A 60,948-nucleotide genomic window follows, 5' to 3' on the forward strand; every position below is an offset into this window, starting at 1 on the left:
ATCTGCCAATGTGATTTCTTGACATTTCTGTATACTACTTTGTTTCTTTGTAAATAAATCTAAAACACAGTCTTTGTGGTCATAAGAATATGGCAGCAGGAATAATAAAGGAAAGTAAGCAGATGCTAGAGTCCAAGAAATGGTAAAGCAGAAGGGCGGATATAAAAATGACATTTAGAATTACATTAAATTCTCTATCTAGGGTATATGGGGTGTTCAAGGAGGACCTGGCACCTCTGGTGTGAGGACTTGCCAAACTCTTTTCTGCTCATTTACCTTTGATGTCTACCTGGCATTGAACTCTCATCTGTGGTTCCAAGAAGCTGAAGCATGTGCAGCAGCCAAGTAGATGGGCTAAACTAGGTTGAGGGTAACTGGGGCCTCAAGCCTGTCAGTGAGTTAGGGGGATGTCTACCCCAAGCATGAGAATACTTCCCCTGAAGGAATGAGTGGATGAGAACAATTTGCTCCAATGGCCATGAAGATGGCTGAAGAGCACTATAGAACATTTAGAACTTGGTCAGACATTGAAGACACTGCATCTTGTGCCATCAACAGTGATCTTGACTTTTGTCTTGCCACTGGACTTAAGTGACTCTGGAAGAGAGTCAGGCTGACAACTTTGTGCAACTCTGCCTCATTTAAATCCAATTCACTCATGAGTCAAGACATCACCCATGATGTCACTGGTCCTCTTTGAAAAAACGAAGGACAACAAAATTCTCTATACTAAAGTCCTTTCCAGTCTTTCCCTTTAGGAAAATGTTTGAAAGGTCAAGAATAATACCTAAGGGATGGAGGCGGAGGTGGAGGAGGTAAGTGAATTAAGATAGAAAAGTGGATCTGGAGAACAATTTGGACCTATGCCCAAAGAGCTATAAAATTGTGCATACCCTTGCATATCCTTTGACCCAGCAATAGTACTTCTAGGGCTGTATCCCAAAGAGATCATAAAAACGGGAAAAGGACTCACATGTACAAAAATATTTATAGCAACTCTTATTGTGGTGGCAAAGAATTGGAAATTGAAGGGATGTCCATCAATTGGGGAATGGCTGAACAAGCTGTGGTATATCAATGTAATGGAATACTACTGTGCTATAAGAAATGATGAGGAAGCAGACTTGAGAAAAACCTGGGAAGACTTATATGAACTGATGCTGAGTGAAATGAGCAGAATCAGAAGAACACTGTACACAGTAACAGTCACACTGATGACTGACTTTGATAGACTTGGCTCTTCTCAGCAATGCAAGGATCTAAGACAACTCCAAAAGACTCACGATGGAAAATGCTATCCACATCCAGAGAAAAAACTATGGAGTTTGAATGCAGATGGAAGCATACTATTTGCTCTCCTTTTCCTTTGTTGTTTTGTTTTATTGCTTTTTTCTTGTGGTTCCTCCCATTAGTTCTAATTGTTCTTTACATCATGACTAATGGGAAAATATGCTTAAAATGAATGTATAGGCTATATCAGATTGCATGCCATCTTGGGTGGGGAAGAAAATTTAAATTTAAATATCTTATGGAAGTGAATGTTAAAAACTAAAAATAAATAAATACTTTTTTTAAAAGATAGAAAAGTAGAACAGTGGTTTAGTTAAGATTTTTGTTTTTCCCATCCTCAGAAGGGATGAGCTATGACCTACCTAAGGGTGGTGCCCCTTTCCCTATTTTGGAGGGATTACAGTATTTATCACTGGGAAAAGGTCCCTTCCAATTACTTAGGAGAATACCAGAGAAGTGTGGTCAAAGAAGGAATTAGGTAGTTTTAGTGGAAGACTGACTATTCTTTTAGGTGGGATAAAATGTGAATTCAAAATAGTATTTTATCATATTGTAAACTTTCCCTTATTCAAGATTCCTATAAATGTTATTTTAAATTGTCTTGGGTTAGAGACATTTCTGAAGGCAAGAAGAGATGTGGCTAGTTTAGACCCCTCTCTCCAAAATAGAAATGCTTGGATTTAAATTAATGTTAAATGAATAACAACATTTTTTTTAGCACACTCATGTCTAAAATTCAGGGTACAATATTAATATTTTATCCTGAACAAATTTAAGTTCCTTAGTATGTAAAACAATAGATGCTCAATAAATGCTGTTGAAATGGAAAAGAATCTTGCATGTATGTGTATATGTGTGTGCAAAAAACTAGCAAAAATCTTAGTGGGAAGGAGGAAAGAAAGAAGCACAGGTAATATGTTCCTGGAAGGTACCAACCATTTTTTTGTTATTTTCTTCTACATCTATTTGCACATTGTATTTGCTCAATAAATGTCTGCTGAATCAAGGAAGAAACTGAAATCAAAGGAAAATTTGATGTACAGGATATCTGAAGCAAGATCAGTCAAAGGAGTGGATTGAGAGATGTTATTTTATGAAACCTGCTAATATTTTCATGACTTTATCAGAATGAAGTGAGGAGAACCAGGAGAACAATTGATACCATTACAACAACACTGTAAAAATGAAAACTTTTAAAGACTTATTATCTCTGATCAAAGCAATGACCAACCAAGAATCCCAAGTACAGATAATGAAGAATACTAGCCATCTCCTGACACAGAGGTGACGGACTAAATAGATAGAATGAGACATATAGCTCTGAATGTGGCTAATATAGAATTTTGTTTTGCTTGACTTTGCGTATTTGTTATGACTGTTTTGTTTCTCTTTTTTTTTTTTGAATGAGGGAAGGTGGTGGGAGGGAGAGAAAACAGATTTTTGTTAACTGAAAGGTATTCAATTTTAAAAAGAAAGATTATTTTAGCATCTAAATCTCAAATTCAAAGTCAGGGAAATTATGAAGAAGTTGTAGTGGAAGAAATAACATTGTAGCAATGTGTGGGAATAGAAAATGGCAGGATTTCATGACAATTTGAATACTGAGAAAGAATTAAGAAATCATAAAATTGAAACTTTATATTGAGAGAGTATGGTATATGGTGGTATCTCCCAAAGTGAGAAGTCAGAGGACTTTTCTGGGGAGGAAACATAAGAGATAATTTGTGTAATTCTCTACTTTCACCCTCCTTCCTGATAAAATCTTGCTTCTCACCTCTTTGTGACTGGAAGTAGGATTCTGTTGACTCACATTTGACCTGGGCCTCCAAAGCCTGGAGCTGAACACAAGAGGACTTCTGTAATGTTCCTAGAAATGTTGACTCCTCCAAAATCTCCTCTTTTCTGTAGGTAGAGTCTCTAACCTGGAGAAAATTAGGTACAGGTTGGTGTCATAAGATTTTTAAAATTTCTTTTTATTAGTCTTTATTATTTTGGAGTTCAGGGTTGCCTCTTCTGTTTTGGAGGTTATTTGCCTGGATGAAGCCTGTCTCATGGGATGTTAATATCAGGTGAAGGCCCTTGGACATTCCTGAGATAAGAAGCCAAAAGGGAGGAAAAAGGAATTTATTATACCTGTAATTTTAGTCAAGGCTTCTCAAGTAATTTAACACTTTTTATTTGTGGAAGGATCTCAACCAGCTCTAACCTTGTGATTATCTTTTGGCATGTAAATCTCCCCTCTCAATTAGTCCATTGTAAATTCTCTAAATGTAGCTTTGTATAAATCTTTAAGTAAAACTTTAGTATGGAGCTTCCCTTAGTTTACCTATAGACAGCAAAACTAAGTCTTCTTAACTTTTATGGCCTTAAAGGATATATGACCAAAAATTATCCTTCTGTCACTCTGATGTAACTGAAAACTATATAAGCCTTGTTAGAACTCTAGTCAAGGATCTGAGTTATTTTTCTGAGCTCTGGACCTATGCTTCAGCATAATAAAAACCTAAGTTTCAACCCCCTGGATCTCCATATGGTGAGTATTATTCAGCAGCAGTTACCTATCACAAGAACTCAGGAATATTTTCTCCATATCACATGTAAGGAAATCACTACAGGGAATGGAAATACAATCTCCAAGAACAGATATCCAGACTCTTATCCCCTCCACTCAATATCCAACAGAGAGCAGGGAAGAACAAGGATTTGTTTCATTAAATTTCTGATAATAATTAAAAGTAGAAGAAAAGAAGCAGATAAAGTTAACCCAACAGAAAACACATAGTTCAAGGGATACTGATGTTTGACAACATCCCATCATTCCTGCTCTATGCCTCTCATTTTTCTTACAAAGACATAACTCATATTGTCTCACAATAGTTGACCCATTCTCTTTCCTTTCCTACCTGCTGATCTGACTCATCAAACTCTTGCTCTAAATCCTCCAACATAGTCACTGCCTGTTCCCCACTCTTTGGATGGTGCTCCTGCAACCAGGCTTGTAGTTCTTCAGGCAGGATGGTCAGGAACTGCTCCAGCACTAGTAGCTCTAGGATCTGCACCTTTGTATGAATATCTGGTCTCAGCCACTTCTGACAAAGGTCTCTGAGTTGGTTCAGAGCTTCACGTGGTCCAGGAGTCTCCTCATAGCAGAAATGCCTAAAACGCTGGCGAAAAATCTCCCCATCAAAGGGTGTGTTCCACTGTAGGTCTGGTTCCTGTTCCCAGGCACAAACCCCTCCCAGTTCCATTTTCAGAGGTCTCTCTTCCTGTGGAGGTCCAGGGGTCAGGGATGCAACCTCCCTGGATTTTGCAGACATCATCTAGATTCAGGGGGTGCCACTTGAAGGAATCAAACTCCAGCTCTTGACTTTCTCTTTCAGGCACTTAAAAGAGAAGAAATTATTGCTGCTATAAAACAGAAACTTCCAATCTTTGTGGAGTTAACTTTAATTCTAACCTTATTTGTTTGCAATAATAGTAGCCCCACTTCTCTAAAGCTTTCAATATGATACAAACTTATCTTTCTTAAAGGCAATTAAATTTTTATATGATTAACTTTTGAGATTTTCACTATACCTCTGTAGATAATTGTTCAGTTAGATCTAGACAGGACCTTAAAAGACATTCTAGGAAAGGATTCTGAGAAGATGGCGGAATAGATCAGAAAATTTCAAGCTCTCAAGATTTTCCTCCACGAAAGAGATAAAATAGCACCTCAGGGAGAACACAGAGTGGTGAAAATAAATAAGATAAGGGGCAGAACAGGGGTATTCCTGGCACAGAGAAGATCTGAAGAAAAATCCCAAGATGAGGCTTCCTCCCTGTGAAGAGTAAACACCTTCAGGCTAGGTACCACTTAAATAACAAGCAGTATACCCTAGGGTTGGTTAGGCTGGGAGGCTGCCTGGGCCCCAGCCACAGGAAGCTTTCCCCTTAGGACAGTGAGAGGAGTTGGGTATCTGAGCTGGGGAAGATCTAGGAAACCTCTGGTGACAAGGAACGCCAGACTCGGCTGTGCTGAGGAGATGCAGTGGGGGCGAGAAGGAACCAGCCCAGACCTGGTAAATGCAGAAGCAGTGGAGCTGGATGCAGTTGGCTGTGAGCACTTATAGAAAGCTGGAGGTGTTGGTTTGAGTTCAAGATCAGAGAGGAAAACTGAAAAGGATCTGAGGCCAGAGGCACCATCCCCCATACCACAGGACTAGAGGTGATTATAAAAACTAAACTATTACCAAAAAAAAAAAATGCACCTGCAAAGAAGAAAGAAGCCAACCAAAGAGAACTATTATGAGAATAGAGAAGACTGGGGTTCATCTTCAGAGGAGGAGACTGAAGAAAAGAAACCCTCTTTTACCTCAAAGAGTAATGTCAAATGGTCTCCTGCCCAAAAAGAATTCACTGAAAAACTTAAAAAAGACTTTAAAAATCAAATGAGAGAGACTAAGGAAAAACTAAAAAGAAAAATAAGAATAATCCAAGAAAAACAAGGAGATTAGGAAAAGAATGCCAATGAATTAGAAAAGAAGATCCAGAATCTTAAGAAAATGACTCCTTGAAAATCAGAATTGGGCAGGGGGAAGCCAGGGAAGTTATATGAGATGAAGAAAAAAAAACCCAAAATATAAAGAATGAAGAAATAGAAGAGAATATAAAATATCTCATAAGAAAAACAATTGATATGGAGAACAGATCAAGAAGAGAAAACATAAGAATAATCAGACTACCTGAAAGCTATGATCAAAAAAATAATCTTGATACAATAATGCAAGAAATAATTAAAGAAAATTGTCCTGAAGAATTAGAACAAGAGCGGAAAGTAGAAATAGAAAAAAACCTACCAATCACCACCTGAAAGAGATCCTACGAGGAAAACTCACAGGAATATTACAGTCAAATTCTGAAACCGCCAGCTTAAGGACAAAATATTAGCAACAAGAAAAAAACAGTTTACATATGGTGGTACCACAATTAGAATCATACAAGACCTAGTAGTGGTAACACAAAAAGATCTCAGATCTCAGAACACTATATATCAAAGAGCAAAAGAATTGGGCTTCTGGCCAAAAATATCACACCAGCAAAGCTGAACAATTCTGAATGGAAAAAAAAAATAGACATTTAATGAATTGTCAGACTTTCAGGACTTTGTTAAAAAAACAAAAACCAAAGCTGAACTCAATAGAAGATTTGACATACAAGAGCCAAGCGAAATATAACGTTCATACCAATGACCAATTACAAGGGGCTCAATAAGGATAGACTGTTTACCTTTAATGTATGTAAAATATAAAACCTATGTTTAAGATTGTTATTAGTAATTAGGTAGCCAAAAGAAAGATTGGAGAAGACTTGAGTATGATATGACTTCAAAAAGTAAAACTGTTCAATAACAGCTAAAAGCGTAATTATCTTATACAAAAGAGGTTCAAGAGGAAGAACCAATGCAGAGGAATTAGACGGGGGAGAGGGGCTGTTAGTTCTGTAAACCTACTTTCATCCAGAACGGATTCAAGAGGGAAAAATACATACACATCTAGAAGGATATAAAAGTCTTCTAAATTTAGAAAGAAATAAAGCTCTAAGCGGGAGAGGATAAAGGAAGGATGTTTAGAGGGGAGGGTGAGGAAATAAGTTAAAAGGGGGACACAGAAAGGTGTTTAGCTCAACTGGAATGAGAAGATAAGGGAAGGATCTGTAGAGGGAAAGGTGAGGGAATAGGTCAAAGGGGTATACAAAAAGGTGTGCAGATTTAGGGGAATGAAATGATATGGGAGGAATTGCTGGAGGCGGGGTAGGTTAAGTAATAGGAGGGTAAGGTAGTGAGTAGAAGTAGAGGAGTTAGGAGAAATAGGAAAAAAGATACAAATATAAAAACAAGATTAGGAGTAGAATCTCTTAGGGAAAGTATATGTTTATTTTTGTATGTGTATATATGTATACATGTATGTATATATCAATATCTCTATATAAATATATCCATGCTTAATTGTAGCCTCGGGATGAGGGAAGAGGAGAGGAAGGGGGAAAAAAACCAAAGTAAAAAGCGTAAAGCAGAGAACAAAAGAAAACCTACAAGGAAGCAAAGGAAAGATGGATAGCTTTCAACATAACTCAGAATTTAATATATAGGCTTTCTTGAAATGGAAAGTTATTGCTATATATTCTGAATCCTCTCCTACATTCTGCTGTGCACATGACATTTTTTTCTTATTTTATATTTAAGTTTATAATGTTTCTTTTTTTCTTATTATGTATTTTAAGTATTTTTATGTATTTAAATATTGTATATTAAGTATTTGTCAATAAGTACAATTAAAAAAAACAAAAAAAGACACTGTAATCTCCTAATTTTATAAATAAGGAGGTTAAATGTCACAAAACCATGAGCTAAAATCATAAAATAAGTGTTAAAACACATACATGTACACAAAACAATGGAGTTGGGGGAAAAAAAAAAAAGCAAGAGTTAGGAAACATTAATGAAATATTCTTCTAGAAGCTCAAAGGAAAGGGAGAGGCTTACCAGAGCAATTCTCTGAACCCAACATATGACCAGTACAGAAAACAGCATTGTACACTTAATGGCAACAAGAAGTCAGGCTATCCAAATAAAGACAGAGGAACTTGTAAAATTACTGTTAGAGAAATGACAAATGCTAGTAGTAGTTCTTCTAAATGCTTACAGACTCAGTCATTCACTGACTTTAAAGTACTCAAATACAAGAATAATGTGAACACTGTGACGTGGTGGAAAGAACACTGGACTACATCCAAATTCTAGTCCTGGTTCTACCACTAACTTGCCTAGCGACCATGGGAAAGTTATTGGTGTCTTTCAGGTATAACATCTGATGGTTTTATGTTAACTGAAAAAGAAGACCTATGGGGCAGGTAGGTGGCACAGTAGATAGAGCACCAGCCCTGGAGTCAGAAGGACCTGAGTTCAAATCTGGCCTCAGACACTTGACACTTACTAGCTGTGTGACCCTGGGCAAGTCACTTAACTCCACTGCCTAGCCAAAAACAACAACAACAACAAAACAACAAAAAACCCTACGAGCTAGCTTTGAGATAGAAAAGTGGTATTTAATCCCAACAAAAAGTACAAATTAGGAAGAGGAAAAAAAGAATGTTTAAATCATTAAAAAAAAAAAAAGGCCAGGACTAATTAATCAACCAGTTTGTGCAGATCTCCATTTGACCCTTAACTATTTGCTTTCATTAAAGGCTCCATTTTCTTTTCTCTATTCCTTCTTTGATAATCTCATCTGCTCCCAGGATTTTAATTATCATCTCTATGCAAGTGACTCATAGATCAACATAGCCAACCTGTGGTCTCCCCAGAACTTCTGATGGCTTATTGGATATTCCAAATCAAATGTCTCAGAGACATCTCAAAATGCAATGTGTCTAAAACTGAACTCATCATTTCTTCCTCCCACTCCAATCTTTACCTCTTCCAAACTTCCCTGATTCTGGAAAGGCACTGCCATTCTTTCAGTGTCCAGGTTCATAACCTCAACATTATCCTTGACTTCTTCCTCACTCTCACTGCACATTCTTGCTGCTTCTACATCCACAGCATCTCTTACATTCAACCCCTTCTCACTAATCACAGTGCTACTCTTAGCTCAGGGCCTTGTTACTTCTCACCTAGATTATTGCAACAGCCTTCTAAATTGGTCTGCCTGGCTCAAATCTCTCTCTGCTCTACATGTTGCTGCCAATGATTTTCCTTAAGCACACATCTGACCACGTTACTGTCCTCATTCAGTAAACTACAGTGGTTCCTTAACTTCTTCTAGAATTAAATACAAACTCCTGTTTAGTTTTCAAAACCCTTTACAACCCAACTCTTATCTTTTTAAGCTCATCGTACAGTAATTACTCCAACTTCCAAACTTACAATTCAGTCAAACCGGTCTTATCCATTTTCCTTATACAGAACATTCCTTCGTTTCCTGTCTCACTGTGTTTGCACTTCTGGTGCCCCATGTCCAAAATGCATTCACTCTCTTCTCACTCCTGCTTCACAGAATTCCCTCCTTCTTGAAGATGCAGTGAAAGCATCACCTTCTACACAAAGCATTTCCTGATTCCCTACAAATGCTTAGTGCCTTCACTCCTAAACTAACTTGCACTGAACTACTTTGATTTGTCTTTATTTCCCTTATATTCTGCATATACTTGTTTTTTTCACCTACTAGAAGTAAGTTCTTTGAGAACAGGGATTGTTTCATTCTTTGTATTTGTATACCCAATATCTAGCACAGGTGCTTGATAAATATTTGTTGATTGACTGATTCATTTATTCAGAAAGTCACGGCCATAGTGAAGACTGGTGAAACAAACAGGAAGGACTGAGTAGTACTGGGGTGTAAACAAACTGCCTTCTGTCATCTTTGTTACCTGGCGACTTCCAAGCCCCTAGTCAAGTCCTGATGTCTGACACCCCAAGGAAAAGTGTGAAGTTCCAGCAAACATATTGGAAGGCAGTAAGTACTGGAGCTGAAAGGGAGCTTGAAAGTAATTTATTTCAGGGGGTCTTAATCTGAGATTCTAGAAGAGATTTCAGGGGGTTTATAGACTTGAGAGAGAAAAAAAAATTACATCTTTATTTTCACTAACTTCCAAGCGAAATTTAGCATTTCCTTCAATTATGAACGTAGGTAACAAGACCGTGAAGTACTAGATTTCACCAGACTGCCAAAGGAGTCCAAGACACAAAAAAGTTTAAGAACCCCGGATCCAGTCCAACTCAATCACTTCAGGGATAAGGCTTGGGGCTCCAAGACACACTGTGTCTTTTCCACTGCTAAATAGTGGAAGAACTGGGATTCAAGCCTAGGGCCTCTAACACCCATAACCAAAACAGGAGAGATGTGTGCATGACTGAAAACAAAAGGGAAAGGTGTGGTGGAGAAGGCTTTTTCTTTTTCTTTTTTGCTCCCAGCCTCGGAAGACAGTTTCTTTCAGTTGCGAGGGTCAGCTAGCAGGGAGCAACGGTGAAGGACGATGCAAATGAAGAGGAGGGAGGGCACGAAGGGAAGAAAATGGGGAGAGGAAGGGAGCAGGGAGAGAGAGAAGGAAACAGCGAGTAAGAGTCATAGAAGGCAACGTATTGAGGAGGAGAAAGGAAGAGGAAGAAAGGTGCAAAGGCGTGAAAGGAGGGAGAAGGGAGGAGAAAGGGTTCGGTGAGAGCCAAGAGGCAGGGCCAAGGAGAGCGAGCCGGTCTGGGTGGCCCCGGGGCCACGGCTGCACCGACCCTCCTTCCCCTGAGACTGCCGGCGGCAACCACCCTGCACAGCTCGGCCCGACCCCACTCACCGCGAACCCTGGACGGGGGCAAGGGGGCAGCTAGGCTCGCTCACTCCTCTTTCAACCCCCAGACACCCACACAAAAGACGTGAGGGGGTGGGTTACAAAGGCCGGAAGTATATATGAAATTTTCGGCCGGCCTAACTCCACAACATAATCCCATTCCTAACAGCCACCCCACCCCACTTCCGGTTGGGGGGGATGTAGGGTAGTGACACCGGAAGTCTGAGTTCAGAGATTCACGTGCGTCACCACTCCAGCGCATCCCTCCCCCTCCCCCCGTCTCCCTCCTCCCCCCTCCGCCCCGTCGAATTCCCCCCACCTCCGCCTAGGGTTCCTTGACACTCTTAGCTCCCTCTACAACATGAATCTGGCTTACCTCCCCCATTGGTTGTACTGTACTTTCTGAGTGCAGGGATAATGCCTTGGGTTTTTTTTTTTTTCTAACATGCAAGTGAATTGGATTTAAGTGAATGAGGGCTGTGCAAAGTCACCAGCCTCACTCAGGAGCCATCTGGGTCCAGTGGCAAGATAGAGATCAGGACTACTGGAGGTGGCCCTGGAGACCTTGGACGTTTTCTGCTAGGGGCTCAGTTTGACTGAGGCAGCGGTTAAGACTAGGTAAGAAATGAGGCAGAGAATGGCTTTAAAAGAAGCCTAGTGAAAAAACAACAGCAACAGCAACTTAATCTGGGAGGAGAGTGCCCTCAGGTTTTCTGGCCAAAACATACTATTATATAATACTATATAATATATGTAATACTATATAGACTTCAGGCCTGGCTGGCACTCTATCTCCTGTGCCACCTAGCTGCCCATGGGGAAAACAAAAACTTAACAAAATTCATTTGGAGGAACAAAGGGTCAAGAATAATGAAAAATGGCTAGAATTTCTTTCTAATATGGTGGCACGGTAGGCCATAGATGAGCCCAGAACCACAACCACCCCAGTAAAGCTCTAAAAATTCACTTGAATACAAAAAAAAAAAAACCAAAGAGAAATTACTTATAATCACCACCAAAGAGTATAAGACTGTACAAAAAGACAAGAAAAAATGTGCCAAAGTACTAAGTCAAGGGCGGCTAGGTGGTATAGTGGATAGAGTGCCTTCCTAGTGTCAGGAGGACCTGAGTTCAAATCCAGCTTCAGATACTTACTAGCTGTATAACCCTGAGCAGTCACTTAACCCTGTTTGCCTCAGTTTCCTCTCTGTAAAATGAGCTGAAGAAGGAAATGGTACTTTTTTTTTTTAGGGCAGCTAGGTGGCACAATGGATAGAGTGCTGGACTTGAAGTCAAGAAGCCTCATCATCCTGAGTTCAAATCTGGCCTCAGACACTTACCAGCTATGTAAACCTAGACAAGTCACTTAACTCTGTTTGTCTCAATTCCTAATCTGTAAAATGAGCTGGAGAAAGAAATGGCAAACCACTCCAATATCTTTACCAAGAAGAAGAGTCAGACAAAACTGGAATGACTAAACAATAACAACAACATTAAGTCAAGGCTTCTTAAGTTGGGGTATATGAACTTAGAATTTATTTTTTTAATGTTTTTATAGTTGTATTTCAATATAATTGGTTTCTATTGTTATATTCTTTATTTCATTTTTATGCACTTAAAAGCATTATTCTAAGAAAGTGTTCATAGACTTCACCAGATTGTCAGTGTGGTCCATGACACAAAAAAGGTTAAAAACTCCTTTTTGAAGCAGAGATGTTGGAAAGCACAGCAGACAGAAACCACAGAAGGGGACTGCCAAACTGATACACAGGGCAGGATCCAAGCAGCCTGCACTTAGACCAAAACAGGATAAATGGACAAGGCAAGGCTTGGGAAATAAAACACTTTTTTTTATTATGTATTTTTTTTGTTTGTTTGTTTTATCACCTAGGACCTTGCAACAGGCTTTCTGCAAGCAAAATCAATAACATCCAGTTGGAGCTTGTCATCTTCACAGCAATGGATGAACATTGGGTATGGGACTGTGGCAGAAAGAGATAGAGAAAGGAACAAGTAAACTTAACAGACAACTGAATCAAAATCAAAGATTTCCTATAGAAAACAGGGCCTCGCCTTGGCCTATACATCCAGAAAGAAGCAGGGCTAGCCCAAGCTATTCAAGAGTACAGGAGGGAATAGAATCTGACTAAAGCACGAAGTCCCAATCCAGAAATCAAAGCTAGAGATAGTAAAGAGGAAAGAAGAGTTATTCTATAACAAGTCCAAGTAGAGTCTATAGAAAAGAATGGCTTGGCCACAGAAACTACAGAGTACCTAGAAGAAATGAAGCAAAAGCAACAAAATGTAATGTTAAATGAAATAAGGACTATGGAGAAAAGAATGGAAAAGAGAAATAGCTTAGAAAAGAACATAGTAAAATTTTATCTAATAAAATTACTCCTTGAAAACTAGAATGGGCTAAACAGAAAGTAGTGACTCTACAATAAATATTTTGAAAAGCCAGAAGATTAAAAAAAGAAGAAAATATATATCATCAAAAACAACCAACCTGGAAAACAGGCCAAGGACAGATAATCTGAGGATAAGATTACCTGAAAATCCTGATACCCTCCTCCCCAACTCCTCCACAAAGCCTGGATATCATGTATACATCAAAACTTCCCAGATCTATTAGAACCAGAGAGCAAGATGAAAACATAACTAATACCCAGGTCTGTGAGGGACCGTCTGATGTTGACTACTGCCAAGTGCAGATTGTGGCAAGATGGGGTAGGAACAAGATATTAGGAAGTAACTGGAGCTCACTCGCCCGAGGCAGGGGCTGTGCTAGGCAGAGTTGTGGTGAACTTGGATGGGAACTGGATACGGAGAAGTAACTGGAGCTCACGCTCCTGAGGCATTGGGCAGTGCTATGTGGAGCTGTGATAAGCTGGAGAAGGAACAGGATACAAGAAAGTAGCCGGAGCACGTGCTCCTGAAGCAGGGGGCTGTGCCACGTGGGAGTGGGACGGGCAGAGAACGAGTTCCCTTTGTCTAGTCCCCTCCCTAGGTACAATGTCAACCCCAGACGTCTCCTTCCTGACTTCCTAGGTCACGTACTTTCCCTTTGTGTAGCACTGACCCCAGACGCCTCCTCCTGGTATCTGGGCCTGACTTCCTGGGTCACGTACTCTCCCTTTGTCTGTGCACTAATCCCAGATGTCTCCTTCCTGTATCCGGTCCTAGCCTCCTGCGTCACTTCCTCTCCCTTGGTGCTCTAAACCCAGACATCCCCTTCCGGTATCTGATCCTACAATCAATGACTAGTAGGCGGGCTGAGGAGGAGGGGCTAAGTAGGTACTTAAGGAACAGTAGAGATCTGAGCTCGCTCTCTTTTGCTCCTGCTCTCTTGCTCTGGCCTTCCTGCTTGGCCTTGCTGTGATGGCCTCTGAATAAAGCTCGAGTGTTTGCACCTCCTGATCGGGCTCGTCTTTGTGTTTATCCGGGTGGGCATCGAAGACTGGTAAGTATGACTCTGGCAGCCTGCTCCTTATAGGAGGAGAGTGCACAGCGCGACCGGTACACATAAGTATCACAACAAAGTTTTTTAAAAAGAAAGATTCATAATCCAATGTTTCCTTTAATGTCATAAAAGTTGAACAAACTTAGTTAACCAGAATCATGATCTCAAATATCCACTAAGGAAACAAACCTACTTAAACAGACTTTATAAGTAAACTAAGTCATGTTATAGATTAAACTACATTTAGAGGGTTCACAATGGGTTGATTAAGGGAAAAAGGACTTAATATTAACAGAAAACCGGCTTTTAGTTAACCAAAAGTTCTAGGAAAAATGGCCCTGAGCCTTGAATAAAAATTAATAAAAGAAATGCAATTTTATATGTAAACTCCTTAATCCAAATTTGAGAATTTATTACTAAAACATAGTCAAAGACTGAATAGCCCATTAGAAACCAATCATATGTATGTGTATCCATGTTCTTAGAGAAAATAGTTTAATTTTGTTTACTACTCCATTAAAATTTAAATTTTTTACATAAATGAAACCTACAACTTTATCACATCACTTCTTTGTCCTACCCCACTTTGAGAATACATGTATATATGTATACATATCGATCATATCATCCAGAAAGAATGAGATAATTTATAACTCTAATCTTGTAGATGAATATGTAACTAATAACAAGGAGATGGCAAGCTTAAGAACTGGTTGTCTTAGTTGCTCAGGTTAGGAAACTGACTATAAATTCAGATTAGAAAAATTAAAAATGGTAAGATTTTTCATACTTGTATTCCATTATAGTAACCCAGAGACGTTTGAGTATTGAAACAAGATTCATCATATTAAAAAAAAAAACTTTTATAGATTTGTTATGAAAGGAAGAAAAAGGGACATGGTTATAAATCAAGACTATCCCTTCAAGAGGACAGACTGACCTGACATCAGCATAACAGGACAAAGTTTCCTTGGCTCTGTTTGAGTCATAGGTAAGAATCATAGTTAACCTTTATTTTGGAATAGCCAATTCTACGGCAAAGATCCACGTTATTCACAGGATATTAGCCAGGTTTAAAATTACCCAGGTGGGGAAATTTCCTGTTCAGAAGGGAAAATAGTATATTGGGGAAACTCAGTCTAGAGGATCCTACCATAATCTCTGCAAGGTTATCCCCTCAACTTTCTTTTTTTTTTTTCATCCAAAGACAAGGTTTATTAAAGATCCGCCATATTAGCCAGATTCTTGAGGAATCTGAGAGTCTGTGAGGCATTGACTAGATTTTAAGAATCTGAGCAGTGGCTAGATTTTAAGAATCTAAACAATGGCTAGATTATAAGATATCTAAGCACTTTAATGGAGACAAGATGGACCTTTTATACAGAAAGACTGTGGGAGGGATCTAGGAGTGGCCAAGTAGTTTGGGGTGACTACAATGCCTGGGGCCTGGACCACATGGCCAAGGGAGAATGGAACCTAGCTAGGATTAAGGGTGGGAAATGGCAAGGGGCCATAGGGAGGTAAAACAATGAAGGGGAGATTGAGTGTAGCCACAATGAAAGGCCAGTTGATGGGATTATAGCCTCAGGCAAATGCCAGAGATTTGGCCATGTGGGAAAGTCCAGGAGTTTTCCTTTTGGGGGGTCTAGCTCCCATCCTCATCATTCCCCCCTCAAACAAATGGGACCCAAACTCTTTTGGGGTAAGGGGCAAAGGTATCGACTTCTGAAACTGCTTCCTGCTGGCAAGGGGCATATAGTGGTCCCTGCCTCAAAGGGGTCCCAAAGAGGAGGTTGGCTGGAACCAAGCATAGGCTGCATCCAGGGAAATATGGGGGGACATTGACTGGTACTCACTGTTATGCTACCAACTCTAGGTGAATGGCCTGTAGTCTGGAAAATACAAATGTGGCAGAAAAGACTGCAGGGCCCAGATATAAAGCAGGGACTAGATTTAAGGCCCAACTTTGAGAGGATAAAACATCCTTAGCTCTGTTTGGATTCAGATAATTCAGTTTTCCAGCCATGCAGTATCAAGTCTACCTCATAGCCAGACTCGGGAATAGCTAAGTGGGTAACATTCCTTTTCAAAGGAACATAATGGGGAAACTGAGCCAGGAAGATCCCATCTTAGACTGAGGCTAAAATTGTCCTCTCAGCTTTTCCTGATGCTGACTTCCCACCAGTGTCATATTCTCTGAGTAACTTGTGGCATTTCTCTCAGATGATGGATTATTATTGATTATTGATTATATGGATTATTATTGATTATTAAAATCCTATGGGCTTTTACCTCACACAGCAAGTTTCACTAATCACAGCTTAGGAAAAACTTTTCCAGGATTTACATCTCAAATTTAAATTTGTCCTGTTATAAAAAGCTAATCGTTAGAGATTTCTATACACTTGCATATTCTCAGCAAGCCATATATAACCCAAACAAGCTTTTTGGCTAGTTTACACATTAAAACAATAACCAACCAATCGCCAAATTATTTTAGTGGTAACCAAATTATGAAAATTTGCTTGACATAACTGATACAAAAAGTTCACCAATTTGAGACTTCATTACCAATCAGGTGGCTTCAATTTTGTCAAATGCATTTCCAGATTACTTTATACAGAGAATCAACATCTCATTAACAATTAAAGCTACAACTTTAAAAAGCATGCTTACCCAAGTTCAGAGGCTAGCTTCTTTACCTTGAGCAGGATGTGGTGAACCTGGGTGATGCTTCTAGGCAAAGGCTGCCCTAGGGCCCAAGGCCATTGCCAGGGAGGCCCATGCTGTAGCTGCTGCCCCTCTCTCCTCTTTCTTTTCCTAAGTGGGAGAGAGTGAAATCAAAGGTGAGGGGTAAAGGGAAGAAACTCTCTTCTATGAGAGGGGTTAACAGATACCCTCTTGACTCAAGGGAAGGGAGTGGGAGAAAAGAGTGACCAGGGTTGTAAGAGGAGTTTCAAAACTCCTTAATGATCAATCACAAAACCTCTAGAATCTGCCAAGATATTTTTAGCTCTTCTAACTTTTCCCTGTACCCTCCATGAAGGAGGAGGATTCAGAGGTGTAGAGGGAAGGGAGTAAGTAAGCCTCAGGGAACCAAAAAGTAACTGCAGTTTTCCCCAATTCCCTAGCGCTGAGAAAATTGACAAAATTGGGCATGGACAAAATTCCGGATAGGGTGTCTGTCCTTGTCCTCTATGCTGCGAAAGGTGTACCCAGGTCCATGACCTCAAACTGAGAGCATCAAGCTGAGTGCGAGAAGCCTCATAACTATCTGCCCGAAAAGTACGTCCAAGCCTTGGTGCTTGGAGAGCGACCCCAACTGCAGAGCAAGAAAGGGGGTGGGGGGAGGCTTACATACCTTCTGGTCTTGGCTGGAGAAGAACTTGGGGTTAGGCAGTTTCCCCATATAGGCCACCAAAATGTTGAGGTTTAGGGGTGCTGGGACCCCAAAATCACAACACGCAGGTCCTGCCCGAAAGAATTTGACCCAAACCTTCTTTCAGCCAAAGACAAGGTTTATTAGAACATCTGTCATATTGGGCAGACTCTTAAGGAGTCTGAACATTAGTGAGCTACTGGCTAGATTGTAAGAATCTAAGCCTCAACCTTCTTAGGCATACATATCCACCTATAGCATTTCTCAGATGACACTTTCTTTGAGCAGCACATATCATTTCCCTTGAATGGCGGATTATTGACTTATTGATGTCAGCCTATTATATCTTAAATAAAAACTCAATATCAAATTACAGTCCCAAGAGATAGCTGGGTTCAGCTTAGGGATGGGTACAGCTATGATTATTTTTCTCATGTTGTAATAACAGTTAACAATAAACACACACAAGTCTTACCTTATTCATCCTTTTTAATTTAAATCCAACCTACAGCAGAAATCAATCATTAGAAATTAAGTAAGTAATCTAATTCTGTGATTACACACATACAGTGAATACATGATAGTTCACTCAAAACCCAGAAAAACACTCGCCACTGTAAACCTCAATGCTAATAGATATCTATATTTGAAGATATTACATATTAGCCCTAAAGGCAAAAGATAAAATCTTTAAAAGTAGGGTCTGTCAATATTGTAATTGAGAAAATACATGTAATTGAGGAAAAAAATAAAAATTAAATGTAAAAAAAGATAATGAAATTGAGAAAATAAACATAAGCAAAACAGGGGAAAAAGAAAATAAACTGGATATCTACATCTGTGACTATTTACTGGTGGCAGCTGCCCTGAGATTCTGGTGAGGAAGGCACTGTGATCCAGGACACAAACACAAGAGTTTCCAGTTTAACCATGTACCTTGCTGTGAAGGGAATCCCTTTTTTGGGAAAAAAATTGTATTAGGTTTTTATTTGTCCTGATGATGTTTACTTGATTGTGTGACCTTGACTAAGTTGCCTAACTTTAGTCCCAATCCTAAAGACCTCAGGCTAAGAAAGGAAGAGTAATAGACTAATGTGTATTAGTCAATAAGCTGTTGACTAGGGTTGAGCATTTGCAGGTCAGACAATAGGGAATTTCTTTTTTTTTTCTTCTTCTTCTTTACAACCTTTCCTTTGAGCTTCTCAGGGAAACATTTGTCTGGTGTCTTATATCTTGTTTAGTGTCGTCCTCTTTTACAATGGGTCAATCTAGCTCTAAGATCTCTCCAGGGATGACTGCAGATAATAAGATGTTTAAGCTTTATGGCCTATGCTTTGTGATACATCTTACATAGTGGTATTTTTATACCAGGAATGATCTTACTTTTCAGCAAGACTTTGAGGAAGGCTCCTTTGACTTAGAAAAATTAGTTTATTTGAGAAGAGCATTTGAGATTAAACATTTCCACCACAGAAACACTTATTTCCTCTGGTATGAGATAGCAACTAAAAAGAAAATTCAATCTAATATCTGTAGCCATGAGGATGCTGAAAAAGGAAATGATTAGCTTAAAAACTTGTCGACCATTACTAAATTTGTTCTCAGAAAGACAAACAAAATTAGACTGAATATGAGTGTTTATTTCTCTCCAAGCTTGTGGAACATGCATATAGAGATACGCATGGGAGCTCATTGTGAAAATGAGCCCAAGGATGTGATGGGGATGGGATCTGAACCCCTAAAATGAAAAGACCATGTCTTTGAGATCTGGACCCCAATGATATGAGAAAGGAATTTCTTAAGTGGATAGATTGTAAATACAATAAGATAGGAAAATGTCAAAGTGTCAATTGAAATTATAGATCCAGGATGTCTGTGTTTCTTTTACCATTAACAGAACATAACATAGCATATGTCCATAAAATACCAAGATAAGAAAAGTCCCACTATTCAAGATAGTGTCAGGTCCCAGGTATCCTATCCTTAGTAGTCATAAACAGAAGAATGTTCCTGGTCAGCTTCATCTGGCCCGGCAGCTGCTGATACAGGAAGGGGCATTTTGAGTTCACTCAGAGCAAAGCAAAGCATGACTGTTTCATCAGAGTATGCAAAGCATTATGGTAGTTTAGCCCAGAGTGGGCCAAAATGTCTCTCCTGATTGGCCAATCCAGGTTTTAGGCCTTTCTCAGGTCTTGGGGGTTCAAAATGGTTTGGGGAGGGGTCTACAAACTCATTTGAAAGATGGAGGAATACTGTTATCACAGTTGCTACCAAGAATTGTGAGGCACCCACTCTGAGTGTCCCAGACCCTTGTCCACTCTGATGAAATTAGCTGAAGCCTTTCTGAAGATGATGATATTAAAAGAGGCCCCTCTGCCCTGGGCAAATGGGCTGGACAATGAAATAATGACGTGCCTAGATATGCACAGAACTCTGAGCTACAATCCCTCGCCTGCATATCCCTGATAACCTCATCTCCCTACCCACAGGCATGTTTCCTCTATTTTAAAAAAACCCTAGCTTCTCCTGGGCTGCTATCTCAGTCTAAGCTTGAATTCATGGTGTTGAGAGAACACCATGACATACACACCTTGCGCCTCAACAATTCTGCCCCATAGGTCCTAAAGATCCTCCCCAACTTCCTGAGGACCTCCTGGTGTTGTGATCAGAACCAGAAACAATAACTCCCACCTTGCAGTCTTCTACCCCTCCAAAAACAGGAATCTGGGAAATTGTAGAACATAAGGAAACATCAGATGACCCCCAAGATCCCTATAAGCTTTGACTTAGACATGAGGGAATTTTTAGGTAAAATTATTAAGTACTGAATGGTAGGAAATCTAGCCCTGTATGACAAGAAACTGGAAATGTACTGCTTACAAATCAGATGACTTGAATTGTTAAATTAAGACCTCAGGTTATATTGACCCCAGAAAACTTCAGGAGACCCAAAGATTGATATTTGGAAGTTCCAGGTAATTTTTAGCTTCCTGAGAAGTACATTTTAATTAATTTATGTAAAATTTAATTAATCTATGTGGTTTATTTGGAAAACATTATATATTAATTAATTAGCTACTGTTTCTTTGCTCCTTTGTTTGAATCCTATATAATTTGCAATTTTTAGAGGATGAGGGGAGTAAGTTCACCTCTTTTGGCTCTTCCCTCTGCCAGACAACTTAATAAACTTCTTCCAACATTACTTTTGTTTAGGAAAATTTTGTTCTGAGCTGATTGACTAGCATGGAGGCAGTTTCCAGATAAGACACTAAGATGTGCAGTGGGAGGAAATTCCTTACATTCCTTGCATCAACCTTCAGCTCCAGCTCCCCTGGAAGGATTTTTTTTGGGGGGGGCAGTATAACCTGCAGGACTGAGTTAAGCATTAAGCAAAACTAGCCTCTAAGAAACAAGTCTAGTGTGTTGGCTATTCAGAGCTACCTGAAAGTCATGATCAAAAAAAGAGCCTTGACATCATATTTCAAGAAATTATCAAAGAAAACTGTTTTAATATCCTAGAACCAGAGGGAAAATACAAATGGAAAGGATCATCTCCTGAAAGAGTTCCCAAAATGAAAACTCACAGGAATATTACACTCAAATGTCAGAGTTCCCAGGTCAAGGAGAAAATATTGCAAGCAGCCGGAAAGAAACAATTCAAATATTGTGGAGCCACAGTCAGGATAACAAAAGACTTAGCAGCTTCTACACCAAAGGACTGGAGGGCTAGGAATAATGATATTTCAGAGTAAAAGAGCTAGGATTACAAAGAAGAATCCCTCAGGAAAAATGAGTATAATCCTTCCAGAGGAAAATTGATATTTAATGAAATAGAGGAGTTTCAAGCATTCCTGAGGAAAAGACCAGAGTTTGATAGAACATTTAAGTTTCAAATACAAGACTTAAGAGAAGCATAAAAAGGTAAACATGAATGAGAAATCAAAAGGATCTAATAAGATTAAACTGTTTACATTTCTATATGGGAAGATGATACTTGTAACTCCTAAGAACTTTATCATTATTAGGGCAGTTAGGAAGAGTATATTTAGACAGAGGGCATGTGAGTGAGTTAACTATAATGAGATGGTTTCAAAAAAGTAAAATTAATGGGTGAGAAAGAGGGATTCCCTGGGAAAAGGGGGAAGGGAGAGATAGAATGGGAGAAATTATTTTATATAAAAGAGACAACAGGAAGAGCTTTTGTAGTGGAAGGGAAGATGGGGGATGGTGGGTAACACTTGAACCTTACTCTCATTGGAATTCACTCAAAGAGGGAGTGATATACACACTCACTTGAGTATAGAAATCTATCTTACCCTACAGGGAAGTAAGAATGGAGGGGAATAAGGGAAAGGGAGGATGACAGAAGGGAGGGTAGATTGAAGGAGGTGGTGGTCAGATTTTTTAAAAAATTAATTTATTTTGAATTACCAACAATAACTTCCATAAGCTTTTGAGTTTTAAATTTCTCTCCCCTTCCCACCTCCCTCCCCAAGATAGTGCGCAATCTGATATAGGCTATACATACACATTCCTATTAAACATATTTTCACATTAGTCATATTGTAAGTAAGAATTAGAACCAATAGGAGGAGCCACCAGAAAGAGGAAACAAAACACAACAGAAGAAAAAAATAGCAAATAGTATACTTCAATCTGCATTCAAACTCCATAGTTCTTTCTCTGGATATGGATAGCATTTTCCATCATGAGGCTGTTGGAGATGTCTTAGATCCTTGTATTGCTAAGAAGGCTTAAGTCTATCAATATTAGTCATCGCACAACATGGCTGTTACTGTGTACAATGTTCTCCTGGTTCTGCTCACTTCACTCAGCATCAGTCCAAAAAGTTTTTCCAGGTTTTTCTGAATTCTGCTTCCTCATCATTTCTTATAGCACAATAGTATTCCATTACATTCATATACCACAACTTGTTCAGCCATTCCCCAATTGATGGGCATCCCCTCAATTTCCAATTCTTTGCCACCACAAAAAGAGCTGCTATAAATATTTTTGTACATGTGGGTCATTTTCCCATTTATATGATCTCTCTGGGATATAGCCCTAGAAGTGCTATTGCTGGATCAAAGGGTATGCACATTTTTATAGCCATTTGGGCATAATTCCAAATTGCTCTCCAAAATTGTTGGATCATTTCACAACTCCACCAATAATGCATTAGTGTTCCAATTTTCCCACATCTTCTCCAATATTTTTCATTTTCCTGTTTTGTCATGTTGGCCAATCTGATAGGTATGATGTGGTACCTCAGAGTTGTTTTGATTTGCATTTCTCTGATCAATAGTGATTTAGAGCATTTTTTCATATGACTATAGATAGCTTTAATTTCTTCATCTGAGAACTGCCTGTTAACATCCTTTGACCATTTATCAATTGGGGAATGACTTGTATTCTCACAAATTTGACTTAATTCTCTATATATTTTAGAAATGAGACCCTTATCAGAGACACTGGCTGTAAAAATTCTTTCCCAATTTTTTACTTTCCTTCTAATCTTGGTTGCATTGACTTTGTGCAAAAACTTTTCAATTTAATGTAATCAAAATTTTCCATTTTGCTTTTCTTAATGTTCTCTGTCTCCTGTTTGGTCATGAATTCTTCTGTTCTCCATAATCTGATAGGTAAACTATTCCTTGCTCTCCCAGTTTGCTTATAGTATCAGTCTTTATATCTAAATCATGAACCCATTTTGACTTTATTTTGGTATATGGTGTGAGATTTTGATCTATGCCTAGTTTTTGTCATACTCTTTTCCAGTTTTCCCAGCAGTTTTTGTCAAAGAATGAGTTCTTATCCCAGAAGCTGGGGTCTTTGGGTTTATCAAATAATAGATCACTATAGTCATTGACTACTGTGTCTTGCATACTTAACTTATTACACTGATCCACCACTCTATTTCTTAGCCAGTACCAAGCAGTTTTGATGATTGCTGCTTTATAATACAATTTAAGATTTGGAATGGCTAGGCTACCTTCCCCTGCATGTCTTTTCATTAGGCCCCTTGATATTCTGGACCTTTTGTTATTATTTCTTCTAAGTCAGTAAAATAATTTTTTGGTAGTTTGATTGGTATGGCACTGAATAAATAAATTAGCTTGGGTAGAATTGTCATTTGTATTATATTAGTTTGCCCTACCCATGAGCAATTGGTGTTTTTCCAATTATTTAGATGTAACTTTATTTGTGTGAAAAGTGTTTTATAATTGTGTTCATATAGTTCCTGGGTTTGTTTCCGTAGTAGACTCCTAAATATTTTATATTGTCTATAGTAACTTTAAATAGAATTTCTCTTTCTGTCTCTTGCTGTTGGGCTTTGTTGGTAATATATAGAAATGCTAATGATTTATGTGGGTTTATTTTATAGCCTGCAACTTTGCTAAAGCTGTTTATTATTTCAAGTAGTTTTTTACTTGATTCTCTAAATTCTCTAAGTATATCATCATATCATCTGCAAAGAGTGATAGCTTCGTTTCCTTGCCTATTCTAATACCTTCAATTTCTTTTTCTTTTCTTATTGCTGTAGCTAATGTTTCCAGTATGATATTGAACAACAGTGGAGATAATGGACATCCTTGTTTCACCCCTGATCTTACTGGAAATGCTTCTAGCTTATCTCCATTACATATAAAGGTTTTAGGTAGATGCTATTTATTATTTTAAGGAAGACTCCATTTATTCCTTTGCCAATAAACAGGATCTCAGCCCCCTCAGAAAAGTTAAAACTCTAAATGAGAAGTATAGCTTTTTTTAATAGACAAAAGGAGGTGCATTGAAAATAGAAGGCAGAGTCATAGATATGGAAAACACTGTGACATGTTACAGAGTTTGTAGAATCATAGGAATAGGAAACAATATAATTGACTGGAAATTGGGAATGAGGGGCTAGCAACAACCCCTCCCTTCACCCTGCCACTAAGAAATGTTTGTTGTTTAAGTCTACTTACAAGGACAGTTTAGTGATATTAGAGCAGACTTCTTTGGATAACATGGCAGATTCCCTGTTGTTCACCTGCATCCTTCAAGGATAACATTTTCTTGAGGCAGTGATTAGCAAGAGAACTTAACTCAGTGACAACAAGTAATTTACAGGAAAGCTGAATCTCCAAACTCAACTCAGACAAATGAAACATGACTTAGGCAGTAACAAAAATGTCAGCAGCTATATAGAATGAAATCAATAACAAAACAGAATCAATTTTATTTTCCCAGTTTCCAATTATTTACCAGGTATTCACCCTGCAGACTGACCCCATATAGGTCAGTCCTGCCTGCCTTATCTTGAGACCTCAGAGATTTACTCAGCATCCATGGTCCTGGAGAACCTTCAATAATAACTGTGAAAAAAAATTGGAATCAAGTTTCTCTGATCAAGACCTCATTTCTCAAACACATAGAAAACTGAGTTAAAATTGTGGGAATAAGAACCATTCCCCAACTGATAAATGATCAAAAGATATGATCAGTTTTCAGATGTAGTAATCGAAGTTATCTATAGCCATATGAAAAAATACTCTAACTCACTACTGATTGGAGAAATGCAAATTGAAACAATTCTGAGGTACTACCTCATACCTATTAGATTGGCTAATAGGATGTAAAAGATAAATGACAAATGTTGGAGGGGATGTGGGAAAATGAGACATTAATATACTGTTAGAGGAGTTGTGGACTCATTCAACCATTCTGTAGAGCAATTTGGAACTATGCCCCAAAGGGCTATAAAACCATTCATACCCTTTGACCTAGTAATACCACTACTAGATCTGTATCCCAAAAGAGATAAAAAAGAAAAAGGAAAAGGACCTATATGTACAAAAATATTTATAGCAGCTCATTTCTGGGAGCAAAGAATTAGAAATTGAGGGGATGCCCATCAATTAGGGAATGGCTGAAAAAATTGTGGTATGTTGGATATATGTTATGATGGAATACTATCATAACATAAGAAATGATGAACATGATGCTCTCAGAAAGACTTGGAAAGATTTGAATGAGCTGATGCAAAGTGAAATGTACTGTGTACAAAGTAATAGCAATAATGTAAGATGATCAACTGTGAACAATTTAGCTATTGTCAGGAAAACAATGATACAAGACAACTCTGACTTATGAAGAAAAAACCAGAGACAGAACCGATGGTGTCTAAATATAGATTGAAGTATGTATTTTTTTACTTTCTTTGATTTTTTGTCTGTTTTCATTTACAGCATGACTATTATGAATATGCTTTGCATGACTATATATGTATAACCTATATCAAACTGTTTGCCTTCTCAGTGGGAGGAGGGGAGAGAGGAAGGCAGAAAATTTTCAACTGAAAGTTTTAAAAACAAATGTTAAAAATTGTTTTTACATGTAACTGGGGAAAAATAAAAATAAAATACTAAAAAAAGGGGAAAAAAAGAAAACACTTTACAAATATTATCTCATTTTATCTCCACAACAAACATGGGTCATAGGTGCTGTTATTATCTGGATTTTACAGATTGGGAAACCAAGGCAGTAACAGAGGTTAAGTGATTTGCCTATGATCACAGTGTCTGAGACCAGACTTAAACTCCTCTTCCTGACTTGATGTTCAGTGCTATATTGATTTTGTTACCTACCTATGTTTAAAAAAATCAAATCGGGGCAGCTAGGTGGTGCAGTAGATAGAGCACCAGCCCTGAAGTCAGGAGGACCTGAGTTCAAATGTGGTCTCAGACCAAACACTTGACATGTACTAGCTGTGTGACCCTGGGCAAGTCACTTAACCCCAATTGCAAAAAAAAAAAATCAAATGCATCCTTTTCTTAAAGTAGTGCACTAAAATTTATAAATAACAATTATAATCAATAATAATAGTGCAATAAAATTTTATTCAATAAGAGCCTTTGAATAATGCATTAAAATCAGTTGGTTACTAAATGACAATCCTAAAGGATTGCTGAGTCAAAAAACAAATCATCATAGAAACAATAGCTAATTATAGCAAAGAAAATTAAAACAGTGATAAAACATATCATAACTTTTGGGAGGCATCTAAAGCATTCATTGGGGGAAAACTTATATCTCTAAATACTTTTCATCAAAAAAACAGAAATAACAGATTAATTAATTTTTTAAAACTGGAAAAATAACTAAACTCATAAAAAAGCTATAATTTTTTATATTGTAAAAATAACTAATCTAAATAAACAACTAATTTAACCTAAACAACCAAATGCCAATTTAGTAATTCTGATAATCAACAATAGGGTTTTTGTTTTTGTTCCTTTTTTGCTAGACTGAATGTAACAGGAAGATCAAAGAAAGGATAGGACCTTTCTTTGGAGAAGAAGAAATGATAACTCACAACAAAGATGAAGCAGAGATTCTCAATTCTTGTCTTTTTTTTTTTTCTGCCAAGAAGAATAACTTTTACACTGAAAGCGACAGAACAAAAATAACTTACAGAGAATTGATACTTAAGATAAGTAAGGCAATAGTAGGAGAAAATTGAATTGCCCTTGCTAAACATTGAGTGGCCCAGCTGAACAACATCCTTTGTTCTTGAAAGAATTGGAAGATGTAATTGCTGAACTATATTGCCAATGATATTTGAAAGAGCTTAGAAAGCTAGAAAAATGCCACAAAATTGTAGAAAGGCAAATGTTCTGTTTTGTTTTTTGTTTTTTAAAAGGAAGAGATCAAAGTCTGAAAAATATAGGCCAGTAAACTTGACTTTGATTGCTAGGAAAATTTTAGAACAAATCATTAAAGAGATGGTTAATGAACAGCTTGTTAGGGAAGTAGTGATTACAAAAATAGGTTCATCAAAAATAGGTCATGCCAGACCTCATTTTTTTTTTTTGGACAGGATTACTAAATTAGTCTATGAAGGCAATGTGTGGTTATAGTTTACCTAGATTTTAGCAAAGCTTTTAATAAGCTGTCTCATACTTTTCCTGTGGAAAAGATGAAGAGATATGGATTACACGATAATACAATAAAATAATACAAAAAGAACTGGCCAGTCTTATAGAGTAGCTATTAATGTTTCAAAATTAACATGGCAGGAAGTCTTTGGTGGAGTACTTGCAGGGATTTATGATTGATTCTGTGAAGTTTAACATTTCCAGGTGATAATCTCATTGTACTTGGGTCAAATCCAGACACAAAGTTGGAGATAAATCAGAACAGCTTTATCATGAGGTTCAACAAATACCAATTCCTTCTCAGCTCACATCCCCCTTCTCCAGGAGGCCTTTCTGGTGACCCGGAATGCTAATGTCTTTTTCTGAGATATCTTCCAACTACTTTGTACAGACCATGCATATACCTTGTATATATATTTACATGTTCTCTTCTCCATTATAATGTGAGCTCCTTGAGAGCAGCAAAATGTCTTTGCCTTTCTTTGCATCCCCAAAACATAAAAACAGCTTAATAAATGCGTGTTGACGCGTATTATTTGCGTTGAAAAAGAACTGGAAAATGTATATAATTGTTGGAAAATTTTAAGAAGCTATTTGAGCAGAAATGGGCTTCTGTTTCCCAGTTCCTTTTCTACAGCGGAAAGGAGAGAATCCTTGCAGTTTCGGAAAAGCCAGATGACTCTTTCCACAGATCTCAGATTTTGCAGGTCTATTATTTCTGCTCCTTTGGAAGCGTCTCCTGGGCGTATCAACCATCTTTCTACCACGTCCGCAAGCTCTAACTTCCGCCCTCCTGAAGAAGAACTGAACAGGATCCGAGAAAGTCCATTCGGCCCCTGGCTGCGCAAGCGCAGGAGCCGGGGCACTTCCGGTTCGCGCAGGGGCGATGTTCCCTGTGCTCCCGGCTCGCCTGGGTAGGTCAAGGGGAGGCCGGCTGGAGCTGCGTGATTACGGCTTGTTAGCTGCCGCAGACGATCAGGCGGGGAGGCTGGTGCGTCCGACTGCTGTGGGCGAGAGGACCTTGAGGTTGGGATAGGAGGGAGCCTGCTGCGGGGAAGTGGAGTGGGCGAGGGTGTCTGTGCCTGGGCCCCCCGCTGAGGTTGCCTTCAGATCCTCATTTCCGTCTTGGAGCTTGCAGACGTTTCGTGTTTTGAGAGGAATCCTGGCTTCTGGATCGGAATAGACCCGCCAGCACCTATCAGTAACCTACCACTGATGTTTCCTCCTGCGTCCTTTTGACCCAAAAGTGCTGAAGCAGCTTTTTCTTAGTTTCTTCAGTGCCGTAGAAACACTTGGGTTTTAACCTTGGCTTTGCTATTGCTTAGCCATGTTGACTCATGGACACAACTTTATCTTTAACGGGGCAATATCATTTTCACTATTGATTTCATAGCATCATTGTGAGGATCAAATGACGTTATGTGTAGAAAGAGCTTAGCAGCCATAAAATTATTTATATATAAATTATTATTGTTGTTGTATGTATTTTTCTTAAATTCCTGGTCATCCTGGTTTTCACTAAATCTTATTGGTGACTTATAAGCAAATCAATGAATCAGATCCTTTCATTTGATTATATAACATAAGAGTCTGAAAAATATATTGCCTGACCCTAAATTTTCAAAATGAGTATGCTCATCTTCTCGTGGAGTTAAATGAATTGATTTTCCTGGAAAGTTTAGGTATGTTCAGTGCTCCCAAAGCCTTTACTCTTTCTTATTTTTGAAAGTAATTTATTTTGGCTCAGCAGTGTCTAGAAACAGGAGGAGAACAAGGACAAATTTCTCCAAACTAGATCTCAATTGGAAGATGAGTAGATTTGGGGGAAAAACTGCAACTGTACGGTCAGGGGAAGCTATGTCCCTTGGCCCCCCGATTCCCCATATGGAGGATGAGCTTGTCATAGTGAACTTGGAGAAAAAGGGTTGTAGAAGGGAGCAGAACACAAGCATTCAAGAGAGCAGCCCTCCAAAGCAGAACATCTTCCAAAACTTTAGGCAGTTTCGTTACTGTGAAGTTTCGGGTCCTCGAGAGGCTCTGACTCGCCTACAGAATCTCTGTTGGGAATGGCTGAGACCAGAGATTCACACAAAGGCACAGATCCTGGAGCTGGTGGTGTTGGAGCAATTCTTGACCATTCTCCCTGAGACACTCCAAACCTGGGTTCAGAAGCATTGTCCTGAAAGTCCACAGGAGGTGGTGACCCTATTGGAGGATTTGGAAAGAGAGCCAGATGAATCAGATCAGGTGAGCTAAAGGAAAGATAATTTGTGAACTATGTACTCTATAGTAGAAAAATTAGATGATGATATGAAAGATCATAGGTTCAATCCTTTAAATTGCATGTGGGGTGAGTGTTGAGCTGAGTCGGGAAGGATGCTTGGGGAGGCAAGTATTACAAGTTGATAAGCATTGTGTGAGTGGAGAGGCACAGAGGTAATGAACTCAATAAGCTATATGTTGGGCATAGAAAGTAGATTGACTTGGGTAGAGTTGAAAGGAATTCTATGGAATAATGAGATCAGTATCTCATTAAACAAGCAGTTAGTTGGAGATATGTAGAGGGACAAGAATATTAAGTTGAGGAGTTTGAATGATACCTTACTGGGCCTCGCCCTTGTATATTGAAGGATTAAATATATTTCTTATTCTTCTTTTCTTTTTCCTGTGTTCTTTTTCTTACAGGTTTTGGTTAAATAATATAATCTTTTTTTTTTAGGTCCCCACCAATGCACCAAAAAGACCAGTGTCTTCAAAAGAGACAGCAGCCCAGGGAGCAATGCAGAAATTTGATGTACATCTCCAACCCATGGAAACCCAGTTTAAGACTATGCCCTGCCCCCTACGGGAAAATGGTGAGGAATAGGGAAGTGGGGTAGTAGGGAGACTGAACATGTGAAGATGCAAGCCAACTAAATCGTATAAAGTGTTTACAGAGAAGCGTATCAAGAATGTATTTTAAGTGGTGTAAAAAGGCTGAGGATCTGTGGAGAAATGTGAAGTAGAGCTTAATCAGTCAAAATTTCCAAAAGAAGATAAGTTTAAAGATGGATTGTGAGAGGCATGAGGAAATTTGAAGATACCTCAGGTGGTGGGAAGCAACTATGAAAGTTAAGAGATGGGAGCAAACCAAGGAATGCTGTTGGGGGCTACTATCCATCCTATCCTGAAGATAGAAAGCAGATTAATTTTGTATATAAATGGAATAATGGGAAATGAACTTTGTTAGTAGTGGAACAGGAAGGGATCACTTCCTATTATTGAATGATCTTGAGTACTGGTAGTTCTGCTATAATGCTTATTTTGAAAATAAGAATTTTTTCCAACATGATTATACAAATTTTGTGTTTGCTTATGCATGATTTTGCCATGAAGGACAACTGCACCTGGAATGAATGGGTGAGGGGGAGAGAGCTCTACAGAAAGGTTGAGAGAGGTGTCTGCCAGCATGTGATGGGGCCTGTGGGAAGAACTGTCTGATTTCAGCTAAGGAAAAGTATTGTAGTGGTGAGAGCTAATGGGAGGGGATGTAATACTCCAGAAGAGTAACAGATAGCCTGGAGTGACTGGCATAGAAGGGAAGGGGAAATAGCCCCCACAGAGCATCCCCCACCCCCAGCCTAGAGCAGACATCGTGATGATGCTAGTGCATCAATTGGTGAACAAAGGGGGTGTGTGGGGTGGGGGAAGGGTACAGCCAGCATGCAGTGAGACCTGCGGGAACGTTCAGTGGGGACTTTAGGAAGAGGAGATGTATGGCTCCAGCAGGGAAAAGTGCTATAGCTGTTATGTTTCTTGACCCAGAAGGTGGTGAGAATTAATAGTGAGCAGAAGGTATAATACTTTCAGGATTGAGAGGTTGGGGCTTGGAGAGGGAGGTGGGCACTAAAGGGAAAGGACGATGGGGACACCACCAACAGTACTTCCCACTCAACTCCAGAACAGACTTTGATGACCTACCTCATTTGACCCTGCCATCCCCAAGGCATCTGCCCAGGGAAAAGCCTTCTCACAGATAATTGCAGAGCACTGTCTTGGGGGAAATGGGCCCAGTACTTGGGGGTTGGGGTAGGTATTGGCAGGATGAAGGGAGGGAAGATTGTCCCCTAGGTTACCTCCTGGAAGAGGCAAGGCCAAAGATCTCCAATTCCTGGTCATAGGGTGATTCCACTTATGCCCCAGTTGAGGTAGTGGCTGGTGTTATTGGTGACTGGATCTCACTATGGGAATTCTTCCTGTTGTGGCTTTTGTGATTGACCCTGGGACTGAGTTTGAGTGTTGTGCCCCAGCCTCATTTTCCCCATAAACCCTGTGGTTTTTATTGTCGGAATTTGCTTAACAGGGTGATTTTTAGGAAGGGATATGTGCATGTCACATCATTACATGCATATCACCTCAGTTGGGAAATTTGAATGTTCTGTCTAGGAATTTAGATTTATTGCAGAGTAGCAGATCTCTCACATTAGAATGCTAGCCCTTCTTTATCATACTCCCCCTTCCTATTGATTAAATAAATTACCTTTCTAGGTTCCTTTGAGTCTTGTGTTTGAGTTTTGAAGTTCCTATTCAGCTTTGGTCTTTTAAGCTGGCATATTTGAAAGTTCTTTATTCCATCAAAATTTGAATATTGTGTCTAGGAATTTAGAGTTATTGCAGATCAACCAACCCCCACCCACATTCTTGGTTTTTCTTATTTAAATCTCTTAGTATGCTTAAAATTTTTTTTAAATTTTATTTTCAGTTCTGAATTCTCTCCTTCCCCCAAGCCATTAAGAAAGCAAGAAAAACAAAATCCATTACAAATATGTATGTGTAAAACAACTTCATGCATTAGCCATGTCCAAAAAGAAAAAAAAAAGCTTCAGTCTGCACTCTTGAGTCTATCTCTTCTCTATTTGGAGGTGGATAGCATGTGGAACTATTATGTGGTTGGTTCTGTTGTACTGATCAGAGTTCCTAAATCTTTTAAAGTTGTTTGCCTTTACAGTATTGCTATTGTATGAATTATTCTTCTGGTTCTGATCACTTCACTTTGCATTAATTCATACAAGTCTTAAGTATTTCTAAAATCATCCCCTTAATCATTTCTTACAGTACAATAACATCCTATCACATACATATGTCATAACTTGTTCAGCCATTTCCCTGTTGATAGGTATCCCTTCATTTTCCAGTTCTTTGCCATAGATATACTATACTATAAATGTGTTTGTACATATGAGTCCCTTTCTTCTTTCTTTGATCTATTTGGGGCATAGATCTAGTAGTAATATCACTGGGTCAAAGGGAATGCACAATCTAATAACTTTCTGGGCATAGTTCCAAATTGCTGTCTGAATTGACTGGACCAGTTCACAGTTCTACCCTTTCATCATTTGCCATTTTCCTTTTTTGTCATTTTTAGTCTTCTGATGGGTGCGAGTTGGTACCTCAGAGTCTTCACTATACTTTGAAGACATAAAGTTTCTGATGGGACACTTGTTTTTTCTCCACCATTAGAATACTAACCCTTCTTTATTATACAGCCCCTTCCTATTGCTTAAATAAATTTATCTTTCTAGGTTCCTTTGAGTCTTGTGTTTGAGTTTTGAAGTTCCTATTCAGCTCTGGTCTTTTAAGCTGACATATTTGAAAGTCCTTTATTCCATCAAAATTCTGTTTTTCTTCTACAGAATTATACTCACTTTGCAGAGCAAGTTATTCTTTGTTGTAATGTTAATCTTTTGCCTTTTGATATCGTACACCAAGATCTCTTATTTATAGTAGAAGTTGCCAGATCTTGTGTGAGCTTGGCTGTGGTTCCTTGGTACTTGCACTCCTTCCTGGATGTTTGCAGTATTTTTTCTTTGATGTGGGAGCTCTAGATTTTGGCAATGGCATTGTTAGGTTTTTTCATTTAAAGGTTTCTTTTAGGAGGTGATTGGTGGATTCCGGATTCTTTTTATTTTTACTTCACCCTTTAGTTTTATGTATTTTTTTAATATCACTATAGTTTTCCAATTATATCCTTTACTCCTACCCATGAGAATTATTCTGTTTTTTAAAGACAGAAAAAAGAAAAAGGAGAAATCAGCATAATTCATCAATGCATTGAAAAAAAGTTTGAAAATATTTGTCATGTACAATACTTGTAGACCCTCAACCTGTCCAAAACGGTAGGGTGGGAGTATCTTCTTGTATCACTACTTTTTTTTTTTCTGGTGAGGCAATCAGGGTTAACATATTGCTACTTTTAAGCCATGCTTGTGCTTTGCAACATTCATTTTTTGATTTTTTTTGTGTGTGGTTCTTTCTGCTGTACTACATTGTTGCAGTCGTGTATGTTGTTTTCTTAGCTCTGGTTACTTCACTCTTCAGTTCATGTAGATCTTTCTATGTTTTTCTGTATTAACATTGCCATTTCTTACAGCACAGTAGCATTCCATTATATTCATATTCCATAATTTGTTTAGCCATTTTTCCATTTGATAGGCATTGACTTTGCTTCCATTTTTTTTTCTATCACAGAATGCTATTATGAATATATGCGTGTATTTGGCTACTTTCTGCTTATCAATGGCATCCTTGGATTATATATCTGATAATGGAAGCTCTGTGTCAGAGAGTACGGACATTTTTGTCACTTTGAATAATTCCAAATTGCTTTTCAAGTTGCACAGTGCATTGTTTCACATTTCCACCAACAGTGCACTACCTTCTCACAACTCCTTCCACAACAGTGTCTACCTTCTCACAGTTCCTCCGATCAACTGTTTTTATCATTTGTCATCTTTCCAATTTGCAAGGTGTATGGTGAAACCAAAGTGTTGCTTTGATTTACATTTATCTTATTACTAGTGATTTGAAGCATTCTTTAATGTGGTTGTTAATAGTTTGCAGTTCTTCTTTTGCGAACTTTGACATATCCTTTGACCTCTTAGCTTTTGGAGAATAGTTCTTGATCTTTTTTTTTTTTTTTTTTTTTTTTAGTTTTTAGGCAATTGGGGTTAAGTGACTTGCCCAGGGTCACACAGCTAGTAAGTGTCAAATGTTGGTCTGAGGCCGGATTTGATCTCAGGTCCTCCTGACTTCAGGACTGGTGCTTTATCCACTGCACCACGTAGTTGCCCTAGCTCTTGATCTTAATACATGTGTTAAGTGTCATACTAAACCCTTAGCAGAGAAATTTGACGCAAAAGTTTTTTTCCCAGTCGACCTTTCTTAACCTAGGTGCATTAATTTTGTTTATGCAAAGCCTTTCTGTTTCATGTAATCAAAATGATCTCTTTTATCCTTTGTAATTGCCTCTTTCTCTTTTTGGTTAAGAATACATCTCTTATCCGTATCTCTAAGTGGTCAATGATCTACTTCTCTTCTAATTTTTAATAGTGTGATCTTTAATACATCATACATGTATTTAGAATATTTAGTGGAATATGACATAAGGTGTTCTAAGCCTAATTTCTGCCAGATTGCTTTCCAGTATTCCTAGCAGTTTTTTTTTAATCACATAGGGAATACTTTTGTAAGTAATTTATGTTTTTCATTTCATCACTGATTTATTGAGTTCCATCTTTTCTGATTCTCCCTTGTCTGAGCTGTTCCACTGATCTGCCTCTTTATTTCTTTAATCAATCCCAGATGGTTTTAATCACTGCTGCTTTATAAGATAGTTGGAGATCTCTTCATCCTTAACTCTTTCCATCATTTCCCTTGATATTCTATGTCCTTTTTTCCCGATGAATTTTGTTATTTATCAAATTCTTTTAAGTGTCCCTTTGATAACTCAATTGTTATAGCATTCAAAGTATAATTTAATTTAATAGTATTATGATTTTTATTATACTGGCAGGGCAGAGTCAAAATCCCTGAATATTCATTTGGCTATTTAATATTTTAATTTTTTCAAGGGATACTTTTTAATTGAATCTATTCTGAAGTATTTTGTGTGCTTTGGTAGATTGATTCCCATATGCTTTATGTGTTTTGTAGTTACTTGGAATGAGATTTTCTTTTCTATTTTATTTTAGATTTCATTATTATTCTATAGAAATGTTTGATTTTTGAGGATTTATTTTTGTATGTAGTATACATTTTGTATGCATGTAGTTTTGATGAAGCTGTTGTCTTAATTAGTATCTTTACTGATTCTCTCTGATTTTTTAAAGTAAACTATATCATCAGCAGATAGGGATGGTTTTATCTCCTCTTTGCCTTTAATTTCTTTCTCTTGTACAATTGTTACTGCTAGCATTTCTAAAGCTTTATCAAACAATAGTGCAGAGAGTAGACATCTTTTCTTTATTCCCCTATTTTATTAGAAATGTTCTAATTGCAATTAGATACAATTAGTGGATCCCCATTGCTTTTGTTGTCATATAGATTTTTTTTTATGATTAAAAAAAATCCAGCCCTCTATGCCTATACTTTGTAGAGTATTTTAGCCTGAATGAGTGTTGTACTTTATCAAAGACTTTTCTGAGGCCATGGAGACAATTATGTGGTTTTAGATGTTTTTGTTTTTTAATAGATTAATTATGTTGATTGTTTTCCTAATGTTGAAACATTCTTGCATCCCTGATATAAATCTATGATTTCTTGAATGAATTGCTATAGTTTGTTTAATAGGATTTTATTTAAAATTTTTGAATTAATATTCATTAATGATATTGGTCTACATTTATCCTTTTGTGTTTTATCTTTCCTTGGATTAGATTTTAGGGCTATATCTCATAAGTGAAATCTGGTATAATTCTTTCTCAGTTGTTGAGAATCATTGTCCATGGACTCTAATTATTTTTTAAAAGTTTGATAGAATTCTCCCTGGAATCCATCAGGACCAGGATACTTTTTTCCTTTGGCAGGTCCTTTACAGCTAATTATATTTTAGTTCTTATATTTAGTATTTTAAAATACATTTCTCAATTTTTTTTGTGCTTTCATTTAGCATGTGTAACCATTCTGGGTTATGATTATTATTTTTATTTCTTCTGGTTTTATTGTGATTTCACTTTGCTCATTTTCTGTATTATTGATTTAACTTTCTGTGTGCCTTATTTTAAATCAGGTTGGCAAAAGGTTTTATCAATCTTATTGGTATTTTTAAACAGCTGGCTTTTATTTTCATCATTTCCACAGATATTTTGGTTTCCAGTTTATTTCTTCTTTAATTTTTAAGATCTCCTTTTGTGTTCATTTTATTTTATTTTCCTATGTTGTTGGCTTTCTAATTTCTTAAAATGCCTATTCAGTTAAATCCTCTCTCTTTTTTTGTTAAGGTATATTTGTGGGGATATGATTTTCCCTGTAAGGATTGTTTTAACTATATCCGAAAAACTTTGGCATATTTTACAATTATTATTAATTTTCACATAATTATTTCACATAAGTATTCATTGTTTCTTTGATTTGTTCTGTGACTCATTCATTATTTAGGATTTCACTTGTAAATCTGCATTTGAGTCTTTTATAGTCCCTGAACTAATGACTCTAATCTTTTTATTGCATTATGGTTTGTAAAGGATACATTTATCATTTCTGCTGTTTTATGATTGTTTGCAATACATTGTAAATTTTTGTACAACTTCCATATGGTACAGAGAAATATGTATATTCTTTAGCAGTCCCATTAGAAGGTAACCATAAGCTCTAGTTTTTCCAATAGTTTTTCAGTTTTGTATTTTCCCTTTTGTTTATCTTTCTGTTAGACTTACTCAGAACTGAAAGAGGGACATTAAATTCTTCTGGCACTATTGTGTTACTGTGTATATCTTCTTTTAGTTCTGTGTATGAGTTAAGATGCTAAAGCATTTGGAGCATATAGGTTTAATTTTGATACTGATTTGTTGTTTATGGTTCCATTCAGCATAATATAATTTTCTAGCTTATGCTTTTTTATGTTTTGAATATTTGTTTTTGCTTTGTTTGATAGCATAATTGCAAATCCTGCTTTTTGGGATGCACATGATACAGAAAAAAATTGTTTTATTCTGTGTTTGTCTTTGTTTTTTAAATATGTTTCTTGTAAGCAGCAAGTTGTTGGATTTCATTTTCTCATCTTATCTGTCACTCTTTTTTTTTGGTATATTGCATTAAGTTAGATTTCTGTTTTCCTCCATTTGTCTCCAGTAATTTTTCTTTTTTCAAATTAGATAATCTGTCTCTCACTTACTAGCAATGTGACCTTGGGCAAGTCACTTAATCTTGTTTGCCTTATCTTATTTCCTTATCTGTAAAATGAGCTGGAGAAGGAAATGGCAAACCACTCTAGTATTTTAACCCCAAAAGGGGTCACTAAGAGTTGGACATGACTAAAAAATGACTAAACACCAACAATCTTTCTTTCTCTGTAAACAGCATTTTATCTCTTTGGTTATTTTAGATTAATCTCCTCCTCTTACCTCTCTGGCCTCCTACCTTCTTGAATTTGTTCCTCTTTTCTCTAGTATGGAGTTTTGCTAAACCTATTAGTTCCTTTTACTTTCTTGCTTTTATCTAGTTATTTAATTCTTTCACCTTTTTCTCTTGTCTGTTAAGTAGTCAAGTAAAATTCCCCTTCCTCTGCTGTCCTTCAACTTGTTTTGCTTGTTAGGTTTTAAAATGTCATTTCCTGCACATTTTTCTTAAAAGGATTTCCCCCTTCATTCTTTTCATTATTTATCTCCCCTGCTTCTCTAATATAAATTGTTATTCTTTGATTCAAGCCCTTATACTTATTTAGTCCTGTCTTATTCTCTGTATTCTTTATGGAATTCATACTTCTAAAATACCTATTTTGGGTTTCTTCTTCTAAACACTTTTGACTTGTAGATCTCTTCCACCATCCCCCTGTTTTCTGTTTTACCTCACTTTTTTTTTTGTTTTTGTTTAGGCAATGGGGTTAAGTGACTTGCCTAGGGTCACATAGCTAGTAAGTGTTATGTGTCTGAGGTCGGATTTGAACTCAGGTTCTCCTGAATCCAGGGCCAGTGCTCTGGCCACTGCACTAGCTAGCTACCTCACTCTTAAAAGGTATACTCACTGATTGGTATCACTCACCAATTCCTGGAAGTGATAGAATTTTCTTATGTTCTTGATTGTGCCAATTATTATTGACCATTGCCCTCCCTATGATTATTTTTCCCAGAAATCTCTTCCCTATTTCCATGTCCTCCCACTTTTACAGTTCTTTCTTGTGTATACTTCTCCTGACACAGAAAGGGTGTTCTCCCTAAGTACCAAATCCCTGCAGATTATGCCCATAGTAAGGTCATCATCTCCCTTATTAGAGATGCTCCTTTCTTCCATGGGAACATTTCATCATTTGTCCCCTTCTCCTGCCACTGAAATAAGATTTCCCAATTTTTTTTTGTTCTTTTTTCAGTCCCTCCCTTTGCATTCTCACCCAGTTCTTCTGTAGGCTCTTTTCTTCCTGAGATACTACAGAAATTATTAACCCTTCAATTTTGTTAGGGTATAGCACACATTCCCCTCTATCTTCTTCCTTCCACCCTTTTGTCGCCTCTTTCATTGTCTAAATTTAGTCCCATAAAAAAAATTGATTCACTTTTAGGCAGGGTGTTAGGAGATTTAGTCCATGACAGAGGCTTTTTCTCCACCATCACTTCTACTTGATTTCTGCTTTTACTCATGTCCCCTTGGGTACATTTAAATAGAAGTCTCTTAATGTTTTTGTTTTTTTGTCCTTGGTTGCTGTGATTTGTTTATCCTTTTTGCATTTTATTTTCTGTATTCAGAAGTTCTGGGAAGTTTTGTGTGTTATTTCTTGCATCCTGATATTCAGGTTTTTTGTCTTGTCATGTTCTTATGGGAGGCCTATAATTCTTAAGTTGTCCCTATATATTCTGTCTTTTAGATTGATGTATGGGGAGCAGGTTTTCTTTTAATGTTATTATTTTTTGTTTCTCTTTTCCCATTTTTTCCAGCTCACTTCCATATATTTGCATTCCCAATCAGTTACCCTCTCTTTTGTTTCTTTGGTGGGACTTGTCAATGTTGATTCAAGTCTTTCTATTCTGCTGATTATTTCTGGTGTGCATGCTGTAAATTCTGCTTTTGCAATTCTTATTTCTCTTTTAAACCATTCAGGAACATTTTGCTGAGGTTCCATATTCTCTTAGAAATCCACGGGTTCCTCTGCCCTAATCAAGTGCTTTGTCTCACAATATTTATTTTATTTTTTTTTCATGTTTTTTTCCTTTTATTGTATATCTTCTTTCATGTGACTAACATGGAAATATGTTTTACATGATTGTACATGTACAAATTATATATCAGATTGCTTGCCATCTTGGGGAGAGGGGAGAGGAAGGAGAGAGAAAAACTTAGAACTCAAAAATCCTATAAATATGAATGTCAAAAATTGTCTTTTTATATGTAATTAGAAAAAAAAATAATATTTACGGTTAAAATATTATTTCATGCTAATTCCTCTCATAAACCCTACATTCCAGCAAACAGTACTACTAGCCCTTCTTCAAGCCCTGCATCCTATGTCCTCACTCTGTATGTTCACATAAACTATTCCCATGTTTAGAATCCAGGCCCTCCTCCTCGACAGTATCTCTTACAATCCTAATCTTTCTTCATTGTTCAACTTGGGTGCCATCTCTTCTGTGAAGGTTTCCCCAGTTCCTGTAGTTGCTAGTGTTTTCTCCTTTCTCAGTGCCCCATGTATTACCTTTATTCGTGTACGGATTTTATCTGCTCTTCCCTCCAACCCACAAGAGAACATAAACTCATTGAACACAGAGATTATTTTCTTTTTTTTTTAATTAATAAATTTATTTATTTTTAGTTTTCAACATTTACTTCCACAAGATTTTGAGTTACAAATCTTCACCCCATCTCACCCCTCCCCCACCCCAAGACGGCATGCATTCTAAATACCCCTTCCCCTAGTCTCCCTTCCCTTCTATCTCTCCTCCCCTTCTCTTATCCGCTGCCCCTTCAGTTTTCCTGTAGGGCAGGATAGATTTCTGTACCCTATTTCCTGTATTTCTTATTTCCCAATTGCATGTGAAAACAATTTTTGTTTTAAACATGTGTTTTTAAAACTTTGGGTTCCAGGGGCAGCTAGGTGGCGCAGTGGATAGAGCACTGGCCCTGAAGTGAGGAGGACCTGAGTTCAAATCCCGCCTCAGACCAAACACTTGACACTTACTAGCTGTGTGACCCTGGGCAAGTCACTTAACCCCAATTGCCTAAGCAAAAAACAAAAACAAAAAAAAAAAACTTTGGGTTCCAAATTTTCTCCCTTCTTCCCTCCCCACCCACCCTCATTGAAAAGGCAAGCAACTCAATATAGGTTATACGTGTGCAGTCAAGCAGAACACCTCCATAGTAGACATGCTGTGAAAAACTAACTCTATTTCCCTTAATCCTATCCTGCCCCCCCATTTATTCTATTCTTTCTTTTGACCCTGTCCCTTCTCAGAAGTATTTGCTTCTGATCACCCCCTTTCCCAATCTGCCCACCTCTCTATAATCCCCCTACTCTCTTGTCCCCATCCACCCCTATTTTCCTGTAGGGTAAGACAGATTTCCACACCCAATTGAGTGTGTATGTTATTCCCTCCTTAAGTCAAATCCTATGAGAATAAGATTCACTCATTTGCTCTCACTTCCCGTTTCCCTTCCACTGTAAGAGCCTTTTGTTTTCTGTTTTTTTTTGTGAGATAATTTACCCTGTTCTACCTCTCCCTTTCTCCTTCTCCTAGTATAATCCTCTCTCACCCCTTAATTTTATTCTCCAGATATGACCCCTTCATCTTCAACTCACCCTGTGCCCTCTATCTATCTATCTATCCATCTATCTATCTATCTATATCTATATCTATATCTATATATCTATATATATATAGACATATAATTTTTTTTCCCTCCAACTACCCTAATACTGACAAAGGTCTCATGAGTTACAAATATCATCCTTCCATGCAGGAATGTAAACAGTTCAACCTTAGTAAGTCTGCTATGATATCTCTTTCCTGTTTACCTCTTCGTGTTCCACTTGAGTCTTGCATTTGAAAGTCAAGTTTTCTATTCAGCTCTGGTCTTTTCATCAAGAATGCTTGAAAGTCCTCTATTTAACTGAATGACCATTTTTTCCCCTGCAGGATTATACTCAGTTTTGCTGGGTAGGTGATTCTTGGTTGTAATCCTATCTCCTTTGCCCTCTGGAATATTATATTCCATGCCCTGCAGTCCCTTAATGTAGAAGCTGCTAAATCTTGTGTTATCCTGATTGTGTTTCCACAGTACTTGAATTGTTTCTTTCTGGCTGCTTGTAACATTTTCTCCTTGACGGGAACTCTGGAATTTGACTACAATATTCCTAGGAGTTTTTCTTTGGGGATCTCTTTCAGGAGGAGATCCGTGGATACTTTCCATTTCTATTTTTCCCTCTGGTTCTAAAATATCAGGGCTGTTTTCCTTGATCATTTCTTGAAAGATGATGTCTAGGCTCTTTTTTTCATCATGGCTTTCAGATAGTCCAATAATTTTTAAATTCTCTCTCCTGGATCTATTTTCCAGGTCAGTTGTTTTTCTAATGAGATATTTTACATTGTTTTCTAATTTTTCATTCTTTTGGATTTGTTGTACAGTGTCTTGATTTCTCATAAAGTCACTAGCTTCCAATTGTTCTATTCTAATTTTGAAGGAAGTATTTTCTTCAGTAATCTTTAGGACTTCCTTTTCCATTTGGCCAATTTTGCTTTTTAGGGCATTCTTCTCCTCATTGGCTTTTTAGACCTCTTTTGCCATTTGGGTTAGGCTATTTTTTAAGGTGTTATTTTCTTCAGTATTTTTTTGGGTTTCCTTTAGCAAGCTGTTGACTTGTTTTCCATGATTTTCTTGCATCACTCTCATTTCTCTTCCCAGTTTTTCCTCTACTTCTCTCATTTGCTTCTCAAAATCCCTTTTGAGCTCTTCCAAGGCCTGGGACTGATTCATATTTTTCTTGGAGGTTTTGGATGTATGAGCTTTGACTTTGTTGTCTTCTTCTGGTTGTATGTTTTGATCTTCTTTGTCACCAAAGTAAGATAATATAGTCTGACTCTTTGTGCAGCTTACTCATGATCCCAGCCAATTACTTGAGTTTTAAACTTTTTGTTAAGGTAAGAGTCTGCTTCCAATGTGGAGAAGGTACTGTCCCAAGTTTCGGGGGTTTGTACAGCTGTTTTCAGAGATATTTCTGGGGACCTGTAAATTTTCAGTTCTTCCAAGGTGGTGTGATAAAGGGCAAGGTGTTTCCTTTCCACTGCCGTAACAAGCTCCACCGCACCAGACCTCCTCCTCGCCCCAGGACTGCCCCTCAGAACTGTGACCCAGATCCAAGCAGGGGCACAGCAAGAGAATCCTGCACCAGCAGAGAGATTCCTGCAATCCCCGTTGATCAGCCACTCCCCAGAAGCTCACGAGGCAGCCGCCACCCTGGCATTTGTGGCTGAGACCTAGCTTCATCTCTCACCACAGTCACAGACTTTTCCCACTCACCTTCTAAGTTGTCTTTGGCGTTCCTGGGTTGAGAAGTCTGGAAACTGCTACAGCTACCTGCGATTCAGTCCTCTGAGGCCTGTTCCAGAGTCTCTGCGGCCTGCGCACCCACACCAAACTGCGTTCCTCTCCCCTCCCGGCACAATATACCTTTCCAATCAACCATCCAGGTTGTGTTGGGCTGGAAATTTGTTTCACTCTGTCTTTTTGTGGATTCTGCTGCTTTAGAATTTGTTTAGAGCCATTTTTTTACAGGTATTTTGAGAGGTTTGGGGGAGAGCTCAAGCAAGTTACTGCTTTCACTCCGCCATCTTGGCTCTGATTCTTGCAATATTTATTGATAGATGTCTATTTGCTGATCTGGAGGCCATATTCCTGTTTGTTATTAACTCTTCACTGTTGGTTTATCTGCTTATGCTCAAAGTCTCTAGCTGAATTTTCTTCTTCCCAAGATCTTTGGTAATTTTAGTCTTTTACCTATATTGTTTACTTTCTGACTGCTTCTCCTTTGATGGAAGTTTCCTTGGGGGTTAGACCTCAAAACCATCTCAATCTCCTCCCGTGCAGTGTCATTAATTCATTGTTCATCTGCTTTAGCCTTTTCCCCAGGTGACCTCTGGGTGAACAGAACTGGCTCCAGTTGGATGCTAGGCTCATTCAGGCTTAGTGGAATTCCACATAACCTCACTTGTGTGTCTTGCTCTAGTTCTCTCTTTTTCTCAGTTCTCTAGCTGATCTCTGTGTTCAAGTGTTCATCTTTTGAATTTCTGTGGCACTGGGAGGGGTGTGGGTGATGGAGTATGGAACTGAATTCTTTTGCATTACTGGAGTGTGTTGAGTGGTAAGTTCTGCTATGTTGAGGGAGTGCATTAGTGCCTAGTGAATAGTCTTTTCTCATTGAATTGTTTCCTCCTTTGGGTTCTTGGTGTACTAGATTGTGGAATGGATTTCTCTCTTGTGTGTAATTCCTAGTTTGGAGAGCATCAGAGAAAATGTCTTATCCTCAGTCTTGTTGGTCACATGTGCTTTTTCTACAATTTCTTTTCTATACGGTTGAACATACTTGTCTTAGTCTTTATTACAAAGGTATTGCTGTTATATACAATGAACATGTGTGTGTGTGTGTGTGTGTGTGTGTGTGTGTGTGTGTGTGTGTGTTGAAAGTAGATTTTATAGGTATCTGTAATACCTGGAATTCCTTCACCTTAGGTTCCATGAACTTAGGACCTCAATAAATAGACATTGATGAGGATTTAACATTATAAAAGGGTTGCAATGAAACTATTCTTGAAAATGAGTTCCTTTTCTGTAGGTGGGCTGTCCAGAAGCTGGACTCACATGTAACTTCTTTTCCCTCAGCCACTTGTATTTCTGCCCTTCCTCAAGAGAAGCAGCACCCTGTAGTCCTAACAGTAACACTCTTGACCGCTGAGCCCCGGGTGAGCTATGATTTCCTTTTCTTTGTTGTTGTTAATATCCTCAGATAGAAACTCTCAAGTTTCTCTGTTAAGACTAAGTTACATTTATATAGGACTTAAGAGTTTTAGTGTCCTGACATTCTCTCTGCATTTCTTTTTGCCCCTATAAACAAAAACACTTTAAAAACTATTTACACCAGCAGATACCCTTACCTTGCATCCTTCCCTTCTCTTGTCCTCAATGTTTCTGTGGAATTGTCCTTGGGGCAGCAGGAACATATTGTTTCAGGAGTTGTTGACGTTTGAAGATGTGGCCCTGTCTTTGACTCTGGAGGAGTGGGTACAATTGGACCTGCATCAGAAAGACCTCTACAGGAATGTAATGCTGGAGAATTATGAGAATATTGTCTCATTGGGTAAGAACTTCCCTACCTGCCTATTGCCTTATTAAAGCCTGTCCCTTGCTATTCTCTGTGTTCATAGCAATGATTATGAGCAAGGATTATGAGCTAAGGCTCAAGAATTAGTTCCCTAATTCTGTAGCCTCTGAGTTACCATAGGTAGGGAACATTGAGATGTTTGTGAGGTCATAGCAAGAAAATTTCTTTTCTCTCTACGTATGTGATAGTTCACTTATTTAAACCAGAGCTTCTTAAATTTTTTCCACTCGCCACCTCTTTTCACCCGAGAAATTTTTACGTGACTCCAGGCATATAGGTATATAAAATGGGTATACAAATCAGACATTTACTGATAATAAATCATAAAGCAATAAATCATTAAACAATTCTTTAGTATACATATAATATTACCGTTTATTAAAGATGAAAGCAAATTTGCATACTAATGAGATGGATGTGCTTGTTTATTTTTACATAAGGAATTAAATCTTGGTGGAATATTTGATACTGCAGGACGTAGAGCATCTTCAATATTTTTCAGAGTTGATCGATATTTTGATTTTATAATTGTCAGTGCTGAGAATGCTGCTTTGCATAAATATGTAGTACAAAATGATCGAAGTATGTTTAGGGCTATTTCAGAAATTGTTGGAAATTCTGTCCTAATCCCAAGCCAAAATTCATTTAATGATTTTGTATGTGCAATAAAAAGACTGCAATTCATTATATACAGTAGTCTTGAATCTGAGCCGAGGTGTTTCTAGCAGGGTTCATTGGTGTTGTGTGGCATGACAGCATAGTGCAAAGTTCACATGTTGTATATTCACAACCAAGGCTATAGTGAAGTTGTGCAATGTAACATGGGCCAAAAACACCTTGGATTCATTAAATATTTGATTTTTAATTAATTTTATGTCACATGTTCAGAAACCTTTTACTGTTGCCAAATTTTTTGCAATCCCCACATTCAGTTATGTGACCCCATATGGGGTTGTGACCCACAGTTTAAGAAGCACTGTTTTAAATAATAATCATTTATTAAGCACCTACTGTATTCCACAGTCTTTTGGACTGTGATTCTCAGAGGGTTGAAATGGGTAGCTTCTTTCTGTTGTTGTTTGGTCATTTCAGTTGTGCCTGACTCTTCATGATCCCATTTGGGGTTTGTTGGCAAAGATACTGGAGTGGTTTGCCTTTTCCTTCTCCAGCTCATCTTGCAGATGAGGAAACTGAGGCAAACAGGATTAAATGACTTGCCTAATGTCATACAGCTAGGAAGTATCTGAGGCCAGATTTGAACTCATGAAATTGAATCTTCCTGATTTCAGACCCAACATGCTGCATCACCAAGTTGCCCAGATTTCTTGTACTCTGCTCCACTCCTCATCTTATTTGTCAAGTGGGAAAGTTGTTTAGTCCCTTGCCACATGAAGGTATTTTTTCTGAAGGGAAAAAAAAAGAGATGATTAGATGGTGAAGTGGCTAGACTTGATGTCTAGGAAAACCTAAATTTGTACATTGCCTCAGACACTCCCTCGCTGTGTGACTTGGGCATGCTCTTTGTGACTTGGTTTCTTCATTAGTATAATAATAAGGATAATAATAGCACTTACCTCAATGAATTTACTTATGTAAAGCATTTTGTAAACTTTAAAGCCATATGTAAATGTTAACTATTAAAGAGGCCATAAATAGTTCTCTCCTTCTGCCCCAACTTTCCTAGAAATTTTATTCCTGGATTCCCTATGGATTCATTCCCCTTCCTGCTAGACTTCCTGAAATGGCCTCCTTGGATGCTTCCTTCTTTCTATACCTACCTTCTGAAGAAAAATTTTCCAACAGGGTATGGAGTTATCCTCTAACCTATTTCCTCTTATTAACAGGATTATCATTTTCCAAACCTGCTGTGATTTCCCAGTTGGAACGAGAGAAAGAACTATGGCTTTTGGATATTCAGGGAGCTGAGAATAGAGAGGTCTGGGAAAGTAGCAGCCCAGGTGAGTGATTGAGGAGACCCAATCAAGAGTGAAATAAGTAGTAGCTGACTAGTAGCATAAGTGAAATATTGGCTACATCATTAGTTCACCAAGTACCTTTTATGCTAGGTCACTGATAGGGAACAGTTGTAGGAGAAGAGCTCTCTTCAACTGACTTTCCATTTCTACAGTGCCCTCCCTGCACCCCAAATGGCATTACTTTTCTCTTAATTACCAATGAGTTCCTTTTAAAAAATGATGCCTTAAAAAAATCCAAGCTAATAGCCCATTTTCCCATATTTGATTGAAAAAATATTTATTGAGATCATACTTTGTATTAGCTTCTAGTTTAGTCATTCTGAAATCTTATTATGGCATAGAGGTTCTCCAAGACTTAATCTGACTAGCTAGTCCTGTCAAGCTGAACAGTCCAGGTATATGTGTTTTTTCTTCACTCAAATTCAGTGACTCATTACCAGAAAATTGGCCATCACATGATGAATTTTCACTGGCTACAGTTACTCAAGATACCACTAAGAAGTAAAAAGGTTGAGCTATGTGTTGGTGGAGAGAATCCTCATATTAATGAAATCATTACTATTTTAAAATATTAAAGTACTATGTGCTAGATGTTGTGGGATATACAAAATAATAAGACAAAATTCCTGCCCTTGGGTAACTTGGAGTTGCTTGGGGAAAAAAAGATATATACACATGGAAGTATTCAATATTAATCCAGGATGTCAACAAAATTTATTATAACTACATAGTCTTTTCAGGTAGGGCAGAGTCAGGAAGTACTTCTCACATTATGATAAACTGTGGTTCTTAGGGACAGAATGAGACATATTTTCAGACGTGGCCAATGAGTTGTCAATTGCTTAACTATGCTTTTATAAAGAAGGTCATAGAAGGAAAGGGGAAATGATCATGATGTAGGACATAAAATAGTTTCAATGAAACCTTAAAAAAATTTAAAAGAGACCAGAGACAAGTTCAGAAGGGGACACAAACAGGGCAGTTTTGTTACCTTTATATTAAATTTAATATGCACTTAAAAAAAACTGAGCATGATAGAAGTTGAGAGTTTTCCATACAATCCTTTTTATATATTGAGCCCTCTAGCTAATGAGACAAATTACAAGAGTTTTGGATGAAAGGAATAAAAAACTTGAAATATCAACATTTTGACAAAAAAAAATCAGTTTTATGAAGAGTAAGAATGGGACCTGGGACACAGGGAAAAAAAAAGAAGGAAATGTTTGGTAAACATTTTTGTGGGAGCTTCCTTTGCTGTTGTGCAGCAGAAACTTCTTGGTTTATTTTTACTCCTGTTATATTATAGTTTAACAAAAATTGTTTGAAAAAAACTTTCTGTTTAACAAAATAAACAAATGAATGTTGGAAATTAGTGTATTAAGGTTCTTAATAAAGTATTCTTGGAGTTTTACTTAGCTTCAGATGACTTTCTTTAGTTTAGCCCAGTTTCTCGGAAAGCATTGTTTTTATCCTAGGCTGTAAAATGGCAGAATGCCCTGGATAGAGAATTTATTCTATTGAAAAAAAAAAGCATGCAGTATTTATGATGTATCTGCAGGAGTTTTTGTAAATGTAGTTTTTGATGTCTTCGGTCACCCTGAAATAATACAAGAAAAGGTGTCCCCAGGCAATCTGGTGGAACAAATGCTTCAATAAATTTTTTTATTTCTCTTTGTTAACATTTTTGTTAGCTTTGTATATTAAAATGTTTGTGCTTGTTGATGGTTAAGTCTATATTAAAAAAGAAAACAGAAAAAAAAAAGTATTAAACAGTAGGCCTGGCTGGCAAAATAAAACCACATTGGTTTGTTAGACTCCATCTCTCACTCAAGATGCAAGCTGTCAGATGCAGAACTAGATGGATAGCACAAACAAGTATCTATCACTGGAGAAAGGAGAAGCACTGGAAAGCTAAAAATTAATGAATAAATGAAATGAATAATAAAGCAATGAAAAGACTAAAATTAGTCTAAGATCTTTACCTCTGCAGACCAATAAATATGTTTCTGCTAAGGATCATAATGTCATAGATTTAGAGCTGGAAGGTACCTCAGTGATCATTTAGTTCAACCCCTTCCTTTATAGAGAGGTATTAAGTGACTCATCCAGTGTGACACAGCTATCTTGTAGCAGATCCTGGACTCAAAACCAGGTCCTCTGACACCTAAATCCTTATCTTCCTTTTCTGCCACATCATGCTGCCTCTCAGGGTTAATGATCTGACCTGGGTATTTGTATTTGCTTCATCCAAGCTGTTAGAGAGAAGCAGGGTGATCTTCTCAGGAGAAACTTTTGTAGGACTTTGTAAGCCAGAGACCTCCATATTTATGGTGTTAAACCTTCTTTTCTAACTTTCCATTTATGTGTCAGTATTTTTCCCTGGGAGCCTGCCTTTTTGGGTCTGGGTGTAATAAGTCTTCTTTGTTTCCTAAATAATTGGAGTCTTGGGTCTAGACTCTGACTTTGAGACTCATTGGGTAGTCAAGGAATAAAGAGTACTGTCTTGCCTAGTCAGATAAGGAGAAGTCACCATTGATGAGAATTGTCCCCAGACTAAACTGGTTTGCTTCTTGTGAGGTACCCCATGTTGCTTGCTGTCTAATGTAGCACTTTGGGAAAGAGTAAACAACCTCACACAGGTTAATAATAGCTCATTTTTATATAGTATTTTAAGGTATACAAAGCACTTTTCTTGTAACAACCCTAATGATGTAAGTATTACATTAAATTACATCACCCCCACTATACAAATGAGGAAACAGGCCAGAGAGAATAAGTAATTTATTCACACAACTGATAGACTTGAACCTGGTCTTCTGACTACAACACTATTATACCCTTCTGCCACTCAGTTCGAAGCAGTATATTGTTAAGTGCAAAAGTACAAACCTCTTTGTTCATTCTTTTATCATACACTTATTTAACTGTTCCTCAATTCTGTGTTCAATCTATTTTCTTTGTCACCACCATCTTTTATTACTTCTCTTCATTCTAACAATCACATTTATTTCCCATTTTCTGCCAAACTTCCATCATATTTTCACCCTGTTAATCTTGTCCCTGAATTACTGTCTGACTCTACTACTAAATTTCTGCTAAGCACAAGGGTTGCTCCATTTAGGCCACCTTCCCCCTGCTACTCTGGCATAAGAGGAGCTAAAGTTGACCATCATTAACCAATAGCAACCCTAAACAGGCTGATATTACTCTAGCCTCTGGCTGATGAATTGGAACATTAGGCTGATTTAATTCCTGAATAAGGAGAGTTCTTCTAGAAATTTATTTTCTTCCAGGACAGAATTAGTTAACATTGGCCTTTTCTGCTTATTGTGTTAGGTGGTGAGACCAAGACAGCAACCTACAAGCCAGCCTCTAAGCGAGAGAGTTCTGAAGAATTTCATTCAGAGAGATTGAGAAAACCACAGAAGGAAGGTCCCCAATTACATACATTTGGAGAAGTCTTTGACCATCAAGGCAAATTAAAAAGTGTACAGGGAAGACACCCAGGGGAGAAACTAAAGGGAGAGAAGGAAACTCTCAGAGAAGTGACTATGAAGGATAAAAATAGTCTCACAGAAAAAAGATGCCAGCATTATAAGGAATATCAGAAAAGCTTCTGTCTAAAAGTTCCTACAGGAGACAGAAATGATAAAGGTGATGAACATGGCAGCAGCTTCAGTCAGAACTTGGATCTTAGTAAACATAAAGAAATTGACCCAGGAGAGCATCCTCACAACTGGAATGAGTGTGAGAAAAGTTTCATTCTTTCATTTGTTGAGCACCAACTTATCCCCACTAGAGAAAAAACTCATCAGCAAAGCATTTCAGTCTCCCGTGAAAGGAATTGCCAGAGAACTCATACAAGTGAGGGGCTTAATGAATATAATGAATGTGGAACAAGGCTTAGTTCTAGTTTAGTCCTTAATGATTCTCAGAAAATTCAAGCCAAGGAGAAACCTCATGTATGTGATGTCTGTGGAAAAACTTTCAGTTGGAGATCACGGCTTATTCAGCATCAAAGAATCCACACTGGAGTGAAACCCTTTGAATGTGAAGAGTGTGGAAAATTCTTCAGTGAGAAAGCATACCTTATCCAACATCAGAGAATTCACACTGGGGAGAAACCCTATATATGTAGTGACTGTGGGAAAGCCTTTAGTTATAGAGCGCAGCTTTTTCTACATCGAAGAATCCACACTGGGGAAAAGCCCTATAAATGTAATGAATGTGAGAAAGCCTTCATTCAGCGCTCAAGGCTTATTCAACATCAGGGAATACACACTGGAGAAAAACCCTTTGGGTGCAGTCAATGTAATAAATATTTTAGATATCGCTCAAATCTTTTTAAACATCAAAGAATCCATACAGGAACAAAACCCTACGAGTGCGATGAATGTGGGAAAGCCTTTAGACAGAGCTCACGGCTTATTCAACATCAGGGAGTCCACACAGGAGAAAAGCCCTATGAATGTAATCAGTGTAATAAATGTTTTAGTTATCGCTCAAATCTTTTTAAACATCAAAGAATCCACAGTGGAGAGAAACCATATGAATGTGATAAATGTGGTAAAGCCTTTCGACAGTCTTTTGATCTTAATAGACACAGGAAAATCCACACTGGGGAGAAACCCTTTGAATGTGATGCATGTAAGAAAAGCTTTAGTAGGAATTCGCACCTTATTCGACATCTCAGAATCCATGCTGGAGAAAAACCCACTGATGCAGTGAATGGCATGTAAAATTTTATTGGTTCTTTATTCAGTCTCTGCAGATTAATGCAAGGAAGAAAAACTGAAATAACTGAAATGGGAAACCTTTCATTGTAAGGTATTTACCTAATTCAGCATTTGAGAATCCAGAAAGAAAAAAAATTCTGAGCATGATATCATTCCTGCCTTGCTTCTTTAGTCGATCACTTGTCCTTGATACCTGTCAGCTTTGGGTATTAAATAGTGGTGCACCTTTGAGGCTAAGGGCAAGGAGAAGGGACCCATAAGCAGAATAGCTCCTTGAGCTGTGCCCTATGTATATCCATTTGGGGGCCATCTCCAGGCCTGATCTTGCCACTGGACCCAGATGGCTCCAGAGAAGAAGGTGAGGCTGGTGACCTTGCACAGCCCTCCTTCATTTAAATCTAATTCACTTACAAGTCATGGCATCATCCTCTTGATGTCATGGTCGTCTTCAAGAATGAAGGCCAAACACCACCTCCAAAAACAGTGTATACACATTTAGCTAACTTGTGAGAACTATGAATTTTGTTCCCTTGTAGTTGTCTCTACCTTTGGTGATTCTAGTTTTCCATTAATGTTTTCTGATTTCCCTTTGTTTAGAACCCTTCCTTTCCATGATAGGCCTCTAGTATGACCCCAGCCTTAATGCAAACTCATTGCTGTCTCACTCTCACCTCCTTAGTATGCCCTAGTCCAACACAGTGAAATTAAAGAAAAAAAATTTGCTTAAGGAACTTAAAAAAGAATATTAAATAAATCAGTGGAACAGAAACTTTATAAATATTGTGTTAGAGTGAAACGGAAGAAAACTGAATATTGCAGAGGCATTGCAAGAAAGGCCTTGCAGATGTTGTTCAACCTAGAAAATCTTGGAACAGAATTTAAAAACCTAAAAGATTTTAAAATCGAGGAAGAACAAGAAGACACAAGGTTAGTCTATTTACAGCCATAGACCTAATCCACAAAACACCACTCTCTCTCTTCTACAAATCATAGATCTTGAATTTCTGCTTTTATACACTTTTAAGTCTATACTAAGAAGGAAAAATACATCAACAATATGAGAAGTTTCAATGAAAGTGCTTGTCTTATTCAACATTAGAGAATCCAGATAGGAAGAAAAACTTGCACTTTTTAAGGAGCATTGTTTATATAAGAAAAAGGTAGTGAATCAGTAGCATACCATATAATTAGGTGAAAAGTAGTCAAGAAATTTTCGTTAAGGGCCTTATGAGTGATGAAGATAGAAAAATGGTTTGCATAGTAGAGTCGGGAGAAGGCAAGAGTTGAAACAGAAATGAACATTTAGACCAGCCATGGGAAAGCAGGAGTGCTGATTTATGATGTAATGACTATGGTTGTAACAATTAAAAAAAATGGTACACAAGCTACTGTAAACTCTTGATTTTTCCATATTCAGATTGGCATATGCACACAAAGCTAACAAATGGAAGAATGAAGTAATAAAAAAACTATCTCTTAATATGTCTTAGAACTAAATTTATTGCTGCCTTCTAAAATTTAGCATAAGGACTGTTGTGTAAGTGGGGATGTAGGTGGGAATAATCACTTGTGAACAAAACTGCCCCTTAATTTCTAAGGATTTACTTGTGTGGAGTGAATTGCATGTCTGTAAGTGGAGAGATTCCTGCGTATTATTACTTGAGGAGAAGACTGCTAACACCCAAACTATCCTTAGCAAACGTCCATTCCTTTCTCGTCAAAAAGGAAACATGTCTATTAGCATATTGGGCTTTCCAAGGAACAATGACCTGCTTAAATAGGGATGATGCTAGAATTGCTTATCTTCAGGAGACTGGCAGAAGATTGATGGGAATTCAAGTCCTCATTGTCACCAACCCAACACGCTAAAGACACAATTTCCCTGCCTTTTCAGTATTCCACTTGTTCAGTATTTTATGAATAGCTGCTTTTCTTTACTGTAATATTTTCTAATCTGCCTTGGTGAAGTATCAAAGTACATTGTCCTACATAGATAATCATGACTATGTCTAAGGAATGCATTTTAGTTTTTTCAGATCACGCTGAATCTGTGCTTTGATTTCCTTTGTTAAATCATATTTAATGGCGCATTTGACTCATATTAGGAGTGTAGCTTAAGAGACAACTCGTTTGAGAATCAGATTTTACTGATAAACTCCAGACATAACTGTGCAAATTACCTCTTTGAGGGATGCTTTTTTTTTTTTAATCTTGCTGCAGGAATTAGCACAGTTGACAGTTTTCTAAACAGGCATAATGACTTTGATTCCTATGCAGCTTCCTATGGAGGCCAAGACCAAAAACTCACTTCATCTTTCTTATATATACCTTTTAGGCAGGCAAGAATTATTAGGTAAGAATCAGGACAGATAGACATTTTACTAGGGTGGCATGGCTAAGCATCTGAATTAATGGAGAAGAAAAAGCCATGGTTGGAGTACCAACAAGGTTAACAAGCCAGATAATTAATTTTCTTTTTCTTTTTTTTTTTTTTTGATGAGGCAATGGGGTTAATTGATTGGCCCGGGGTCACACAGCTAGTGAGTGTTATGTGTCTGAGGCTGGATTTGAACTCAGGTCCTCCTGAATCCAGAGCCGGTGCTGTATCCACTGTGCCACCTAGCTGCCCCTAGCCAGGTAATTCAAAAGAAAATCCCAGGAATCGAAATGAGAAGGTTGAGTGTGAAGACCAAGTCATCAGGATGAGACAATATAGGTCAAGTAAACCTAGAATGAATGAAAAAAAATTAAGCCCTTCCTATGTACCAAGTATTTTGCTAATCACTGGGGATACAAATGCAAAAGTGAAGACAGTCCCTGCTCTCAGGGGACTCACATTCTAATAGAGAATGCATGTAGGAAAGTGGTGATCAGGGAGGGTGATTTTGGTATACAGGGATGGTGAGTACTATTTGGGAGTAGATTGACACTTCCTATTAGTAGTGACAGTATTGATTATGGTTCTGGAATTTGAGAGGCATGAGGAAGATAGGTACATAGCAAGGTATCTAGCAAGATGAAGAAGGAGTAGGGAATAAAGAGAAGCATGGCTGGGGCTTGCCTGAAATAATGGGCCTGATGAGGAACTCGTCAGACAACATCAGGGCCCACAGGGTGGGAGTTCCAGAACTGAAAGGGTTAAGAACTCTTAAGGTAAGGGCTGTGGTCTGCAAAATAGCTGTCAAAATGTCAAGGGAGTCCAATGAAAACAGTGATAGTTTTGATGTGCTTTGCATATTCTAACTATACCTCTTGATTTTTCTTAAGGAATTTGTAAAAATGCCAGATTGAACAATTTTAACTATTTCTATCAGTTGTTAGATTTGTTTGTTTGATGATCTCAACTAACTCTGATGTTGTATCAGTCTCAGGAGTTGGAAAGGATTTCAGAAACTGAGGACCTCAGAATCAAACCTATACCAGTACAAAAATGCACTCTGTAACTTCTTTCCAAAGAACTCATTTGAAGATCTCTAGTGAGGGGGTGACCTTTCCACTTTTGATTTTTTTTTTTTTTGGTTAGGAAATTCTCCCTTTTACCAGGCATGAAATTGTTTTTCTGTAACTTTTACCAGGATTTGTAATTGTGCCAGGGATATCGAATCTAATCCCACTCTTACTTAACAGTCCTTAGAATCCTGTCTGCCTTTGTCTGAACAGTGTTCATTTTGTCATCCTTCCTGAAATGTTACACCCAGAAGTTAATACAATATTGCAAGTATGGTCTAATCACAATTGTTTATTTAGTATTTTATTTTTCCCCAGTTACATGTAAAAACAGATTTTAACATTTATTTTTAAAACTTTAAATTCCAAATTCTGTCCTTTCCTCCCTGCATACCCTCACTGAGAAGGCAAGCAATTCAGATATAGGTTATACATGTGTAGTCATGCAGAACACTTCCATAATAGTTATATTGTGAAAGAAAACTCTAATCACAATTATTGTTTAGTCAATTACTCTTGTCCGACTTTTCGTGATCCCATTTGGATTTTCTTGGCAAAAATACCGGAGTGGTTTGCCATTTCCTTCTCCAGATCATTTTATAGATGAGGAAACTGAGGCAAATAGGATTAAGTGACTTGCCCAAGGTCACATAACTAGTAGGTGTCTGAGGCCAGATTTGAACTCAGGTCCTCCTGACTACAGAGCCAGAGCTCTATCCATTGCACCACCTACCTTCCTAGAACAAAGATTTTCCTTTTAAAGAAGCATCCTTTCCTTGAATCTATTGGAAATTCATGAATTTAACTAGGTCCTTACTGCTGCTGCTTGATAGTCCTACTCTACTTTTATTGACTCTCTAAACTAATTTCCATAGTAACGTCCACCTTTTTCTCAATTAGGCTCCCAACTATACTTTTACACATATAGCAGTTAACTTAGTCATTTCAGAGAAGATTGAGGCCATCTGACTTGTCCCTTAATTCCATTTTTCCATTTAAAACTTCTCAGCAACACTACCCATTCTCCCACCCTTCCTTCATAAGAGGATGAGGTAGAGCTACTACTTGCTTCCTTATTTGTGTTATAGATACTATCACCTCTCATCTCTACCAGTTCTTATTCTATCAGTCATCCCCTCTTATTTATTTTCTTTTTTTTTTTGGTAAATAGATTTTTATTGACTTTTTATATCACCTATATTCTTCCCCCCTTTCAGAGAGCCATCCCTTATACCAAAGACATTTTAAAAAAGAAAAATGGGGGGAGGCAGGGCAAAGTCAAGATGGCAGAATAAGAACCAGTATTTTTGCTTTTCTCTACCAAGACACTCCACAACAACGAGAAAGGTGCCAAACTAAATTCTGATCAAGAAAACTAAAAGAAAGTCACTATGAATCATTTTTCCAGCCTAGCATGGCTTGGGAATACAGAGAGGTCTGCAGACACTGGGGTGGGGGTGGAGGGTGTCTAGGAGCACATTGCAGCAACAGAGTTGACAGAACAAGTGGAAGCAGTATGGAGATGGCAGCAATGGTGGGTAACAGACTGGCACCTAAAGATAGCAAGGGGACTGAACTCCTGGGCAAAAACATCCCAAGAAATCCCTGTACTAGCACTGGGCACAGGAATGGTTGCCATCTGGCAAGTGTCAGCAGTTATTCTGTCCTGGGTGGGGAGCAGCAATTGCAGCTATGAGAGACTAGGAGTTTTCCAGTTGTAAGGAACAAAGAACAAATTCCAAAAACATAGCTCTGAGCCCAAGAGCATTGTGGGAACTAAGTTCAAACCTTTAGTTCTATGGAATTTGCATAAAGCTTGCAGTGAAATGAAACAGAGCAGGAGACCAAAACCAAGGAGGGTGAGGGCAACTGTTCAGGAACCTGAAGAACCTCTCAGTGGGCTATAATTGAATCCAGCAGTGATCTATCTCTTGCTTGGTCATGAACTCTTTCTGCCCCATCCATAGATCTAACATAATTTTTTCTATGGCCCACTAATTTGCTTATTTAAATCACATATACATTTTGAGCTTATTTGAAATATAGTGAGATGCTGCTCAGTTTCAACCAGACTATGTCCTGGTTTTCCTAGCAGTTTTTGTCAAATAGTGAATTATTGCCCAATAGCTGGGATCTTTGGGTTTATCAAACATGAAGTTACTGTACTTGTTTGCTTTTATATATTGTGTACCTAATCTATTCCGTTGGTCAACTACTTTATTTCTTGTGCAATACCAAATTATTGATGATTAAAGCTTTGCATCCTTTTTTTAATTAGAAGAAAAGAAGAAAATAAGAAGAAAATCTTTGCAGCAAGTTTCTATGATAAAGGTCTTATTTCTCAAATGTATAGAGACTTAAGTCAAATTTTTAAGAATAAGAGGTATCCCTCAATTGATCAAGGGATATGAACAGGCAATTTTCAGAGGAAGAAAAGTTATCAGCAATCAGATAAAAATTCTCTAAATCACTAATGATCAGAGAAATGCAAATTAAAACAACTCTGAGGTATCACTTCACACCTATAAGATTGGTTAAGATGACAAAAACAGAAAATGACAAATGCTAGAGGGGATATGGGAAAATACATACACTAATGCACTGTTGCTGGAGCTGGACCAACCATTATTTTCTTTTTTCTTTTCTTTTTTTTAAATTTTTATTCATTTTGAACTTAGATACAAAAAACCCCCCAAAAATAAAAAAAACATTTCCACGTGCACAGCACAACATATAAAGAAGATTCAATATAAAACTATGAATTTCCATTTCACAGTTTACTTTAAAAAAAACCCAACTGTGTAATAAATAGTATACATTATTTTCAAAGCTACCCCCTTTTTCTGTGCTTCCTTCTAACTTTTCTTTTGTTCTGTACTGTGCACTTTTTATTTCTTTTTCTCCCTTCCTCCCCACCCTGTCTTAGAGAAATGTGAGTTTAAAAGGTTTGAAAGACATCTTTTCTGGGTAACAATCATTTTATTAATAAGGCCAGCAAGTTATTAATAAAAGGATGGTTATTTGGCCTTCTCTCTTTGACCAAGACAATCATGGTGGCAGGCTCAAAATTGTATATACCTTTCCAATGTGCACCTCATGTCACTCATCATGAGGTCACCCTTGGACAGAGAAAATATTTCTGTACCAGACCATTCCCAGCTATATCAGACCACTCTCAGTCTTAGGCTATTTAGACAGAAGGCTGTCTCTACCCAAGCTTGAATAAAACACAATTGGGCTTCCCCAGCTTAGATTAAATTCCTTGTAAAGTTGTATGGGTTCTGACCAAGATAAGGAGAGTTAATGCAATCTCATTATCAGTAATGTCCTTAAAGAAAAACTGAACTTGAACCAAGATGGTGGAGTAAAGGCAGAGACTTGCCTAAGCTCTCCCCCAAACCTCTTCTAATACCTTTAAAAAATAACTAAACAAATTCTAGAGCAGCAGAAACCACAAAAAGATGGAGTGAAACAAATTTCCAGCCCAAGACAACTTGGAAGGTCAGCAGGAAAAGTCTGTTGCACCAGGGTGAGGGAGGAGCACAGACTATCACAGGCCACACCAGCACAGGCTGGACCCAGCAAGTCAGGAACAAGCCTTGGGGTGACTGAATCACTGGCCGCAGTGGCAGGTTCCAGACTTCTCAGCCCACAGACACCAGAGACATCTTGGAAGGTCAACAGGAAGGGTTCTGTTGCACATGGCTGAGAGTGGAGTTTAGTACAGCACAGGCTGCACCAGCACAGCCCTAACCCCAGTAAATCAGGAGTAGTTCTTAGGACTGAATCAGCAGGGGCAGCAGCAGCAGCTGCTTCCAGAGCTCTCAGCCCACAGATGGTAAGAGGGTTGAACAACTGGTCAGGAGATTACAGGAGTCTTTTTGCTCATACTAAGGCAGGACTCTGTTGCTTTGCCCAAAATCAGATCTGAGTCTCAGTCCTGGGTGGTAGTTCCAGGGTGAAGAAGAACATTAGCATAACAGAGCTTGTAGACATAGTGGAGGGGGGATCCTCATCATAGTTCCAGGGCAAAAAAGAGTGCTTCTGGTCACGCACAGGCCAGGAGAGTAGTAAACACCTCTCTTTAGATCATACCACCTTGGAAGAACTGAAAAGTTACAGGTCCCTAGAAGTATGTCTGAAAACAGCTACACAAAACCACTGAAGCTTGGAACAGTGCACCCTCCATGCTAGAAACAGAGCCCTATTTTAACAAAGAGTTAAAAGTCAAGTAATAGGCTGGGAAAATGAGTAAACAGCAGAAAAAAGCTCTGATTATAGAAAGATACTACAGTGACAAGGAAGATCAAAACACAAACTCAGAAGAAGAAAACAAAGTCAAAGCTCCTACATCCAAAGCCTCCAAAAAAAATACAAATTGGTCTCAGGCCATGGAAGAGCTCAAAAAGGAGTGTGAAAATCAAGTAAGACAGAAGAAAAATTGGGAAGAGAAGTGAGTGATGCAAGAAAATCATCGGGGATAGCTAGGTGGCACAGTGGATAGAGCACTGGCCCTGGAGTCAGGAGGACCTGAGTTCAAATCCGACTTGAGACACTTGACACGTCCTAGCTGTGTGACCCTGGCAAGTTAAACCCAATTGCGTCAACAAAAAGAAAAAAAAATCATGAAAAATGAGTCAACAGCTTGGTAAAGTAAACGCAAAAAAATACTGAAGAAAATAACACCTTAAAAAACAGACCAGAGCAAATGGTAAAAGAGGTCCAAAAAGCCAATGAGGAAAAGAATGTCTTAAAAAGCAGAACCAACCAAATGGAAAAGGACGTCCAAAAGCTCACTGAAGAAAATAATTCCTCACTAGAGGTAGGCAGAGTCAAGATGGCAGAGTTAAAGCAGTGACTTGCTTGAGCTGTCCCCCAGACCCCTCCAAATACCTGTAAAAATGACTCTGAACAAATTTCTAGATCAGTGGAAGCCACAAAAAGACAGAGGGAGACAAATTTCCAGCCCAAGACAACCTGGATGGTTGATAGGAAAGGTCTGTTGCACCGGGCTGGGAGAGGACCACAGTTCAGTGTGGGCTGCACAGGCAAAGATAGGACCCCAGCAAACGTGGAGCAGACCTTAGGGGACTGAATTATGGGAAGCTGTGGTGGTTTCCAGACTTCTCAACCCCCAAATGCCAAAGACAGCTTAGAAGGTCAGTGGGAAAGGTCTGTTGGACCTGGGTGAGAGGAGTGTGGTACAGCCCTGGCCCAAGCACAGCCCCGGGCAAAGGCCACAGTGGCAGCAGTTGCTTCCAGAGCTCTCAGTCCACAGACAATGGGGGGATCAAGTGGCTGATCAGAGGGGAATTGCAGGGATCTCTTTGTTGGAGCTGAAGTAGGATTCTCTTGCTTTGTCTGTGCTTGGATCTGGGTCACAGTTCTGGTGGCAGTCCTGGGGTGAGGAGGAACACTGGCATGGTGGAGCTTGTGGTGGTGGTGGAGAGGGAATCCTTATTACAGTTCCAAGGCAGAAAAGAGTGCTTGTGGTCACTCATAGACCAGAGCACAGGCCAAGAAAGGAGGAAATACCTCTCCTTTGATCCTACCACCTTGGAAGAACTGAAAATTTACAGGTCCCTAGAAATATCTCTGAAAACAGCTGCACAAAACCCCTGAAGCTTGAGACAGTACACCCTCCACACTGGAAGCATACCCCTACCTTAACAAAGAGTTTAAAAGTCCAGTAATTGCCTGGAAACATGAGCAAACAGAAGAAAAAAAACTTGAGACTATAGAATTTTACTTTGGTAACAAAGAAGATCAAAACATACAACCAGAAGAAAACAACAAAGTCAAAGTTCTTACATCCAAAGCTTCCAAGAAAAATATGACATGGTCTGTGGCTATGGAAGAACTCAAAAAGGATTTTGAAAAGCAAATAAGAGAAGTAGAGAAAAAGGAAGAAAAAAGAGAGTGATGCAAGAAAATCATGAAAGATGAGTCAATAGCTTGCTAAAGGAGACCCAAAAAAATACTGAAGAAAATAACACCTTAAAAAATAGACTAATCCTGGGGCAGCTATGCTGCACAGTGTATCCAGAGCACCAGCCCTGGAGTAAGGAAGACCTGAGTTCCAAT

General features: G+C 38.1%; 2 protein-coding genes across 2 annotated transcripts in view; one reads left to right on the forward strand and one right to left on the reverse strand.

Moving 5' to 3' along the window:
* LOC114027161 (zinc finger protein 397-like) overlaps positions 1 to 10,793 on the reverse strand; it is a 15,176-nt gene extending 4,383 nt beyond the window's left edge. Inside the window, exons 1-3 of the mRNA XM_027841077.1 lie at positions 10,618 to 10,793; positions 4,194 to 4,673; positions 3,065 to 3,212 (exon numbers count right to left, since the gene is read on the reverse strand). Coding sequence (XP_027696878.1) covers positions 3,065 to 3,212; positions 4,194 to 4,610 — 565 coding nt within the window. The 5' untranslated portion in view covers positions 4,611 to 4,673; positions 10,618 to 10,793. The remainder of the gene's footprint in view (positions 1 to 3,064; positions 3,213 to 4,193; positions 4,674 to 10,617) is intronic.
* A 17,458-nt stretch (positions 10,794 to 28,251) lies between these two features.
* ZNF286A (zinc finger protein 286A) lies at positions 28,252 to 51,784 on the forward strand. The gene is made up of 6 exons (XM_027841064.1): positions 28,252 to 29,617; positions 30,090 to 30,225; positions 44,207 to 44,286; positions 44,555 to 44,681; positions 46,550 to 46,663; positions 50,018 to 51,784. The coding sequence occupies exons 1-6, from the start codon at positions 29,180 to 29,182 to the stop codon at positions 51,418 to 51,420; spliced, it is 2,298 nt and encodes a 765-aa protein (XP_027696865.1). The 5' UTR covers positions 28,252 to 29,179; the 3' UTR covers positions 51,421 to 51,784.
* The last annotated feature ends 9,164 nt before the right edge of the window (positions 51,785 to 60,948 follow it).

Source organism: Vombatus ursinus, unplaced genomic scaffold (assembly GCF_900497805.2).
Source record: "Vombatus ursinus unplaced genomic scaffold, bare-nosed wombat genome assembly UNPS02004704.1, whole genome shotgun sequence".
NCBI classification, from domain to species: domain Eukaryota; kingdom Metazoa; phylum Chordata; class Mammalia; order Diprotodontia; family Vombatidae; genus Vombatus; species Vombatus ursinus.

Bases quoted from the DNA above. Each gene is read 5' to 3' on its own strand.
- ZNF286A (XM_027841064.1), top strand. From the start codon at position 29,180: ATGAGTAGATTTGGGGGAAAAACTGCAACTGTACGGTCAGGGGAAGCT. The intron at 44,287-44,554 runs GTGAGCTATGAT...ATATTGTTTCAG, and splicing joins TCTTGACCGCTGAGCCCCGG to GAGTTGTTGACGTTTGAAGA. The intron at 44,682-46,549 runs GTAAGAACTTCC...TCTTATTAACAG, and splicing joins TGAGAATATTGTCTCATTGG to GATTATCATTTTCCAAACCT.